At 42.4% G+C, this 72,089-nt stretch overlaps 1 protein-coding gene, 1 long non-coding RNA gene and 1 other non-coding gene across 7 annotated transcripts; 2 read left to right on the plus strand and 1 right to left on the minus strand.

The window, feature by feature from the left end:
* Nucleotides 1–8,165: 8,165 nt before the first annotated feature.
* On the minus strand, nt 8,166–38,512 carry LOC131280462 (uncharacterized). Of its 5 annotated transcripts, none has more exons than XR_009188063.2 (7): nt 38,431–38,512; nt 33,975–34,259; nt 28,198–28,291; nt 24,673–24,858; nt 22,077–22,229; nt 20,557–20,658; nt 8,166–8,520 (listed from the first exon to the last, which is right to left on the minus strand). It is a non-coding gene; the product is annotated as an uncharacterized lncRNA (long non-coding RNA). The 5 variants fall into 5 exon arrangements; XR_009188066.2 differs by lacking the exon at nt 38,431–38,512 and adding an exon at nt 34,589–35,232; XR_009188067.2 differs by lacking the exon at nt 8,166–8,520 and adding an exon at nt 8,551–8,899.
* Nucleotides 35,557–38,593, plus strand: TCF21 (transcription factor 21). Its single transcript, XM_004483631.5, has 2 exons — nt 35,557–36,410; nt 38,457–38,593. The coding sequence occupies exons 1-2, from the start codon at nt 35,961–35,963 to the stop codon at nt 38,541–38,543; spliced, it is 537 nt and encodes a 178-aa protein (XP_004483688.1). The 5' UTR covers nt 35,557–35,960; the 3' UTR covers nt 38,544–38,593.
* Nucleotides 38,594–54,590: 15,997 nt separating this feature from the next.
* Nucleotides 54,591–54,753, plus strand: LOC111761972 (U1 spliceosomal RNA). The gene has a single exon (XR_002795193.1). It is a non-coding gene; the product is annotated as a U1 spliceosomal RNA (small nuclear RNA).
* The last annotated feature ends 17,336 nt before the right edge of the window (nt 54,754–72,089 follow it).

A 72,089-nucleotide genomic window follows, 5' to 3' on the forward strand; every position in this document is an offset into this window, starting at 1 on the left:
TGCAAAAATTTAAACGAATCCCGTCCTCAGAATCAGGCATTTTCTGTAATTTCCACTTTCACTAGCTCTTATATGTTCAAAAGCTAAAGAAACAAATAACTATGTTCAACTGTTTTCAGGCCAATGTTCTCAAACTTAAAGAAACAACACATTTCATCTGTCCAAGAAAATGTATATTGCCATATTTTGATATATGTTTTTAAAAAAAAGAAATTCCTCAGAAGACAGTCCTTGCAGATTCCATCTTGGCTACCCTTCTTATCAGGAAAGGGGCTGATCTGTTTTCTTTTAGTATATCCTATGGGTCAGTGGCAAGAAAAAACAAATAAAATCCCATCGTGAGCATTATTAGGAGTTTGTGCAAATTTTAACTATAAAAATCATGGGAATCTGAGTTGTTCAGTTAGTATTCAGCGAAGAATAATCAGATTTTCTTAAAACTCTGACTTGAATGATTTATAAACACATGCACAACAGTGAGTATTTATTTTAAGCTAAAAGTCATGGTATACATTTTTTTAAGTGATGTTGTAGAGTGGGTTTATTTCAACAACAAAAAAAGGAGCCACAACTTTTGAGGGAAGTATTTCTTGTTTCGCAAGAAAGATTTGAATGGACCAAATAAATAATTCCTCAGCTTCCCACTGTTCTTTCGTAGAAGAACTGTGAGCAAGAATAACTTCTTATTTCTTGTTTCAGTGCATATTTTGAAATTTTCACAACCAAGAGGAACACAGATGATTCTTTTAAGGTTCATTTCTTCAAAAATAAAACATGTACTTCTTACTACTCACTGGTCATATTTCCCTCAATTTGAAATCTTTGAGTAAAAGGAGCAAATATGTGTCTATTGTTATACTTTTATAATGTTATCTCTACTCATCGATGCAAAGCAACAGAAACTTTAAGGGGCATTCATGAGCATTCCCTTTTTCGCCCATGAGAACAAAATCTTCCCATTGTGTGTATGATACAGAAAGCGCTAAGGGTAAATGTGCACACCAACAATCATCTATTTTAAAAAGATAATCTTGTTTTGAGAGTTATCCCAAACTGAATCACAGTTACAATTACTCTACAGTTATAATTATTGTTCTTTGTGCTTTCTGTATTTGAAAAATAATTTTTTCCAAAATGGATGAAATGTGCCTATTTTAACAGGAAGACAATTAAAATCATATTTTCTAAAGTCCCAGGAACATGCAGCAGGTCTAAACACCATCCATTTCTTAATTTGGCTTTGGAACACGCACAAACATTAAAATCCCATAATTAATAGAAACAAAGCATGTGAGATCTCCATCCTCTTGGTGAAAAAATAGCACTAAGTAGTTGGTTTTCAGTTGTTATGATTTTGTAATGATTGCTGCTAAAAAGAATATTGTAGTTATAGTGAAAACTCAGTTGATTCTGTCTTTTCATAGTTTTTCCCTCTTGTTAATTTTCTACTAACAATCCTATACAGAAACCTTTCTCTGAGCACTTGTGTGCCTCGTTCTATTGGTTCCTGGAGAGCAGCAAGTTCTAATTCTTTTTTATCTCCTCCTTCGCACACACACACACTCACTCTCTCTCTCTCTCTCTAAAACAGCTGTGTGTCTGAGCACTCAATAGTCACTCAAGCAATTCTTGAACATTTACGGGACACTCATGCTGATGGTTAAACAAGGCACTCTACTCATGATGCTTCAACCCACGTTGTAAGAGAAGATCCTTGCAGTTCAGGGCCTGCGCTAGACACTCAGGGCCCAGGGCGCCACAGGGGTAGGAGGTCTGTGCTTACCACGGTTGCTTGGTCCTTCCTCTCTGTAGTTTCTTCTGGAATCAGCCTCCACCCGTCAATAGAGAACTTTCCAAAGACTTAAGCAAAAAAAAATTGGAAATTCCCAGTGCGATACATGCTTCTTTCCCAAGTAATCCCCAAAATACGAGCCTGGAAACCTTGTATTGTGAAGGAGGCCAAGCTGTTTAACTGTGCAGCTAATAACAGGCACTAATATTCTTAGAGGGCAGAGAGACAAGAAGAAGGGTGATAAGCAGCCCTAGAATAAAATGCAAATTACAATACTAATTTGCCAAAGACCCAGTTAAATTTCCCCTGCCTTCACGTAGGAAACTGATGTCTGGATTTTATGCCATGTTTATTCCATCATTCACTCTTTCATTTGTTCGCTTATGTTCATATATCCTTCGTTTAAATGGAAACCAACAGTCTACACAATGGTTCCCAGAGAGTGATTTGAGTACTAATGATGCTCAATATACCTATTACAAGATTAATTACTGGGTCCTATTCCCACAATAATTAGTCAGGTGGCCAGGGGTCCTGTAATATGTAAATAACATGGGATTTTAAAACTATATAAAGATGGAAGTGGATTTGGCTCAATGGATAGAGCATCTGCCTACCACATGGGAGGTCTAGAGTTCAAACACACGGCATTCTGACCCGTGCGGTGAGCTGGCCCATGTGCATTGCTGATGCACGCAAGGAGCGTGTGCCACGCAGGGGTGTCCCCCACGTAGGGGAGCCCCACACACAAGGAGTGCTCCCCCACAAGGAGAGCCGCCATGCGTGAAAAAAGTGCAGCCCACCCAGGAGTGGCACAGCAAAATGACGCAACAAAAAGAGACACAGATTCCTTGTGCCGCTGACAAGAATGTAAATGGACACAGAAGAATGTACAGAGAATGGACACAGAGAGCAGACAACGGGGTGGGGGGGGGGAGAGAGGAGAGGGGAGAGAAATAAATTAAAAAATAAAATTAAAAATTAAAAAGAAACAAAAACCGTATAATGAAAAAGAGAAACATATGCAACTACAAGAAGCTCTGGTTTATTTATATCAATGAAAGGAAGTCAGGTCTCATTTCTTTGCTCTCAAGGAAAATCACCAGAGAATCATTCTGCAGTGTGCAATCCTAAGCCTGGGTTACCTGAAAAGTTTTAACATTCTTAACTGCACCCAAACACCTGCTTCCAGGATCTAGCACCAAATATGCTTGGTTCTAATGCAGAAGCACACTTGGAGCCAAGTTCCTCAAAGCTCAGGGGAAAGGTTGCGTGCAGTGTGTCTTTTGATGTGCTAAAGCAGGGAAAGGAGGCCAACAGTTTTGACCAATAAGGTGTCAACTGAGTCAAGGGCCTTCATCGGAACCCCATGGCCCCTGAATCATGCCACCGCATTTAAAACCCTATTTAAAAAATAAATAAAATACAAATTTGAATGTGAAGGGGAAAAAAACCCTATTGCAAGACCATTAACCTCACGCAATTCCAAATCTACTGCTTGCCTATACAGATTTTTTTTTCAAAGGGATAGAGCTTGTGTCTGGGCTTAGATCATAGATGGATTTAATCAAAATGACACATAAGAGAAAGGGAACTGGAAAGCCCTGAAGTCCTATCGAATCTCATTGCTTTAACCCTAAACTCACATGGATCCAGAAACCTGTGTTCTCTTTTGAACAAAATAAAATCCTCGACATGAACTGCTGAGGTTATGAAGGGCTCAATGGCATTGTTTTGGAGGAGGATGATTTTAACACTGCTAGCACAGTCAGCACACCTGAGTACCACTTACAATTTGAAGGAAACCTTTAAAACATCATATATATTGAGATTTTAGCAAAAGTATTGCTGATGCTACCAAAGTGGATTTTATTTTTCTGAATTATCTGTAATCATTAGCTATACACTAACCACCAACAACTCTTTAATTCACCCTGCAAGATATAAACTTTAATTCACTGGAATTAAGTTAGTTATATGGATTCTCAGCAGAAATCATGCATTTCAAAGACAGTAAACTGTTGGGTGCTATAGATTATGTTCTATGTAACCTTTAAATTCCAAACAGGTCTAAGTTTTTCAGAGGTGCTATGTGAATCTAAGTAATAAATATCACTTATAATATCCTTCAGCAGAAAGATTCAATACCTGTATTTTGAAAGTTATATGTGAATATGTTATACAAGTTTAACCTCTTTCAAATAATGCCTCAATTCAAGAATGGACCTCCTTAACCAATATTTTTTATCTATAAATATACAGATTATAAATCCTTGGCTGGGTGAAAACAAATAGAAGAAACTCATCAAATCAACAAAGCAGCACTGTTTTGACAGGCAGTCAATAAATACATGGTGGATGAACACAACCCCTTTTATAGGAACATCTTCAAGTGCTGACAGCCATTCACCCAATAAAATGTCATACCATGTTTTCTCACAGGAGTCCCCTTTGGAAACAATAAATGTTTAAAAAAAAAAACATTTGGAGCTGGATCCATCACAGTTGCAAATTAGAACATCATAAGTATCCTTCTCTATCCCCTAAAAAAGACCAATGACCCTGCGGTGATAGATATTAAATACTTGCTAATATGACCAAACCAAAAAGGGCTAAAGAAGCTCTGCTTACAAAATGGAACAGAATCCTACCTTAAGTTTAAAATGCACATGCTGTGGGAATATAGAAATTGCAATGGGACAATATAAAAGCAACATTCAAGTTGCATTAGGTGAAGAATCCACAAGCAAACACAGATAGTTCCTATAGTCAATTGTAGCTTAATTGGGTTAAATGTATTAATGCACCTATCTGTAAGTAAAAACTAATTTCTTCTATTTTCCAAGTATCTTTCTTCTAACTGGTGGAAATGAATAGACAAATCAAATATTAATAACTCTTTACCCCTGCAGTGCATCTTAAAGATAGATTGCACGCACATGTTAGGGAAAATTTTGCAACCTGATAAATCAACAGAAAACCTTGGGTTAGAATTCTATTTTGAATTCAAGGTGGTGAGCAAATTTTGAGACTATCACAAGGGACATACAGATCAAACAATGCTTGGCAATATGTACACAATCAAAGCATAGTGGAGCACAAATCTTACACACAATGTTCATAGCAGCATTATTCAGAATAGCCACAAAGTGGAAAGAATCCAAATGACCATCAACTGATTTATGACTAAAATGAAATGTGGTATATACATACATGGAATATTATTCAACAATAAAGAGAAATGAATTACTGATACATGCTACAGCATGGTAAACCTTGAAAACACTATGTTAGGTAAAAGAAGCCAGTCGCAAAAGACCACATGTTGTAGGATTCCATTTATAGGAAATGTCAGAACAGGTAAATCTACCAAAAAAAAGAGGATTAGTAGCTGACAAGGGCTGGAGATGGAGGGGGAATGGGGATGTGGGAAGGGGTATTTGCTAAACCCTGTACCCCTTTCTAAGGGGTACCCCTGGCTAAGGGGCACAGGGTTTCTTTTAGGGAGAATACAAATCTTCTAAAATTAGATTGTGGTAATGGTTACCTAGTCCTGTGAATACAACAAAAAAAACGATGAACTGTGCACTTTAAATGGGAAAATTGTATGGTATGTGAATTATACCTCAATGAAATTGTTAATAAAAAAAGTAAAGTGGAGGTTTAAATAATTATTGGGCTTAGATTTGTTCTGTGGAAGCACATTTATCTACTTTCTTTCCTACACAACTGAAATTCACAAGAAATACTGTTGGCTCTACTTTGCCTTGATAATGTAATTTCTATGATCGAAATTATATTTTTAATCTCCCTCTTTTTAAAAATCTAACTGGACAGTTACAGCGTGCAACAGACTTCTTAAAAAATCATGTTAAAGACAGGTAATCAAAAATTATAAAGTCATCACAATTGGTTTTAAATGGTGGTTTCTAAATCTCTTATTTCCCACTCATTGCTGCTTTTGTGTTCTAATATTACAATAATTTGCCTCAACTTTGTTAAACTGAAGCTTTTGTTTTCATACTTGCCAACATTAACCTGAAGCTAATCATTTACCTTGGGTGTTATCGAAAAAAATGTTTATTTTTGGGAGAAGTTAATAATATCTAAAACAGCACTGCTATGCTCTGTCACCCACCACAATAATTTGGAGTGAGAAAAGAAAATTCAGTTGGTCTAACTGACCTTGTACAGTCCAGCTGTCAAATAAATTCTGTAATGGACAACTCAGAAATCTAAATTGGTAATCCTGAGAAACTCCCTCCTACCACTGGTTCCTCCCTCATGCTCTCTAAAAGGTTCAAGAAACAGCAATTATAACATTGACATCTAACTCCAATTTGTAAAGTATTTCATACTTCCTCACTGGTCTTCTTCAAATCATCCTAGCTTTCCTAGAACCTGGAAGGTGCTGTCTTTTCATTACAATATTCATATGCTGATATTTTCTGCCATTTCTTTTTGGCAGAGAAACAAACCGTGGAGCCTTACAAACAAGAAATTTGCTCAAGTAACAAAAATTACATATCTTTCTTGGCTGCACAATGGGCCCTGGATCCCTGAAATGTAGCGGAACCTTTTTCTCCGGAAGAGCTTCCTAACCGGTGTGTCCCTGTACCTCACCTTTACCCACTGCTTGAGCTCCATCTCTTCCTAACAAGCATCTCCAAAACTGATGTATAAATCAGGAAACTCTGAGCAACGAGGTCCAGCAGTTGAGGACCACAGAGTGATAGCACAGTGGAAAGTACACCCTGAGGCATCAAGGCGGAGCCGGAAATGGCCGTCCTGAGCTGCTAGAGGTGACGGGAAGCCCTGGGAGCCCTGAATAAAGACGGTGCGCAGACCCGAGCCTCGCACTAGCTTTCCAGCGAGTCCTGGGCGCTTCTGTCCAGAACCCCAAGCTCCGCTCAGCAGCCCAGATGCAGGCCAGACCACAATTTTCAGGTGAACTTTCCAGTAAAACCATCTTGAATTACTCGGTCTCCCCTATAAACTTAAATGTTTAAAAATATAAATACAACTTAAATTGTCCCGTCAGCATTTCATAAAGCCGAAGCGCTTTGCACAAGAAACCCATGCACTCCAAATGATTTGCAAAATTTGAAAAGGCGGAGATATTTAATGAGAAAATTAATAAAAAACGATGGCGACTTTAATATGGAGCTATTGGGTTTCGCTTTTCTGAAAAGAAATATTGTAATAATGTGTCCACGTGTCTAGATAAAAACAAACCTTGCCAATTTGGGGAGAAAGAAAGAGCCTCTCCCCTTACAGTTACCGTTTCTCTCCAAGTGACATTTCATGTCCCTCAACATCCCGGCCATCTCCTTCCATAGATGTCTCAGCGGATGATTCACCTTCCACAGGAAATACACACGCGACCTCAAAATGAGTCCATTACCGAATTCGTGCTTCCTGTTCAATCTTTCTACTGGTTAACTGGAATGATCATCAAAATAAAATGAGTGAACTGTGTTGCTCTCAGGTTTGTTTTACTTCAATACCGGTTTTAAAAGCAAATGGAATACTTCCACGTTTTCTTTTGCTCTTTTCAAGCTTGCTCGGATGCCTTCACAGATGCGACCTGCGGGCAATCCTGGGCCTCGCGTGCACTGCGCCGACATCCGGAACCCCGGGCCACCGAGCAGGGAGACGCAAGTGTGGGATAGCAATCATCGCGGCTGTTAAAGTGGCCCCAAACCCTGCAGCCCCGCCCTCGGGGCTCACAATCACCCCCGGGGTTGCTGCCGAGAGACGAGCGGATGGGCCCGAAGGTGGGGAGGCACGTGACCCTGGAAGCCCGGCGCCGCGTTTACCCCGCTGGGTATCGGTTACACGTGAGTTTCCTCTGGCGCCGGCAGGTATTTTGAGCAGGCAACCAGAGGGACCCCAGAGGGGAAGGATGCGAGTGGGGGAGAGGGAGCTTTAAATTGGGGATCAAAGCTCTAAAGATCCCGAAGGAAATCGCCAAGATCCGGATTGATGGCCCCCACCCCCACCCCCCACGCCCAAGACTTCAAGTGGGATGCGGGTGCTAGTGCGGATGTCTGAGGCTCAGGGCAGCCGGGGGGGGGGGGGGGGGGGGGGGGGGGAGACTGGCTCCCAGGGGAGACCTTCAGGCCCAGCCGCCGAGGTGAGAGGGAAACCCTGGCCGGCAGGTCGTGCCTTGGCGCTGGAGCGGGACTGCGACCCTGCCGGTGGCCCCGCGGAGGCCCCGCGGAGGCCCGGGGGAGGCCCGGGGGAGGCCCGGGGCGCTGGGCGCGCTGGGCTGGGCCCTTCCCCGGAGGTCTGCGCCGCGGGGCCATTAGAGCCCCGCCGCCCGCCCCAGCGCTCAGTAAAAGTGACTGCGATTTATTTGCATTAGTCACTATAAAGGTCTGCGGAGACAGCTATTTATCTGATGAGGGACCTTGACAAATGGACTGAGCAGCGCACGAGAGGACAGCCCCGTCAACCCGGGACCCCACCCCCACCTGCCCACGGCCGCCGGGGGCGCACCCCGCAGGAGGCGCGGCTGCACCTGCGCGCCCCGGCGCCCCCTCCCGGGTGGGGAGTCCCGGCTGCCGCCTCCACGCCGGCGGAAAGGATTTCCGATCCCGCCGCCGGGGCTGCCTCTCGTCGGTCCCGGGGAGGTGGCTGAGCCTGCGGTCTGGCCCGGTTGCCCTGCAGGTGACCCGGTCGGAGCCCGCGCTTGCAAGGTCCACCTGCGTAAAATAGCCTTTGGTCTGGTAGCGCCGGGGTCAGATATCCGAGAGGGCGTTTAGAAGTCGTTTATTTTTGGTTAAAAAAAAAAAAAAGGAAAGAGGGAGGGAGAGAGAAAGAGAAAGAAAGAAAAAGAAAAAAACTGTTAAGTGATTTGAATCTGTAATTTCTAAAATTAATTTATTGAAGTATATCACTCATACATAAACAATAAGTGTATAATAATAGTTATAAACTTACAAAACAAGCATATATAACATCACACAGGACTCTCATAACTCTGAAATTTTAATTCCACTCGATGTGGATGCGACTATAATCGTACAGGTCCTCGACCCAAGGTGACGGGGTTCCGGCGCCTGCAATAGGTCCGCTCCAAAGAGCCTGCAGCCCTTGCTCTTTCTGCAAATAAAACTACCATGAAAGGGACAAACCACGACCAAAGTCATCCTTTCTATATTCCCGAACAACTTTGTTGTTAATAAAGAACTCCTTTCAAAACCCAGGTATCTCTACTAAATATATACCAACTAAAATAAACAGGTAAATTTCTAACTTGAAGTGCAATCAAGAGACATTATTTTTCCAGCAGAATATTACTTTTAATATAATTTATTGTTGTCTCAGCATTAAGGTCAACGCTATAGTATCAGGTCACAGAAGACTTGAGGCTAAAACCTAAAATTAGCAATTCCGAACAGAACTCCAATTGTTGAGAACAAGTAAACCCAATCACTTTGCTTTTCACAATCTGAAAGGGCACTTTTGGAATAACCCCTTAAAAAGCTGGGCATCAGGCAATGGCCGTTAATTTCTTTAATTGGTTGCCATTATTTTGGTTGAAGACCTAAGACTGGGAGCATAATTTGAATAAAAGTCTTTCTTTTGCAGTACAAGAAAGCGGAAACCTTAAGTTACAAAGAAGAAAGGTTAGTGTGGCCAAAAAGAAATGAGGGACCTGGCCCATTTGATGGAGACTATGAACCTGAAAATTTTGCGTGGTTATCTATCTTGCTAAAAGTCAGGGCGAGATAAAGTGTAATCTGGCTCTGATTTCTGCTGAAAAGAAAACATCGAAATGACTGCTCATTTATCACTCTGCCCCCTCCCCCTTCCCCTCCCCCTCCCCCTTGGATTAATTGACAATGTAACACCGAGCTGTTCCTGTCTGCCCAGAGTATTGGAAAGGAAACCAACCCAAAGCGCGAGTTCTAAATGGTCAGGTTTATTATGCAAAGAAAAAAACTTTTTTTTTAATGTAGGAAGTGGTTGCAAAAACTCTAGTCAGCAAGAAACCAGGAGCTAGCCAAGCTGTGGATGATTCATCAGGTTTTCTTCTTGTCTGACCTCCTGGGGAATCTGCACGGGTAGGTCCCCTGACAAGAGTCACTCTTTTCAAAGTTTAGTTGCTGCACTATAATTAAACTGATCACAAAGAATACTATTCCAGCGATTATGGAAAGTAAAATAATCAGATCTTTTTTTTCCTTTAGTTCTGAGAGTTATTTTGGTCAAATAGATAGAGCATTTATTTCCTCTAAGTAAATGCCTAAATTCACAAGAGAAAAAAAAAATAGCCAGAATGCATATATAATAAAAATCTCAGTAGTAATCATATACAATGTATTAAACAATAGTGGGATGCCTTTTCAAACATAAAATTGGTCAAGATTTCTTCAAATGCTAATACCCAATTTTGACAAGAATTCAGTGAAACAGACACTTTCAAATACTGCTTAAGAATGTGTAAGTTGGAACAACCTATAAATGTCCAGAATTATTATTTGAAAACTTTAAAATGTGTATGCCCTTTGTACTAGCAATTCTATTTCAGGGACTTTATCTTAAGGAAGTAATTAAGATGTTATTTCAGGAATATTGACAATAGCAGAAAAAAGGAAATAACAAACATACCCAATCAGAGAAGAACATTTAATAACATCCAAAGATGTTAATAACACGGTAAATAACAAAATGGATTGTTATGAAATGTAATTCATTTTTTGTGTGAAAAATATATTCATTTAAAAAGTTCAGGGATGATATATGTGACAATCCTTTATCACAGAGTGGTTGTATTGTCTTTTTTATTTTTTTGAAAGCTTATATATAAAAGGAAGCACAATGGAAAGTAAGTCTTCCCTTTCTTGTCTTTTATCCTTTTTGCTAATTAGTTATTGTTTTTTCTTATTGGTTTATGAAATCCTTGATAAAATAAGGAAATGAACCTTATTTCTATTATACATTTCCAAATATTTTCCTTATTTTAAATTGGCCTTTTGACTTTGCTTTCATTTAAAATATGTGCATAGGCACATTAGTTAGTCTTTTGTTTCATGGCTTTTAGTTCCTATGTTTGCTTAGAAAGCTTCCTCCCCTCCCCACCCACACCCCTACCCCACACACACATTATATTTTTTAAACTTCCTCACTTTACTTCTAATAGGTTCATAGTTTAAATTTTTACTTTTAAATCTTTAGTCCATTTACAATGTATGTGGGTTCAAGCAGTGAAGTAGGGATAGGGTTTATTTGCCCTAACATAATTTAATAGAATTTATTTTTCCATTGACCTAAAATATCACCTCTTCCATATACTAAATTCTCATGTATATTTGGGTTTCTGGATTCTCTATATTGTTCTAATAGCGTGTCTGTCTACCCACATGCCAAAACACAATTATTTTAAGAAATATATGCTTATAATATATTTTAATATCTGACATGATTCCTCCCTTATTACTTTACTACTTACTTTTTAAAATGTTTCTAGCAATATAAGATCTAGCTTGCCAAGCTTTATAACTCTGTGTGTATTTTCATTGAGGTGAATTAAATGTACAATTAAATAGGAAGAACTGACATCTTTAAAATATTGAGTCTTCAGACTCAAGAGCGCCATATACATGTCTATATTTAGAAGGTACCCAGAATTGAACCCAGGACTTCGTACACGGAAAGCCAGTGCTCTACCATTGAGCTATAGTTGCTCCCCAAAGAAAGGTCGTTTTATCATTTGTTTGTTCCTTTTAGGAAATACAGTCCACAGTTAGAACCCAGGACCCTGTACATGGGAAGCAGGCACTCAACCACTTGAGCTACATCTGCTCCCCACCATCTATTTTTATGTTGTTCCTTTTTACAGTTTTTGTTAATGTTCTTCAGAAAGATTTATACTGCCCAGAAGAAGTAATATTTTACTGGCTAAGCGTGTAAGTGCTCAAGCTTATGAGACCTGGAATAAGAGAAGTAAACCCTTTGTGCCTCCAGTTTACTTCTAGTACTCCGTCATATTTTGCTTTTATTAAAGAAGTTGTAGGTTTTTCAGAAAAAGCATGCATAAAATACAGAGTTCCCAAATACCAGCTTATTATTAACACTGTGCATTAAAGTGGTGAGTATATTTGTTACAATTGATGATAAAGAACATTTTTCTAATTGTACTGTTAACTATAATCCATGGTTTACTTCAAGGTTCACTGATTTACATAATACAGTCTCTGGATTAAAAAAAAAAATTCTAGAAATAGGTACACAACCAAAAATTTTCCCCTGTTAACCACATTTAAATATATATTTAAACATATAATTCAGCACTGTTAATTACATTCCCAATGTTGTGCTATCATCAATACCATCCATTACCAAAACTTTTCCATCATCCCAAATAGAAATTCTATACAATTTAAGTATTTTAGCCCCTATTCCCTACCACCACACTGGTTCCTGGTAACCCTTTTTACCAGGAATTTATTTATTCCAATTACTTCACATCAGTGAGCTCTTGCAGTTTTTGCTTACTTCACTCAATATGATGATTTTCAGGCCAGGTAAAGATACCACAGGAATAGAAAATCAAGGGCAAATATCTCTTATGAATATAGTTGCAAAAAATCCTCAACAAAACACTAGCAAACCAAATTTAACAACATATTAACAGAGCTACGCACCATGATCAAGTGGGATTTATCCCTGGTACAAAAAAAAAAAACCATAGCGAGATACCATTTCATAGCCACTAGAATGGCTATTTTAAAAATGGAAAACTACAAGTATGGAGTAGATGTGAAGAAGTAAGAACACTCATTCATTGTTGGTGGGAATGTAAAATGGTGCAGCTACTGTGGAAAACAGTTTGGCAGGTCCTCAGAAAGTGAAGGATAGAATTATCGCATAACCCAGCAATCCCCCTTCTAGGTATATACCCAAAAGAACTGAAAGCAGGGATTCAAGCAAATCTTTGCACACCAGTGTTCAGAGCAGCATCACTCACAGTAGTCAGAAGATAGAAGCAATCCAAGTGTCCATGAATTGATGATTGGATGAACAAAATGTGGTATATACACAAAATGGAATATTATTTGGCCCTAAAAAGGAATGAAGTTAATGTGGGAAAGAGTGGGTGGGGTAGGGAGTGGGGCATATGGGAATCCCTTATATTTTTTATGCATTGTTTATATAATTTAAGTATCTTTAAAAAAGAAAAAAATTACAAAAGGAATGAAATTCTGATACCTTCTACTGCATGGATGAACCTCAAAGATATCGTGTTGAGTAGAATAAGTCATCATATGCTTTTGTCACATTGCAGAAGTTTCTATACGGTTATAATATTTTAAAATGAATATGCTAAATTTTGTCAAGTGACTTTGGCATACATAGGCACAACCACGTTGGGGTTTTTTCCAGATGACCTGTTAACTTCATGAATATATTAAAGAGTTCCTATTACTAAAACATCTTTGTGTTCAAGGGAATCTAGAATACATACACTTTTATGTACTGTATTAGTCTGTTCATATGCTGCTTAATTCTAGCCCCTAATATTTTGGTTAGGACTTTGGCAAAGATAGCCATCCACGCAAATAAGTTGGAGTTCTTGGATATGGTAAATGCCTATGGTGAGCTAAGCACATGCTCAGGAGCACTAGCAGTTTTAAATTTTGATGTCAATGTTATACTAGCTTCATAAAAAATTATTTGGGCATTTTCTTTTCTTTTTAAAAATCATCTAGGCCTGATGCTTTTGTGAAGGGAAGTGGTGGTAAGACTTGATAACTTTTACAATTTCTTCTAAGGATTATTAGGTTTTTCTTTCTCCTCTTGGTTGAGTTATGCTGTATTATATATTTTTTACAAATCAATATTTAATATAGTTGAACAAAGTAGTCTTTTTAAATTATTCTGATTCCCTAGTAATCTATGGTTATTTCCCCTTTCACATTTTTTAATATAAAGTTTATATAAGCATGTAAGGCAATGCTTAATTTTTATTTTATTCAGTTCTCCTTTAATGATCTGATTGCATATTAGAAAAGTACTTTCTACAAACCTTAATTTCATATGTTGCTTAACTCCTAAACAACCTAATGAAAGCAGCTTTGATTTAAAACTTATTTTTTATGTAGTAGGCTCTTGAATAGCAGGTTTATTTTTTACATGTATTAGCCCTTTTAATCTTCACCACAGGAACTATTAACATCCCTGTTTTTCAGAAGGAGAAACTGAAGCCCAGAGGGGTTATGCAAATTTTCCTGCCAAGAAGTTGTGGGGCAAGCAGGTTTCAAACACTGACAGTCTAACTCTGAAGCCCACACTGTTAAACATACTAAACCACCTTCCTAGCTACCATGTTGGCCCTACAAGTGGGCTTAAAACTAATATCATAGTTCAGAAAATATTCTAGAGATCCAATTTTTGTCTCTGTAGCAGGTCAGTAAATTTTCACGATATAAAGCCAATGAGAAAAGTCATTGAGGAACTACTCCTTTTTACATATTTGAAGCATATGTACCACATTCAAGGCTGTCTTCCACCAAAAACTAGCATTGGTCCTTAACCTCAAAGCAATGGGAAGAAAAGAATTTCAAGCAGAGGACTGAACTGATCAGATTCATGTTTACAAAGAACACTCTGGCTGCATATGAAGACTGTACAAGAGGGGGGCAAGAAAGAAGCAGGGGAGCCCACTTCGGACCAATTAATTGCATTAGTATAAGTGAAGGATGGTGGTTTCTGGAACAGTAAGGTTGACTGGGACGATGGAAGAAGTGGGTGGATTCCAAAGCTCTTCAGGAAATCGAATCAACAGAACTTAGTGATGGATCATCGTATATGGAGGTGAGAGAAAAAAAGGTCGAGAATTACTCCTGGGCTTCTGGTTTCAGCAGTTGATTCTACTCTAGAGGAATGAGACTTGCTTGCTGTGTATGCGTGGCCTGTCACCCTAGGAGCAGGAGTATTGCAGATTGGACAGTCATGAAAATATGACCATAAGAAGTTAATAAACATATCTACACATATTATAAGGATATCAAACAGTTGGAGCATTTACAAGACGACGCGAGAATGCATCACTAAGGAAACACTGGCTTCTCTCACAAAGAAAGGCATCAGGAAGTTTTTTCACTAAGAGATATTCCTACCAGAAGGGGGTAATTAAGAAGCAGTGTGAGGCAATGGCGAACTATCAGTCACAATGCTCTGGATTTCATCACCTGCTGCCTGCTTCTGAATGAGTGAACTTGAGCAAATAATCACCCTGACTGTTAGTTTTCCATCTATAAATGGAGACAATAATATCTAGCTAGAGATCTATGTATCTTTTTTTAAAAAGACAATAAAAAATTTGCCAAAAATAAATCTATCTAGAAACATTATGAGATTAAATGTAATTGACACATATAAAAGCAGTTGATGGACCTCTGGTATGAAGTATTCTTTCCCTTCAAATTGGAGGTATTTTGAATTAGCAAATTTGCTGTCAATAAACAAGTGAATTCTGAGAGTTCCCTAGGCAGTCCTTCACAAGTTGGTATGAATTATTAATAAAAATGGGACTTGCAGAGGTTGCTATTGGTGAAATGGGCTTGACATCTTGCAAACATCTACTATGTAAGTAAAGCTAAAGGAATTTTTATAAGGAATGTAAAAACCTGGGTTTTATAAGGAATGTAAAAATTACCAAAAACATTGAAGACGTGGAAAGTATAATTTTATCGCAGTGAAATTAGGCCTTTTAAAAGACACAGGACCCAGATTATTAAAATATCTTCCTTTGCTTTGAACTTCTTTAAATGACATATGGTAGAAAGGTGTTCTTACACCAGCATACAATGGTTCAGTAGTGCCATCAAATGTATAACAATATGGATCAAATTCTGTTACAACAAAAATATTATGAACTGTTCAAATACTTTGGTTACCTTGAAATTTGTATTTTTAAATTACTTAAGGTAAATGAATGCCATTAGTTTAATAATCATTTGCCATATAGATGTTTTCCTGGTAGCTGGGTTTGCTCAAACATGTAGAATTGGGACAATTCACTAAAAGTTCACATTGCTCAAGAGTATAATGATTGGGAAGTGGACTTGGCCCAATGGATAGGGCGTCCACCTACCACATGGGAGGTCCGCGGTTCAAACCCCGGGCCTCCTTGACCCATGTGGAGCTGGCCCATGCGCAGTGCTGATGCACGCAAGGAGTGCCCTGCCACGCAGGGGTGTCCCCCGATTAGGGGAGCCCCACACACAAGGAGTGCACCCCGTAAAGAGAGCCGCCCAGCGCGAAAGAAAGTGCAGCCTGCCCAAGAGTGGCGCCATACACACGGAGAGCTGACACAACAGGATTACGCAACAAAAAGAGACACAGATTCCCAGTGCCGCTGACGAGGACAGAAGCGGTCACGGAAGAACATGCAGCGAATGGACACAGAGAGCAGACAACTGGGGCATGGGGGAAGGGGAGAGAAATAAATAAAAATAAATCTTTAAAAAAAAGAGTATAATGATTAATTTCTCTAGAAGCTTTAAAGTATACTTCTACATAATCATAAGAGAAATATACTTTACTTAGAGAAAAGGGGTATTAAAAAAAACATAACTTACAGCTTAAAAGAAACATAGGGTAGCGCATGTAATAATAAGAGTTAACACTTATTGACTACTTAGGATGTGCTAATAGCTATAGACATACACATATGCATATATATATGTCTCACTTTATTCTCATAACAGCCCCAAGAAGCCAAAAGAGGTTACTCATGCCCACGCTCACACAGCCAGAGAGGCAACCTACAATGACCCATCCTTCTGGCTCCAACCTCAGCACACTCATCTGCCTCTCCCAGGCACCCATTTCTCTCTGGGAGGCAACTTTAAGAAGAGAAGTTCCACAGGATAAAACCAAGGATCCTTTTCTGCTTGAGACCTGTTTGGCAGTCAACAAACTCAACTCCTTTTTGGGAGTACAAATTAAAGTCTATCAAACAGCTTCAGGCAGAAAAATGCTGGAGTTCAAAACGTGTGTTAAATGACAGGAGGGGGTAAAAACCACTTCTCCAGCATTGCCTCTGCTGATTTACAGTTTCCAGGTACAGCCTAGTGTCCTGGGCAATATTCTGTGCTAACCCAGCACCTTGTATTCCAGGCTGGTGAATGCAATAGGCAAGGATGGACAAGAGGCATGTGGATGATAAAGTCCGCAGGGTTTTTGTGCATTCCTTGATGCATGGAAAGTTCTAATAAATGTTTGCTGCATGAAAAAGGAGCCTGAGGGAAAAGACAACAGGCATGGTTTGTTAGAGGGACCGAGAACATTATTTTTATATATTCGAGAAGAGTCCAGCATGTAGAAGAATAATCCCTATTGTTTATATTATGTATATGGATCTCTTTATTGATTTTACAGTTTTATTAAATATTCTTCTAAACATGCAGGCACTGATCATACAACCAATAACTCAAAATCTATAAACTAATCAAAATTTTTCAAATATTTCAGTAAGGAGTTCAAATCTATTTAATCAAATTCTCATAAACATTTCATTGAAATCACAAATCTAATACATTAGGTATATTTAAATGCTTAGACAATGCATGCATAGAAATTATTGTAATAGTTACAAAACTTCTCTCTATACTTAAGTGGGTTAAAATGTATTTATGTCATGAATTTAAGTTTGCTTCTTCATCATTCTTATACTTATACTCATTTAAAAAATATTTTCCCAGGCTTCGAACAGAGAATATTCAAAATATGTAACAAAAATACAGTTGACCAGTCAGCAGTGGATGCATGCAGAAATGAAAGAGGTCCTGGGATTGCTCCCCACCCCCCCCCACCCCCAGTTGGCTCAGGCATTAACCCTTTGGTTGCTGAATCAGGGGAGTTCTGGGAAAGGGAAAGGAAGGGTTAAGGAGACAAATGGCAAGGCTGGGGTATTTACCAACCTGTATAGAATTTACCAACTTGAACAGAAATACTTTGGTTTTTAACAAAGATGCAAGATGGCTTGAGCCCTAAGCAAAGATGATCTAATTTTTATGGTTGGATTTTGCCCACCCTAACTTCTCAAATAATAAGAGCTCTGGCAAATCAGATAATTTTTGATATCTCACAAATATCTTAGTTATTTTCTTTATGTGAAACTTGTTTTATAGATTCTGATAAAGTTTGGTTTTGTCATCATTATATAACCTTATATTCAACCTCTTATATAACGTGGGCCAGCACTAGTTTGATCAAACTGGAAACCTCTGAAAAATCTGGTTCACTGTAACCCCAATTTTTCCTTCCTGTCAATAACGGAGGCTTACAGTTTTGATAAAGAAGGGTTAGTTTGGAGAGTAAATAAAGAGCTCAGATTTGGACCTGCTGTCTCTGAAACATATTCTTATGAAAATAACCAGAAGGCTTATGAAGAGTCATTGCCAGCCTTTTAAGAATTACATCCAGAGTAAAGAACTAATTTGAGAACCACGGGCATAGACGTGTCCATTCAAGGCCCAAAAGGATGCGATAAATTAAAGTAAAGGGAGGAAATGAGAAAAGCAATAACAGAGGCTTGGGAAAGGTCCACATTTAGGGGTGTTGTGGAAAAAGACAATACAGTGAAAATAAAACAAGTGATCAATGATATTGTGAAGACAACCAAACGTGTGTAGTGCCACAGAATTCAAGCGAATTTTTTTTTGTAGAGGAAGTGATGAGCATTATTTGAAATAACTAAAAAAATAGTAACAACTTATATGTCCATCAATCAAGGAGTGGTTAAAATATTATAGTATATAATACTGTGGAATATTATACAACCACTGGAATGAGGTAGATCTATGCCTAATACAATGGAAAGAATTTCAAGCCGTATTATTAAATTTAAAAGTAAATCATAATAATACATGTAGTATGACTCAAATATTCAGGAGGCTATATGTATATTCATATAATATAACTCTTTGGTGGATTTGAAAGTTGACTGTGCATTGGGGACGAGAAAGGGCATGGAGACAAAGGTGAAATGGGACTTCCATACTTGATCAAGGTACTTCTGCTTTATTTGAACCTTTTACCCTAAGAATATACTGATGGACTACTTGGACAAAATGGTAATAAACTATATATAATTTTTACAATGAACCGATAATAAGATGGCAACCGATGGTGCACAAAGAAGCCAAGAAGGATGAAAACTAAGAAAAAGGCCATTATTACTTTTCCTTAGAAAATTGTTAGTGACTTCGAAAGATTAAGTTCAGTATACCAGTGAGGAAAGAACTCTAATTACAACGGTGAGAATGGATGAAAGTGGAGGATCACAGATACATTTTAAGATTTTTACTTGTGCCGGGGGAAAAGACTAGCAGAGCGGGTAACCCATAGACTATTTGTGGATTAAGTCCTTGTGGCATCAGGTGACCCTGTCCGAGCCTCTGAGTCACCATGTGGCTTTTGGCTGGAGTTGTGGGGTAACAACGTTTCCTCTGTCCACTGAAGTAACATACGAGGGGAGATGCGCCTGGACCTTCAGGTAGTGCTTCCAGCTGGAGCCGATACAGAGGTCAGCCCAGCAGAAGGCAGAAGAAAGCCTGGGCTACCTTCTGAGGATTCATTTAAGCGCTGTACCTCACTGTACAGAATCACCTATGGCCTTGGACCTTCCACCTGTAAGAGTCAGTAAGTTCCCCTTGTTGGCTTAAATCAGGATGTGTTTACTGTCACCTCAGAAATAGTTTGAATCCATCCAAAAGGTCTCTTTTTATCTGGGGGTATATATAAATAACATAAGAAAGAATGCCTAAAATGAACTTCACAGATAATCCAAAAGAAAGGAAAAAAACAAGGTGAATGCGAAAACTACTGAATAATCCTTCCAAAGGCTAAAGCAGTGAACACCAACATACTCAGTCAAGCCAGTCGCCAACATTATCACTTTCAACAGGTTATGCTGCCTGGCATGCTGAGCAGATGATAGCTTCCCTTCGGAATACTAATACTTGCAGTATTCACTGTGCTCAAATCTTTTTCCATATTTTAGAGAAGACATAATAAATTTATGAATTAATTAAACTATGTGGTTGTGTTGAGTTTGTTTCATGGCTTTACGATGACTTCAGTTTATAATATATGATCCACTCAGAGGAAATGCATGCAGAATATATGTAAAGTATGAAACATTTATGAAATGAACACCTAGAACCTGCCATCCAACATCAATGAATTACCTTTGTGTCCCTCCAATCTCAATCCCTATCACCCCTAAATAAAATCACTATTCTGAATTTTTCATTCAACATCCCCTTATTTTCCTATACAGTTTCATCATTTATATACGTATCTCTTAAGAAATCATACTATATGTATCCTTCTAGGGCATGAGTTTTCATTCAGCGTTGTATTCCTTTGATCCTTTGATTAATCACTGATGTTGAGTACAGTTGTAGTGCATGTATTTTCTCTGCTGAATAGAATTAAACCTTTGTTTTCTCTCTTGGATTGCTATTCCAATTCTTTTTCTCTTTCTTCACACCCAGTTAACCTGGGGAACTAAGAAAAGAATAAATCCTAGCCAGTGTCCCTATTTTGAAACATGGTAGCAACATAGTTTTTCTCTAAGGAGTTACCAAGCTGAAAGAAAAAGCTAGTGAGTCTATTTCTCACCATCTCCCCAGGATAAAGTACAGTGCTCTCTTCCCAAGAAACCTGAGCATCAGAGAAACTAGGAAGAAGTAGTCATCACACTGTATTGTGGTTTATCCAAGGCACAGGATAATACGTACCTTGTTTCTTTTTCAAACTCTTAACATGTGGTTGTTAATTCTTAAGTCAAAGTGACGTCCTTTAGATGGGTCTGTGCGTCCACGCTACGCCAAAACACCAGGCTAAAAATTGAGATGCAGGAATACCATTCAGCAATTAGAAGGAATGAAATACTAACACATGCTACAATTTATGGATGAACCTCAAAAGCATGATGCTATGTGAAAGAGGCTGATGCAAAATACCACATACTGCATGAGTCCATGTATATAACATGCCTGGAAAAGGCAAATCTTTCAACACAGAAAGAAAACCAGTGGTTGCCTGGGGGTGGGGGTAAAAGTGGGGGTAACTGCAAATGGGCAAGAAGGGACCCCTTAGATGATGAAGATCTCTAAACTTGGATTATGGTGATGGCTACACAGTCCTGTACATTTCTAAAATCATCTTATAGGGGTGAACTTGTAATGAAGCTGCTAAAAAATTGAAATGCTCCCAAAATGTCTCTAAAATACTAAATCCGAAGGAATGACTAAAGAGAAGACATACAGTCTGGCTCATTTTTTTGTTTTTACTTAGTGCAAATTATAGATTATTTGGGCCTTTGGGCAAACAGCCCCAGTCTGATAAATTTCAATATGTACATGGACCACATATATGCCCCGCTTTAGTATAAACCTAGAGTGGGACAGATAGGACAACTTGAGGAAAGCAGCTCACGAAGTGGCATCTGAGTAAGAAAGAGTTGAGTTTCTTGCAAGCAGCCTAGAATAAGGCAAGCCTTGGAAAGATAACCACCGCAACACACAGAAGTCAGAAATCCTAAAGCAGCAGCAGATTTCCCAAGGGATCCTATGTCTCAATGCGGAAGGATTACAGGAAACTTCTATAACACTTTGTTTTCCTTCCTGGAGCTCCGGAGAGGTTTCAGTAACTCAGCGAAGCAGGTCAATAGCTACTTATACTATAGAGTTACACACAGTCCTCGTGATAACTTATGCCTTTGTCCACTCTTTATTAAACCATCTTTCCTTTTTTTCAGAAGCGTTCATTTCAGAGTTTTGTTTCCAGGACCCAAGTTTACAACTCTCAGGTGAGTTTGGTCTGTGTGGTGGTAGCTGTTAATTGAAGTAGAACATCATGAACCAAACATATCTTTGAAATGAACCTACTTTAGAAAGCCAGAATAAAAAGACAGTTTGCTCAAATTCATCCCACTCATTTGGACATTATTTCCATTGAAAAATATGGTCCAGACCTAAAACTAAAATATTCAAAAATGTTTTTTAAAACTTATAATGATGTCTGTAAAGCAGAGAAGAATAGCAATTATTTACATCATTTAATCTCTGTCCCAAAATACCAGTTTTGTCTCCATTATCTTTGTATTTCAGGAAGAAAAAAAGTTGGCATGTATTTTCCTAATGATTAAAATTCCTTTCATGGGTTTGCACATACAGAAATTGTGTAAGTGAAGTGTGTTAGGACAGAGTTTAAGGCTACATAAACAAGCAATCAAAGCAGACATTAATAATCTCACCATTTTCCCTGTAAGAAAATTATAAAATGTCAGATTGTGCTGTCATCTTAGACACCAGTTTAGTTTGCAGTACATCTTTCTTTCATGTTATGAAAAAGAGAATTCTTGTTCCAGATATTTGGTTCCTCAACAGGTCTGAGATTCTATGACATTCTGAATATTTGAAAAAAAAATAGACATCAGTCAATTGATTTAAAAATTCATGTGTACTCTAGGATGTGAAAAAAATATTTTAGTCCTATATCAGTTTTTTTATTGGTAAAAGACAAAAAGAAAAACAAATAATTCTGCAGAGACTTTGAGATACTATTTTAACTAATTTCACATGGTATATCAGTAATACTTCTAATATCAAAGGTGGAAGTCTAATACAATGTGAGATGTTTTTAGAATATACATCTATGTTTTATTTTAAAAAGAATACATCTCAATCAAACCTCACTGCTAAATGTTTACTAAATGGTAGATTACAGCTCACCTAGAGAATCTCTGAGGAAGATCTTATTTAACACCTCTCCCAGAGTCAGTGGATTTCTGTATTAGTATAAGGAACTGACCAAGATATATCAATAAGTCAGATCTCTTATCTCCCACCAAGCCCCATAATAATAAGAGAACTGTGGAAGTTTTGCTTGCTACCTCTCTCCTATTTTCAACCCACCAGAGTCCAAGAGTGCAAAGCATTGAAATGTAAATTTATGGAAGCCAGACAGCTTATTGTGGGATGGTCCTATGTTAAATCGAGACTACTTAAGGCATTCCATAACTATTAAAAACATGCAGCACCAATAAAAGACCTCTGTTGGACGATACCTCTTCGTCCCAAGGGCCACCGAGACTAGAATCTGATCAATAGCATGGTATTAAACAATAATTTTAAATCACAAATTTATTATCACAAATATCATAATTAAAGGGAAACCCATAATAAATATCTATTCTTTTATTTTCAAAAGACCCATAAATGAAGCTTTGCAATCTTTGTAAACGATGGAGTCCTTAATTCAAACACAGTCTTCTAATTGTAACTATGTTGTAATTATTTGATTTCCTTCTTTTCAAATTTAAGAAAAGGAATCTTTACAAAGGACAGATATTCATTCTTTTTAATTTACATCTTTCAACATCTAGAAGAAAATTTTTTGTACTGAAAAGGTTTGACAAAGAAGAGAAATTCAGAGTCTCCCATTGAGAGGCGAAATGGTTGTACGGGCAGGTTGGGAAGGAGTAGGGTGGAAGTGGTTTCAGCTTTCCACTAAACAGCCAAGCAGCACGGAAGCTTACTTGTGCCCAGAATAAGTTCTTCAAGTTAAATTAAAGAGCATTTTTTAAAATCTGAAAAAAAAAACAAACGCTGGTCTTTAAGTGTATGCATGGAAATAATAGCACAAATCGGAACAGCTCAAAGTAAAAATACCATGTTAATCAGAAGTGAGACATCATCATAATAAGGAAAAAATAAAAAATGCTACCTAACTGGCAGGATTTATATCATTTCAAAGGCTCTCTCTCTATTATTTCAGAAGCCTATGAGACTTTTATAAAATATATTATTTATTTATTTTTAAAAGATATATAGAGCACACCAAATGTCACATTAAAAATATATAGGGGGGGAAACGGACTTGGCCCAGTGGTTAGGGCGTCCGTCTACCACATGGGAGGTCCGCGGTTCAAACCGAGAGCCTCCTTGACCCGTGTGCAGCTGGCCCATGCGCAGTGCTGATGCGTGCAAGGAGTGCCCTGCCACGCAGGGGTGTCCCCGCGTAGGGGAGCCCCACGCGCAAGGAGTGCACCCCATAAGGAGAGCCACCTAGGGTGAAAGAAAGAGCAGCCTGCCCAGGAATGGCGCCGCCCACACTTCCCTTTCTGCTGACAACAACAGAAGCGGACAAAGAAACAAGACGCAGAGAACAGACAACCGGGGGAGGGGGGGATTAAATAAATAAATAAATCTTTTTAATAAATAAATAAATAAAAATATATAGGGGTTTTCCCATATGCCCCACTCCCCACACCACTTTTCCCACATCAACAACTTCTTTCATTAGTGTGGTACACTGCAATTGATGAACACATTTTGGAGCATTTCCACACAGCATGGATTATCATTTACATTGTAATTTACACTCTCTCCCAGTCCATTCAGTGGATTATGGCAGGATATATAATGTCCTCCACCTGTCCCTGCGATGTCATTCAGGACAATTCCAAGTCCCAAAAATGCCCCCATATTATACCTGTTTTTCCTTTTCCCTGCCAGTGCAACTCCAGTGGCCACTGTCTCTACATCAATGATATACTTTCTTCCATTGCTAGAATCACAATAATTCTGTAGTAGAATATCAGTAAGCCCACTCTAGTCCATATTTTATTCCCCAATCCTGAGGACTCTGGGATGGTGATGCCCACGCCACCTCTTAATTGAGGAGTTTGGTTTTTTTTAAGATTTATTTTATTTATTTATTTCTCCCCCACCTCTCACTGTTTGCTCTCACTGTCTGCTCTTTGTGTGCTTGTCTTCTTTTTAGGAGGCAATAGGAACTGAACCCGGGACCTTCCATGTGGGAGGGATGCACCCAGTTACTTGAGTCACCTTTGCTCCTCCTTGCTTGTATCTCTCATCATGTGTTTCCTCGCTGTGTCTCTTCATTGCATCATCTTGCTGTGCCAGCTCGCTGTATTGCTGGTCTTCTTTAGGAGGCACCCAGAAACTGAACCCAGGACCTCCCATGTGGTAGGCGGGTGCCCAACTGCTTGAGCCACATCTGCTTCCAAAAGCCTGTGAGGTTTTTTATCCAATGGATTAACGTCCATAAAAGATTGAGAGAGACATCAAATTTACTTTAATATTATCCAGCATAAGATATTTGCATTGAATACTTTTTAAGAAAAGGCAAGTAAAGAGGGAACTGAGAGTGCAAAATAACTAAGATCAAGTAGAGTCAATTGATGGAAATAGAAAAATCAAAGATAAACACTTAAGCCTTTCATGTTTTTCTTGACATAACAGTTGACTATAATTTCTTAAATTTCTTCTTAAAGGCAAAATGATAAACAATCTATGCCATAATTGGTTGAGTTCTTAGATGATTTTTGTAATACTTGAAATTTATAGGATATATGTATATGAATATGAACATATATGAAAATTTAAATGAAAGTTCATATATTTGAGTAACACTAAAATAGAGGCATCATTATCCTATTAGCTGTCCCCCTTTATTGGAAAATCATATAAATATATTATTAGCATGACATGATTTTTTACCCTTCTTTTCTAAAAGTTCACAGTCTTTATTCAACAGTGTCATTTTTCGTGTGTATGTATTTGATTCATTGCTTTGTTGGTTGAGTTTTTTGCCCCCCATCTCCAGAAGCAAAGTTTGGTTACATTTTCTACATATAAAGATCCAGTATAAGTCTAAATTTTTTCATGTCCCAAACAAATGACTAAGTATCTTCTTTTACCCATTTTGATACTCTTACTCAATGTAGACCCAACTTCATATGTAGGGTAAATCACAAAGCAAAACTAGAATTTTAGGCTTGATATCCCTAAATTTGTTAATCATTCGAGGATACAAAAGACAAGGACTGAGAGCAGATGTGGCTCAAGCAGTTGAGCGCCGACCTCAAGTGTTTATGTCAAGCACTGATTTAAATCATTTTACATGCATATAGCAGTTTGATATAGCTATGAATTCCAAAGATAGATATTGGATTATGTTTGTAATCGGGTCTGCACCTGGGCGCGATTGATCGTTTAGGGATTTGATTGGGCCATGTCATTAGGGCTTTAAGTCCCCACCCCTTGTTGGGTGGAGACTCACAGATAAAAGGCATGGCAAAGAACAGAGTTGGAGCTTTTGATGCAAGGGTTTTTGATGTTGAGTTTTGATGTTGGGGTTTGATGCCGAAGCCTTAACCTGGAGCCAGAAGAACACAGAGGAATAGAGAAGTCTCCTTAGACACAGCAGAAACCTCAGGGAAACAAAGCCATTTGCCTGATAGTCTACACCTGACCTTGTGGAGAGAGGCAAAGCCTAGAGAGCCTCATAGTCTACAGCTGACCTTGTGGAGAAAACAGAGGACCTGAGCCCGGAAAGAAGCAAGAACTGGGAAGGGAGGGACCCTGAGCAGGAGAGAAGCAAGACCTGAGAAGAGAGGAACCCAGGAAGCCTGAACCCTTGCAGCCGTCAGCAGCCATCTTGCTCGAAATAGACTTTGGTGAGGGAAGTAACTTATGCTTTAGGGCCTGGTATCTGTAAGCTCCTACCCCAAATAAATACCCTTCATAAAAACCAACCAATTTCTGATATTTTGCATCAGCATCCCTTTGGCTGACGAATACAATACAACATCTCCTGATTAACCCACCAAAAACATTATGGGCTCCATCCTTGCCTTCACCGTGTTAAAGAAGAGGACACTAAGGCCAGTGAAGTTAAGGGGCTTGTCCAAATTCACAGAATTAGTGTGTAGTGTAAGCAGAACTTGGATCAGGTCTCCTGGCTCACAGTGTATATGGACCATGTTCTATTATACTACAACAGCTTAAGAGAAAGAAACAAAAGGAACAACAACAAAAACATCATAATCCCCTTAAGTGTTTTCAGGTTTTATAATTTCACAGTATGTGAGCACTACATTTTCCAGCAACAATTAATTTATTCTTCTATCCAAATTCATTTCAGAACTGTTACACTCTACCTTTACCAGGCAGATCGTTTCATCGTGGTCGGCTTTGCGGTGGGTTAAAAGGAACTTTTTGGTGTGAGAGGAAGAATTTTAGTGTCTGTTAACATTCTAGCTTAAAATAATACTGGTTTTATCTAGAGTATATCAGAGTGGCCAGTTGGAACGACCCTGGAGCAGTCAATCAATGGTTTGTCTTGTCTATGGAGTCATCCCCAAAAAAGTGTGGCAAATTTTATTACTGAATTGATCTAACCCATGTCTATTACTGCGTGGGAGCTATGTGCTATATACTCAAATGCACTGGAACAAGAATCCCTAAATTCTTCTGCTAATGGTTCTTTGGAATTGATTTAGAGTTTCTCACTAAAGAATGGTCCTCCTCTCTCCGGGAGGACTGTCCTTTGCAAATTTTAGGAATGAGAATCAGATGACCCTCTGTGTCATAGACCATGAATCTGGACGTAAAGCTTTCAATCCTGATGAGTCCCCGGAAAAGAAAACCAAGACAACCAAAACCTGATTTTTAATATTGTCATTAGTATAAAACCCACAGCAACTTCCAAGTAACAAAGGGGTCTTAGTCATATCTTCTTTTTTTTTCTTTAAGCATCTATTTTGAAATAACTTCAAAGTTACAGGACACTTGCAAAAATAATACAAAGCCCATACAGAAAACTCCAACATAACCCTCTCCCCCACCAATTTAAACATTTTGTCACATTTGCCACATCATTCCCTAGCTAGCTATCATCTAGCTATCTTATGAACAATTTGAGAGCAGGTAGTACACATCATGCTCCGTGAACACATAATACTTCCATGTACATTTCCTAAGAAAAAGGATGTTCACTTATGTATTTGCCTAAGTGCAGTTCAAGTTCAAGAACTTTAACACTGATGTAAAGCCCGCAGTCTATATTCCAGGGCTTCTTTTTAGCTAAAAACATAAAATAAAGCTCACCTGGCATCACTTCAGAGAGTTAAGGGGAGAACGTCTAAGAAGATTTTAAAGGAATAAACCAGCAAAACATATTCATGATAAAGTTGATAAAATTTATGGCTGCAATCTAAGTTTACATAAGAAACATTCATCACCCAGTACAAAGAAGTCTTTTTAATTTGGGGGCAGGGAGTTGTTTATTAGGGAAGTTGTATATTTATAGAAAAATCATGCATAAAATAGAGCTCCCATATATCACCCTATTGTTAACATCTTGCATTAGTGTGGAGTATTTGCTATAATTCATAAAGGAGCATTTTTATAAATGTACTATTAATTATAGCCTATCATTTACAATAGAGTTCATTGTATGTACAGTCCTATGTGTTTTGTTTTTTTAATTTTTATTCTAACAACATATACAGAACCTAAAATTTTCCCCTATAGTTAACAAATAGGTGTTTCAGTGATGTTACTTACCACCATCAATTGCCAAAACTTCTCATTTGTTTTGTTTTTGTTTTTTTGGTGGTGGTTTTCATTATTTTTTTCATGGCCATATCTTCTTCTAATCCTGGAAAAATAATAGATCAGAAAAAATATTTCTTTCCAGTTATAATTTCAAATGGTAAACAACTACAAAACCTTGAACATATGCCAGAAAACTTAAAATTTAAAAAGCCAACAACTTTCCACCCACTCTGAACTCCTGTAAACATACCTGCAGCAGGAGCAGAGTGGCAGAAAGTAAACAAGCACCTTGGAGGACTTTAGTAAGTGCCAACGGTTGTTAGCAAATAGATGTAACAACCTGCACGGTTTTCCTGGTCTTTCCTGGAAAGTGTTAACCTTCTAAAGCTGCTTCCCTGAGGGTATGCTAGTGACCACATGAGTGGAATGACTCACACTGAGGAGCGCTCTCCGACGTGTAGCCAGAGGGAAGTTTTCAACCAATTCTGGACTCCAAAAAAAACCCGAAGCCCACTGGAACTAGAATTGGGCTAATCAGAAACTTTGCAGAAAACTTACGGTCTGCAAATTGTTGATGAAGTCGATTTATATGCAAAGTTAATTTTCTATCAGGGTCAAACAAAATATTTAGCTCTTTATGTTTGGTTAACTTGATCTTTTCTGCTGTAAGTACAGGTGACAGAGACTTTGAACTGGATCCTCTTGGTTTTGCTAATAGGCTCCCCCAACCCCAAGTTTTAGTAGAGTAAATAGAAAATCTCCAAGCTTCCCTTTCAGCCAATTGCGTCAATGAGATGGGAGCAGCAGTGGTATGCACAACCCCCAGATCCCCATTATTGTAAGAACCCTGCTTGCCCTCTACCCTCTCTTTCCCAGTCCCTTAGGACTGGAGAGGGAACGTTGACTTCCCTCAGGTGTGGGAGGGCAGCCCCCAAAGACGGCAGAGTAACCACAGAGATGGAACCAGAATCTCTCAGTGCCCTTGTGGAGCTGAGTCACCTGCCCATCCTGGACCGCCTGCCTATTTCCGTAATTTTGTTATTTTATTTTATTAATTTATTATTTTATTTTTCTTTTTATTTGGAGGTACCAGGGATTGAACCCATGACCTCATACATGAGAAGCAGGCACTCAACCACTGAGCTACAGTGACCCCCAACCTGCCCATTTCTGCACTGATTTAAGAGAAGTAAATTTGTAGCTTGTTTGAGCTACCGTATTTGGGGTTTTTCTTTTTTTTTTTTTTAGTACTCTAATTAATGCTTTCCCATTTATAGTAAACCTTCCATATGCTATAGTATAAAGCACCCATTCATTCATTCAACAAATATTTAGTAAGTGCAAATTGTGTATCAGCCCTGCTCTAGGGTCTCAGCACACAACTGAGCAAAAGACATTAAGTTCCTGCCTTCATAAAGTCTTCGCGATAGTTGAGGAGTGGCAATACCAAAGCAAACAAAATAAAATGAAATAATTTCAGAACACATTAATGGTTTCAAGTGAGGGTTGTAGAGTCAGAGTGCTTCTATTTAAATGTAGACTCTGCCCTGTATTGGTTGTGGAATTCGTCCCCAAGGTCCCCCAATGAACTGTACCTTACCTTCTGCTATTCATGCTCTCATATAGGACCCAACCCATGAATCTGGACCATGACTCACGTTTGAGCAATAAATGAGGTGAAAATGATGCTGTGTGACTCCCAAAGCTAGGTCATAAGAAACCTTGCAGCTTCTACCTCAGTCTCTTGGAATGTTCACTCTGAAGGAAGCCACTAGTTACCAGATAAGAACTTCAGCCAGCTGAGAGTACGAGGTGAAGAAGCCAAGCCATGTGGAGAGAGAGAGAGAATACCTAAGAAGCTCCTCGCTGTTTCAGTTACCCCAGCTGAGGGGCTGGGCGTCTGAATCCATTATCTTTAATGTCCAGCCTAGTCATCCCTCATTGGCCTTCTGATTACAGCAACGTGATACCCCCAAGCAAGAACCACGCAGCTGAGCCCAGTCAACCCCAGACCAAAAGAAATAATAGCAACATGCTTGAAGGCACTATGTTGACACCAACTTTGTAAGTTTAATAAGTTTCTTATCTCTCGGTGGCTCTGTTTTCTCAACTGAAAAGTTCCTACCTTGGTTTCCTCATCTGTACGATTCTACTTCATTTTCATACAGTTATTATTTGGACTAAATGAGATAAGCCGCAAAGTGCTCTCAACAGGGTCTGGTGTGTGGTAAGGACCTAGTAAATGTTAGCTACTGTTCTTTATTATTAATAAATCAAGGAGGTTGAAGTAACAGAAAGTCAGGAAATGGCCTCAGTAGGATGGCCAGGGGAGTTCTGACAGGGCAGATGAAGGTCCTGAAGAGCATGGAGCCATGCAGAGAACCCATTTGTTCCAAATGGGGAGCAAAGAGAAGACAAGAGTTTGAGGGCAGCACTCCACCAGAGGCTTTGAGGGCACAGACTGGGCAGTGTGTCCAAAGCGTGGCAGCAGAGTACAGAACCGCGCAAGCATGGAAAGGGATTTGGATCAGACCTTGAACACAATGCGCAGCTTGGAAGGGTTTGAGGCAGGGGCATGACTTTGACCACCCTATTGGGAATGGATTTTAGGAGGGCAAGAATGGGAACAAAACAGCACTTTAGGAGACCATTGGGCTCATCTGGGTAAAAGGCTTTGGTAGCATGAACCAGAGTCTGCCAGAAGAGATGGAGAAAAGAGGGCAGATTCAGGCATGGCTTATTGAACAAATGGTTCTGGGGTGGCCATGAAGCATCCGAGGTAGGAAAGAGATTTTATTTAACATGGTACTTCTGGTATTTACATTATTCGAACCCCTTAGACAGGGTTCTAAGTGTTATATCCCAGGAAGGCTCAAGTCAATCTCATTTTGTATAATTACAGGTTCTTGCTAATAAATAGGGAACAGCAGAATGTAAGCTTTCTTACGCTTATTATTATTTGAAGAAAATGGTTCAAGGCAAAGTGGATTTGTAGGAAGAGTATGACAAGGCAAATCAGGGTTCAGGTTCAAGTGGCCATGCCGTCACAGACGAGGTGTGTGACCTACAGAGATCTTGACCCTTCAGTCCTCTTGACTCCCCACTCTTCCAACACTGACAGTCTAACGCATGTGGCTCTGTTTTAAAAGGCAGTACCACCTAGAAGCACTTCTTGTTCCTGAGGTCAGGCGCCAAGTTTGGATTCATGTTCTTGGTGTTTTCATGCTGGTCCCAGGACCTAAACTCCATGACACCCCTCCCCTCAAAGTTAAAGCACCGCCACAAGAGACAGTCACCAGGAGGAGGCTGTGATTCTGGTGCCATCCTCTCCAGAATGAGGCAGATAGCAAGTTGGCCAGCATCAGCTTTATGCCCATCCATAAGCCAGATTTAACATGCACGTGCTTTCAAGGTGACCTTCAGGTAAGTCACAAGGTTTAGTCTTTTCAGGAAATAGTGTGAGGTTTGGCTTTCAGGATCTATTTTAAGATACAGCGAAGTCATCACTCAAGAGAATTTTTCTATAACTTTGTGTTATGGAGGGGTACCTCCAGCACACATTTTCTATTAAGATTTTCATTTCATGATGTAATTCTTTCTTTAGTAAGAAATAAACAGCTATTTCCCTATAGAAAAGACAATAGTGGCAAGGCACACATGCTGCATGATACTTAAAAGTGGTTCAGGGTTTGCCCCCACTCTTTCCTAACATTGAGAGTGTCTAATAAAATTATTCTAGTATTGAAAACTTACAGCGCTGAGCTGGAGCTATGAGGTTTTTTCTTCTCACTGCCTCGCCTCAGTTTCCTTCAGCTCCTAAGGTGAGGCTGACCTTCCTGGGTAGGCGTGGCTGCTCTCAAGTTCTGTTGGGGGCACATGGAATGCAGGAGTAACCTTTGAATGTAAAGAACTATGATGGGCCCTGCTTAACGACACTTTTTGTTGGTATTTGCCAGCTTTAAATCTTAAGGTCGTGACATGACAAGTCATATTAAACTGAAAATATGGAGGTTAAGGTGTGGTGAATACCAAGAGAATTTCTGATTACTGAATGGATTGATACCCTGGACTGGGGCCAGCATATAAAGGCACTACTCAGGCTCACTATTATTAACCTCTTTAGATAGTCACAAATCTCACTAATGCAATGAACACTGTAGCTGCCAAAGCAAGACAAGCCAGGGCTGCTATGATGTATAACATGAAAGAGGAGAGAATGCTCACTTTACAAGAATTTAATAAAATAAAATCAGATTTCGATGAAATCACCAGTAGAGGATGGAAAGCAATCAATCAGCAGCAAACAAAAGATGGTATGGCAATTATGTGGAATTGGGGCATTGCCTTGCACAGAACAACAGCAAATTGTTGAAGTGGTTGTGGTCACCATCAAATGAAGAGAACAATATATTTGGAAGTGTTTATTAGAAGAAAAGCTAAAAAGGAGAGAGAATTGGAAGTACAAGAATGGGGAGTACAAGAAGAGGACTAAAGTCTGAAGTTAAAAGCACATATTTTTCCCTGGGAAAGAGAATGTGATGGCATATGAAGTCCATTCAAAATAAACTTGCTATGTCTTCCATCTCAAAAGAAAGGAAACGAATTATTCCTGCCAAGTGCAACTGAATCAAATTTGAACTTCCTGAAAATTTATCAGTTGATAAACCAGGATTTAAGTTCAAGGATACATTCCATGCCTAACCCTAATTTTACAAGGTTTGGAGATAAATTTTCCTTAGCATTGAAATCTTCACAATAGCTTTTCTGTCAAAAGCAAATTGTTTAGAAGCATGCAACAAATTGTCCAGATGCCTCTGGGGCATAAGCAATTCCTTAAAAGTAAGGTAAAGACTTTTGGAAACTACCTAATGCCTTCAAGCCACTAGTTTTTTAGTTAATGCTTTAAAGCAGTGCTGTCCAATATATTCTTCTTGTTACTGAAAGGGTTAATACAGCTTCTCAAAAGTGCTTCTCTTCTCACAGAATACAGTTTATATTTTGGGAGAATTTGGCACAGCTTAAGTTACTGCTTAGCTGATTTACTCAGTTGAATCCAAGTGATCTTCCCCGCCCATTTGTCCCTAAGCAAGGACAGATACAAACCTCAAGGGGGAAACGTATTATTCATATTAATCTACATTCTTCAAAACTTCCCATCATGCTACGCAAATCACAGACTTTCTGTATATCTTCCTCCCAAACTGGCAGCCATCCCCAAAGTTCATGATCAATCAACTTGCCCCTTCCGATCTAAATGTATCATTGCAGGCTAAGGGGACATGTAGCTTAGTTATTGCTTATCTAAAGAAAAATAACTGCTAGGCACAAAAACCAGCTTGTGGTATGAAGCTTGTATGGCTCCCTTCCAGAAATTAGTATTTTTAAATTTCAGACATTGTAAAAAGATGCAGACAGCAGAAATCTGTCCAGTGGTATGTGTTACACTGATTGTTAACATTTCCCAAACAACCTGAACAGCCTACAAAGGAAGGTGGGGAAGGGAACTAGACAAACCAAACCAAACAAGAACTAACAAACAAACAAACAAAAAGTGGCTCCAAGAAGGAAAATCTTTACAGCTAAATAGTCTAATGTGCGGTAAGGCTATAGTTCTGATCCATAATTATCATCCCATCTCAAAGCCCAAATAAATAATTTGTACTTTTTTTTTTTTTTTTTTGCAGAATATCCCAATAGCTACACACACATGTTTTCACAAAGTGCTGGCTAACGCCCATTTCCATACAACTCTTTTGGTCTAAAAATAACTAACTTTCATGTCTTACCAAGACTGAAAAAAGGGGGGTCAAACTAAAAGAAACTAGTTTGGGCATCAGTGAGGAAATGTTTAGCAGGCCTGCAGAGTGTTCTCTTAACGCTGTCCTGGATCCCAGATGAAATTATTACACTTCCTTCGTTGTTGCCCTGGGTCACGTGTGCGTGAAGACAAAGGCAACTTCAACTTGATATTTCTGTCATCCCTGCTGTGGGAAGAGTCCTTTTCCCGGTTCGTAACATCAATCACTCCCGCAATAAATCTTGGTGGTGGATATGGTCATTTAAATCTCCACCTGCACAAACAACAGAAAATAAGAGAGCTCATAAATCTCTACACTGGTGATTAACAAATTCTGGATCCTCCGCAAAGATATTATGGGGGGGGTGTCTCACTAATTCATTAATAAAGACTGATTTGCTGACAATCTGTTTAGTTTACAGCATAGAGGGAAAGCAAACAAGACCCCGCTAACAAAACAAAACGTTAGATGTTAGTGAATTCCCAGCTGAGCCCAGGATTAGAGATATGATATCTTAATGTAGGAGAGGGGCACAGACTCTGAGCCAAAAGCTCAGAAGCTGCTGGTAAGTTTAGCTCCAGCCCCTCACCTCCAGTGCCTACCTGCAAAAGGAAGGAAAGCCTGCAGAAGACCTGGCAGGAGAGGCGCACGCACTTAGCCGCCTTGATTTCATTCACTCCCTTGAGTTTTCATCCCCTTTGCTTTTCGACTTAACTGCCCAGAAGATTTTCTCCCTCTGCAGGATAGTTGGCTTGGGATGGGGTTCGAGGTGGCAAAGTACCTTTCCCAAAGGGATACTCTTGCCCAGTGTTTCTTGGTGTCAGTTTCCCAGGCAGAAGCCTGGGAGCAAAAAAAGGATGGAAGGAGAAGAGGGCAGGATTTGTCCTTTAGATAGGCAACATCTAAGTCCCCTGGCTCCTAAGTCCGCAAAAGAAGGTGGGAGTGGAGTGTGCCTGACAAGAAGGCCCAGGCAAGGGGATGTCCAGGAGCCCCCAAGTCTCTTAAGTCAATATGACATGCTTTTCTAGAAATAAACAGGGGAATTATTAAGACTATCCACAAACAAAATATTTTCCACACACTCCTGTACCCTAACCCTGTCCCTCCTCCCCCCAAATAAAACTGCAAGTGGGTGTTCAACGGTCAAGTGTGTTTGTGTGTTCATTGATATCCTTAAAGAGACCAAGTGCACATGGATCTTTTTGTACTTTCTCTGTCCTCCCCATCAAGATGCCAGGAGGCCCTGGTTTTCTTCATTTACTCCAGGGAAGCTGGGAAGGTACCTTGGTAAGGCCGTGAAGCATTATGGGGTGGGGGTGGGAGGCAGGTTGGTCCCCGGCTGGGTTTGATTGGTGTTTTCTTGGGCCGGGGGTGGGATACTTGTGAGGTTTGCTAGTGGAAGGCTCAGCAGAAGCAAAAGGATCTGGTCTTTCTCCTGAAGTTCTCACCAACTGGGAGCGGTGACCCCTCCTGCCAGAGGGAAGGAACGCCGAGGGGAAGGGCAGGGGTGAGGGGCTGTGGGCGGGGCTGGCGCCTCCCAGGCCGGGCGCCGGACCCAGGTGCCCCGCGTGCGTGGCTGTGGGGCTGATTCACGTTCCGAGCTGGACGGGCAGGGTGTGAGCCAGAGAGTTTCCCCCTGGTTTGCGAGAGGGGTCGAGGAGTGCGGCCGGGGCCTGGCAGGCCCCTCCCCTGGCCTGCAAGGATCCGCCTCTCTATTCCCCAGATAAATTCCTGGTGTCCACCAAATTCCTCAGCGCTCTCTCACACTCCCCGACCGCCAGGACTCGGGGGTGGGGAAAGAGAGCGGCCTCCGGCCCGCACAACCCCTTCCCGCAGCTCGGAGAGGGGCCAGGGGACCCGCCCGGCCAGACCCCCAGTCCCAAAGCGAGGGGGGCTCCTCCGGCCTCGGGGATCGCAGCGGTCTCGGGGGTGGGGGGGGGCTCGGTCTCCCGCTCGCTCATCGCTCCCCCAAACATGTCCACCGGCTCCCTCAGCGATGTGGAGGACCTGCAAGAGGTGGAGATGCTGGACTGCGACGGCCTGAAGATGGACTCGGGCAAGGAGTTCGGGACGTCCAACGAGAGCACGGAGGAGGGCTCCAACTGCGAGAACGCGTCCCCGCACAAGGGCCGCGGCGGCCCGGGCAAGAGGAGGAAGGCGCCCACCAAGAAGAGCCCCCCGGGCGGGGTCAGCCAGGAGGGCAAGCAGGTCCAGCGCAACGCGGCCAACGCGCGCGAGCGGGCCCGCATGCGGGTGCTGAGCAAGGCCTTCTCCAGGCTCAAGACCACGCTGCCCTGGGTGCCCCCGGACACCAAGCTCTCCAAGCTGGACACGCTGCGGCTGGCGTCCAGCTACATCGCCCACTTGAGGCAGATCCTGGCCAACGACAAGTACGAGAACGGTTACATCCACCCGGTCAACCTGGTAAGGCAGGGACCTCGCGCCTCGTGCGGGGGTCGCCGGGCCCCCGCCCCCCTGCGTCCCCACCCAGCGCGCGCGGCCCGCGCCCTGGCCCTCCCCGCGGCGGGAGAGCGCGTGGGGGCGACGGGTCGGGGGTGCTGGGTTCGCACTCTCCGCGGCATCCCCCGGGCCGGCGCCTCCAGGGGCCGGGAACCCGCGGTCCCCGCGCGGCCCGCGCGCTCTTCCCCACCGGCCACGCGAGCCGAGGGATTTGGGCGGGAGCTTGACGTGGCAGCCCGACTGGGGGCTGGGGGTGGGGGGCTGCAAATGTATTTAGCTGGCAAAGAGGAGGACCCTCGGCGCTCGCCCTGAGCCCTCGGGCTGTCATGGAGGGGCTCGTGCGGACGGGGACCCTGCCGAGGGGCGGCGAGCGCAGGAAGGTGGCGTTTCTCCGGCTTCTGCCGGGTGGACGTCCTCGTGTCCAGGTTCCTGCTGCTGTGCTGTGCTCGCTTTCCCTGTAGCCCTTTTCGCTCGTCTTTCGGCCGATTTCGCCTCTAATTCTCGCCAGCTCCACCCCACGCGTTTCTGTCCTAAGGATTGAGGCCCACTAGGCAGGAACGCGCTCCTCCCCGCCCGCCCGTGGAAGTCTCCGGGCTGCTTAAATTTTCTGCGCATTCACATTTAAAAATCCCAAATATTCCAGCAAATATCCGCATAGCCGGAAACGTTTCACCCGCAGTAGTGTAAGAATACCCAGGCCAGTCTCGTCCAAGATTTGCGAGCATGTTCTCTTCAAGAGCAACGCCTCGAGCCTACAACAAAAGCAAGGCTCTTTGAGCCTCGCGTTTGTCTCAAGTGCCTGCTGAAGTTGGAGGACTATATATATTTTTTCTCTATTTTTTTTAAAGTTACATTCAAAAAATATAAGAGGTCCTCATATGCCCCTACCCCCCTCACCCCACTCCTCCCACATCAACAACCTCTTTCATCGTGGTGGCACCCTCATTGCATTTGGTGGATGCATTCTGGAGCACTGCTGCACCGCATGGAGAGTGGTTTACATTGTAGTTTACACTCTCCCCCAGTCCACCCAGTGGGCCATGGCAGGACACACAATGTCCGGCATCTGTCCCTACAGTACCACCCAGGACAGCTCCAAGTCCTGCAAATGCCCCCACATCATATTTTCATTCCTGTCTCCTGTGGGTTAGGTTTAAAGCTTCCAGGCTCCAAGCACCTCCCCTGCACCTCTGTTGATGTATGATAAGAAGGGGAGGCGTGCCTCCTCCCAGTTTCCTTATCATTCAGCACTGCTGAGTGCTTGGAATTGTCTCCTCACACAGTCTCGGAACTTGGGGGAGGGTACCAAAACACAGTTTTCACGGAAAGAATCGGTATCCCCCTCCAATCAAAAGCGTCTTCTTAAAAAATCCGATGAGAGTATCGATTGCTAAAATCTGGCACCGAGCAGGAAGCGTTGCCTAGACCACTTGCAATCGCTGCTGCTTTCACCTTTGAATAAGCCACTTCGGCTTTCTCAGCCAACAGCAGGGAGAAGGCACGAGAAAGCCCCGCTTCCTCGGCAGAGGGAAGGAGAGCTCTCACCAGCTGTGCGTGCGTGTTGTTCGTTAGCAACCCCCCCCCCCCGACTAGCGATTCTCTGAGGAGTGTGGCGGAGGCCAGGCAGGGCGGCGGTGGCGCCCGAGCGGGGACCGCGAGGGGCGCGGGGACCTGCCCACGCCTCGGAGGCGGCGGGCTGCGGGTGCCCCGCGGGCGCGAGGATCGCGGTGACCTCCCGGCGGCCACTCCCCACCCAGTGTGCCCCCGGCTGAGCCGCATACGCGACCCTGCGTTTTCCCAGGGCCTGCGCCCTCGGGGCGCGCTGGGTGCGCAGGATCCCCGCTCCAGGGCCCTGGCTGGGCGCCGTCGCGGCTTTTTCGCTTGATCCCAGCCTCGAGGCGCGCGGGGACCCGGAGCACACGGCCCAGACCCGCGTTCTCGCCCTCCGCCGCCGCCCCGCGCCCGCGCCCGCAGCGCCACTCACCTCCTCCACCCTCTTCTCTCCCGCAGACGTGGCCCTTTATGGTGGCCGGGAAGCCCGAGAGTGACCTGAAAGACGTGACGGCGAGCCGCCTGTGTGGGACCACGGCGTCCTGACCTTGGAGGTGCGAGCCTGGGAAAGGCGCGCTCCCGGGGGGAGCGGCCCCGGGAAGGCGACCCCTGCCCTCCCTGCTCTCTGTCTCTGCTTCCCCGTCACCGCGCCCCTCCCTCTCCCTGCCCCGCGACAACCCTTTAAAGCGACGAGGAGATCCGTTTCCAAACCAGAGGAGATCGACTGTACTTAGAAAGATTCCCTCTATTTAACTTTATTAACTCCTACCGTGGGTGACTCTGCGAGCCTTGCTGGTCCAAGTGCAATATGTAATTATAAATCTATAAATAGATAATAAGAGCCTATCAACGTGTATCTTTTGTACAGTATGTTGTAAAATGTAGATCATAGAATAGCTGACTTTGACAGTCACATTTATAAAGTAAACTCACTTAAAGATATATTTTTTTTCAAACGAGTTTTGCTACTTTCAAAAATAAATCTTTCTTTATATTACTAAAAATCCTGACGCTGGTGTGATTTGGGGGGAAAAAAATGTTTTTTTCTTCCGGAGAGAAAAATGGGGAACTACGAGGAAATTTTGATAATAAACGCGGTTCTTTGAAACCTTAACCCAAACTCCTAAAGAGAGAGTGTGTCTAACTATGACTTCCACGATGACAGAGCAGATTCTCTTTTGCCCTGAGACCCTGAAACTCTTGTCTGTCACATTTGCAGGTTATGTTTTAGGACTATTAGAAATGCTGTAACTGCAAACGAAGACTGGGCAGGATTCACGTTATTAACAGTTACACTGTTCAAGCAAAACAAAAACAAAACCAAAGCACACCAGGAAAGGGCCATCAGCTTTCCAGGTATTCGGCGTCGTCATGCTGACGCCGGCAGAAGCGGAACTCTCGGTTTTATAACTTTCCCCGCGTGGATGTGAGCCCAAACAACCCAAGTTTGCAAGCTAGGGAGGAAATTACGCGGGCTCTGAAACATGTAAATGCCACAACCCTTAGCTAGGATGTGTCTTCCGATTTTCCAAGTGCTGCAATGCAACGTACGTAATAAATTCCTTTTTTAATTAGCTGATTCATTGATTACTTAATTAAATCAATAACCGTGCCTGCCTACCTCGTGCGTGCGGGGAGCGCCTGCGTCCAGCTCCCCGCCACGACTTCCGGCGGGCGGGCTTTTACTTTAAACATCTTCCAGGCTGCGGAACAGCTCGCTGGGGGGAGATTAAGTTGAGATAAACAGAGAGGCGAGGCCCAGGAGCCTGGGAGCGGGCTCCCGCGCTGCCCCAGCGCAGCCCGCCGCGGCCGATGCGCCAGATGCCACCGCGGCTGTTTAATGTTCGGGGTTATGACCGCAGTGTTTACAAGACGTCGTCGGTTATTTATACTGTTATTCCTCGCCGAGGGCCTTGAAACTTCCGCTTCGTTGGCCCTTTCTTTTCGATGCTTTTTCCTCCTCCCCTGCCTCGGCTCACTTCGGTACCTGGATTAAGAGCCTGCTCGGCCCCCCGCCCTGCGCTTACCTCCCACCCACTCCAGGGGCCTCGAGAAGGCGGCGGGCCAGGCCTGTGCGGGTCGGGGAACCGCTCGGGCCCGCGCGTTCTCGGCGAGGGGCGGGTGCCACGTTCCCAAGGGCAGGGCTCCAAGCTTCAGAGGCTGGGGACTTGGGCGACTCCTCATCCACGTGTCTGTCGTTTGCACGCCGGAGGGCTTTCCCACGGCCACCGTGCCCGAAGCTGGGTTCCACGTCACTTCTCCCAGAGGGCCCTTGCCCTCGCCTCGACCCATCCAGAGCGCGCGTTGGCGCTCAGGCCCCGCCGGCTTGCAGTTGTTGGCCTTTCCGGGCCGGCAACTGCTCCCAGCTCCCACCAAAGGTTTACAAACTAAATGACCCCCGTTCTGAGCACTTGACGCCGTGGTCTCCTAAAGAAGAGGTCATCTCTGTTTGTTCATTGCAGACAATTTTTTTTTAAATTCTTATGCCTCCTATAATTTGAAGCCTTTGCTTTCGCCATGAGGCTTATGAACACGGCCCCTGGGCTCCAGCCCGGGTTCTGCCTCCAGCTCCCCGTTTCCTGAAAGGGAATCCTGAAATGGGAATCCTGTTTTTCTCATCTCCGGAAGCAGGCAGAACAGTGATGATAGTGACACAAATAATCACAGTTATCCTTTCCTCTTTCCCCTCACGAAATCTTAAGTGGGGTTCAAATGAGAACCCGTCTATGCAATCGCTTGGGAAGGGAAAAGCTCTGTGCAAATGGCACTTACTTCTACGGCATGGCCGGTGGTGAGCTATCCGTTCTGACCCTAATCCAGCAGAACTGGAAGTGTGGCAGGCAGTGACGGGCCTTTCACTGCACAAACGAAAACACTCTCTTCCATGCAAGGGTGAAATTCAGAATTTCGTTGAACGTTACAATCCCCTCCGCCCTTATCCAATTTCCACCCCTCCTCAGTGCTCTCCAAATTTATCCAGAGCTTTCTACCGACCCGACCAATTTCATAGAATTCAGGAATTCAGAAAAAAATCAGAAAGCAAAGCAAGGCCCTGGAAAAATAGGAGAAGGCAGACACCGGTGTCTGGCCGTCGGTTGCCCAGTTTGTGCTGAAGCCTGGGCTCACCCGGGGCCCTTCGGTTGGTGGACGGCATGGGGCGAGCAGCGGTGAATGGCCTGTTCTGTGGCCTGCCCTAGCCCGAGGAACATGGCAGAGTGACCTCCCCATGCCCGATCACACACAGTCTGAACATTTCTCCTTCCTCCCCCTCCTCCAGAGCTCAGAGCATCAGCACTCCTAGCCCGCCTTCCCCTGCTTTCCTCGACATCCACCCTGGAGCGGGTGACTCCCAGCCTGCCCGGCCCATGCAGGTACAGGGTGAGGCCTGGTTTGAGTAGGAGTGGCGGTCTTCCTTTGCTGTTGGGGGTAAAGGGTTGGGAATGGCCTGGCTGTGACCTCTTAGTCATGTAAACTATCTTAGAAGGTGTTTTTAGAAAGAACCAAGAGAAATACCGAATTGGGTAGTGGACACCTGACCGGAGAAGGAAGCTTCTCAAGCGTGTCTGCGCGTCCTCGGGACGAGCCCACTGGTGTTTAAACGACTGCGGCTTGTGCGGGGAAGTCTTTCTCTCTCACTGTCTCTCTCTGGGTCCTTGCAAGACTTTACAAGCAACTCGGTGTTCTTCTAGCAGGCTTTCCTACTGTGAAAACCAAAGCCTTCCTTCCAAAGGAAAAGCCCCAAACAAGCTCCAGCCCCCGTGCTTATATTTGGTGATGAGAGAAAAACACTGCCCAAGGAGGCGGCTTTAAGTCAGTCGATCTTTGGTGTGTCTCAGGATTACCTGGAGGACTCGTGGAAGCAGATCGCAGGGCTCCACGCTGCAGAGTTCCTGATTCAAGAGGTTTAGGGTGGGCCCGAGAGCTTGTATTGATCTTAACTCCCCCGAAGGGACGGTCCAGACTCTACACTTGGAGAACCACTGTTTTGGGTTCTGCCTCTTTTGGGAAACGAAAAGAGTTAATGCAGAGAGACAGAAAATGTTTTGGATTTTTAAAATAAGAGGCTGCATTTTCCGGGATACAGTTTAATTTTCTAGTCACTCCACAAGCAGCGGATGCTTAAGGCTTAAATGTCAGCCTGGAAATCAAACCACTTATGCTCAGGGAAGATGCGTTTGCCCGGGTGTGTGAACGTGGGTGCGCTCATCTTGTGCCCTCAAAGACAGGTTTCAGTCGTCAGGGCATGAATGCAAGACGTGGGCGAACAAGGGCACGGCTGCTGGGGGCGCCTAAGCGGGAGGGAAACGCGGCCTCGGGGACTCACTCTCCCCTGGGACTCCTTGGCTGCGCCGAGACCGGAGAGGGTCTCCCCGTCACTCTCGGGGCTGTGGGGGGCGTTGGAGATGGAAATTGGTTCGCTCTGGTCTGGGGCTCTGGGCGCGGGGCAGGCGGGAGTTCGGCCCGGGTTAGGGGGCAGGGACGCGGGGGGTGGTGGGTGTGGGGTGGAGCGGGCGGCAGGGGAGGGACCCGAGCGCAGAGGTGGAGGGTGGAGAGGCCAGGAGCGAGGACGAAGGAGGCGGGGAGGAGAAAGGAGCCTGGGGGCGCAGCGCCACGGGCCCCCCAGGCCCCCCGGGGTCCCTGTGCCTTTCGGGCGCCTTCTCGGGCCCCGCGCAGAGACGCCGCTGGTGGCCCTTCCGGGGTGTCGGCGCCACGCGGCCGGGGACGCGAAGCGCCGGCGGGAGGGGTTGGCCCGCGGCGCGTGCTTTCTGGGCTCGGCTTCTTGCACCCCCGATGCCGCCCTTCTCCCGGCAGCTCGCGGAGGCCTCGGCGCGTCTTTGACCTTTAGATCGGGGCAGGCTCCGCGGGCCCACCCTCCTCCCCTTTCTCGCAAGGATGGACCACCCCGGGGAATGGGCTGAAGATCCCTTCGCAGGGCAGAGGCGGGAGCAAGGGTGAGGAAGGGCGGAGAGAGCGCGGCCGAGGTAGAGGACCCGCCTCCGCCGGAGCGTCCCTTCGCGGCCTGGGGTACCCAGCCCGCAGGTGGCTCCTGGCGCCTCCCGCCGCGCCCACTGAGCGCTGCACCGCGAAGGAGTCATTAACTCTTCCAGGTTATGGAGAAGGCGGTGGCATGAGAGTGAGGACAGCTGGAGCAAAGCAATTGACAGCAGAGAGGTGGCTGTGGTTAAACTGAACCTTGACCTCTTACCGTGACACCTAGGTACAAATATGAGAAGAGAAGAATAAAGCAAGCAGTTACGATAGGGCCAGATGCAATTCCTGGGTGTGGGATATTTAAACTGCCCTCCCTGCCACTCACACGACATCTGTTCTTTCCCTTTCCGGTGGAAGATGTCATTAATTATTTTTTAAAATCAATGTGACCTTCCGGCCAGAATCATTAGCTTAAAAAAATGCTTTGAATAGTGGAAATAATCCAAGATATTTTATAAGAATAAAATGTTCGCATGGCCTTATAGTAAAATTAATCTGTTTGATGATAAATCATTTGTTGTTTTTTTAAAATGTTGTTTAGATCCTGATATAGTAGGGAGAACTTTGGACTGAGTCCTTGGACAAAATTCATGACCTTTCAGGACCTTGGTTTTTCCATCTGTTAAATGGGTATAATGATGACTGCTTTGGTAAACTACTGTATGTGGATTATGCCTAGTATGTAATAGGGACTTACTGATGTTATTTTCTTTCCCTCTTCTCCCCTTCTTCTGGTCATTACGTTATAAATCCAAGTGACAAAAAGAATTATGTGAAGGCACCTGAAAGGAACAAGGACTTCTCCAAGTGCCCATCACTGGGAAGCAGCTTCCTCTAAGCTTTTCTCCTTGGCTTTTGGATCATTTGCCAGCAACTCTCATTTAGAATTATTTTTCTTCTTTTACCCTTTATGTGATTTCTGCATCTTTTGCTGCCCTCTAATCTCTTACTTCCAGGTATCCATTTCCCACTGAAAAATTCCTTCCCTGACGATTAAAAGAAAAGACCAAGCATACTTTCTCTCCCCAAGAGTAAATGAAATCCAAGATATCTCTAAAGCCAGCATAATTTTTCAAACCATTAAGGGTCATTTGGTCACAAAGAACGAAAACAATTCATACTGGGTCAAATTAAAAGGGGAATGAGGTATTGTAAAGACAGTCCGGGCAATTTGGCTGACATCTCCAGGCAGAAAATAAACAGTAGCCAGGATTTGGGGGAAATCCACTGGGAGCCTGAAAAGTCAAGAGTGAAACTCCTTCTCTTACTCTGGGGCTCTCCGGGCCCTCATCTCTGCCAGTTTTCTGCATTTTCTCCTCTGCAACCCAGTTTTCTGTGTGTTCTCGCTTTCTACTCACCATTTTTTAAATGAATTTTCCATTCCATAGGGGTCAGGGTCCTTACGTGGCTGACTGGTTCTGACAAGAACATTCAGTTGCAGGCTCCACTATCCACAATTTCCATCTTAGCATCTCTTAATTTGACTTCTCAGGATAGGGACCACCACTGAGTTGCTCCAGCAGTCTATGATTTGAGTCTCCAGGTCAGTTGTTCCATCAGCTGTGATCAGCTGAGAACAGATTGACAGTTTGAGAAATCTCCTTGCTACAAACGTAATCTAGTGCAATCATGACTGGGCATCTGCATATGGACCACTTAATTTTATTTTGTTATACCAGTGGTGAGCTTTATGTATTTTGAAAAAGACCATGTTCACAGGTCTTATTGTGTCCTTGATGTGGGGGGAGGGAGGGTGTAGGATAACAACAGAAAATATGTACTCATATAGCCTTAATGAATTGCTTTATTGAACAGAACAATTTTATTGCAATAAATCACCACCACATTTTAGCACATAGAATGTTATTATTGGACATATTTGAGAAATACCAACATTGATTAAATATTCCTAATTATTTTTCATTCATTTGCATCTCACAGATATGCACTATCATATCTCATCTTCCAAACAATCTTTCCCAGGAGATGTTAACATCCTCACTGTCAGATAGGGCAGTTGAGACTCAGGGAGGGGAACTAGATCACCGAAAGCTAGATGGGGAGAGAGAGAGACAGAAAGCTGAGTGTAGAATTATTGTATTTCATTGAATCTGAAATGGGCTTCCACCCTGAATATGGGCGGGTCCCTATGGTAAAAGAAATTAAGAAAGGTTGTGGGGAAATGGACTTGGCCCAATGGATAGGGCATCCGCCTACCACAAGGGAGGTCCATGGTTCAATCCCTGGGCCTCCTTGACCCATGAGGAGCTGGCCCATGCGCAGTGCTGGTGTGCAAAAAGGCCACTCAGGGGTGTCCCTCGCATAGGGGAGCCCCAATACAAGGAGAGCCACCCAGCGCGAAAGAAAGTGCAGCCTGCCCAAGAATGGCGCCACATACATGGAGAGCTGATACAGCAAGATGACACAAAAAGAAACACAGATTCCAGGTGCCGCTGATAAGGATAGTAGTGGTCACAGAAGAACACACAGTGAATGGACACAGAAAGCAGACTACTTGGGGGCAGGGATGGGAAGGGGAGAGAAATAAATAAAAAATAAATCTTTAAAAAAAAAAAAGGTTGTGAGTTGTTCTGAATGATGTTGTAAAGACCAATACAGGCCATTATACATTTTGTCAAAACCTACAAAAAGGTACAGTGCGAAATATAAACTATAATGTAAACTACTGACCATGGGTTAGTAGCAATATTCAATATGTGTTCACCAATTGTAACAAATATACCACACTAATGAAAGATGTTAATGGGGGAAGTGTGGAAGGGGAAGGGGGTGGGGTATATAGGAATCACCCAATATTTTTTATGTATCATTTATGTAATCTAAGGCTTCTTTAAAAATAAAAATTAGAAAACTGAAAAGGAAGGTTGTGGCCAAAAGTAAGACATACCTTTAGCTTGGAATTATATCTTAGTGTTGTATAACTCTAAGAAAGAAAGAGATAGTGACAATAAAAGCATTACGATGCTTTTGTGTTACTTAGCATTTTTATTTTGTACTTATTTTAAATCTCTTTTTTACTTACTTAGAAATATACTTTATCCTATATCATTCTTAGGAAAAAGTAAAGGGAAGTTGTATGCAAAATAAGTTAGCTAAAATATGCTGAAACTCTCACATTCAGAATCTAATTCATTCTGGATCCTTTATAATTATTTAAAAAATAAAAATTATTTAAAAAATAAAAAATAAAGTCTGGTGACTTTCCACCCTTTATGTATCATTTATTTTTTGTTATCTAATAAACCACCCCAAAACCCAATGCCTTAGAACAACAGGCATTTCTTATTGCTCATGAGTCCCCTGGTCCGTTGGGTTATTCTGCTGGTTTGGGCCCAGCTTTGCTGTGTTCCTTGGGCTTGCTCATGCATCTGTGGGCGGCTGCTGACTTGGCTGGGGCTAGCTGATTAAGGATGGCCCCATTAGCATTGCCTGGTGGTTGGTTGGCTGCTGGCTGGGGTGATGCCTCTTATCACCCCGTAGGCTAGCCTGGGCTTGTTCTCCTGGCAACTGAGTTGGGAACAGATGCTCACAAGACCTATTAGGACTTGCCTCAGAACCGGCATAGCATCTTCTGATGTGATCTACTTGCTAAAAGGAGTCACAAGTGCAGCTCCAATTCAAGAGCAGGGAAAATCGGTTCCATCTCTTGATGGGAGCAACTGCAAAGTCATATTCCAAGGAGGATAGATACAGAGAGGGGTGAAGGTTTCAGGCCATTTTTATCATTGGTCTACCATAGTAAGGTACTCCTAAAACTGTTTCTCATTCAGAGTCTAGCTCTCCTGAATCATTTAACACTTCAGCTTGTCCATATCTAGTGATGTACTACCTAATATTGTCCCCTGGGTTATTAAGATCCTTTCTTAGATGAGTGTTTTTCTAAAAGCACTGATTTTCTTCCAAGACACTGGTATCTGTTCTGCAGGTTTCAATGCTGACTCTACCTTGATCTTGTTAGGAGGGAGAATAAAGATAATACCAACAGAGATAAATCAATCCAACTTTCTTTTTACCTGCTCTTAGAAATTTGGACGTTTGCCTGGCTGAAGAGTGGTCCCAAAGTCATCAAGTCCTAATCCCTGGAACCTGTAAATATTTCCTTATTTGGAAAACAGACTTTGCAGCTGTGTTTAAGGATCTTGAGATGAGAAGATAGCCCTGGATAATCTGTGAGGGTCCTAAATGCCATCACATGAGAGAAGTAGAGGGCTTAGGGAAATGACAGACACCTGGGAGCACCCATCGCTCAGCCCTCACCGACCCTCACCTCCTTCTCTGGGGAAGTCACAAACACATGCCAACATTTCCACTCTCCATTACCCCACCTCCTTTTCTGCTGTTTGTGCCCTTCCACAGCCGGGGGGGATGTGTTACATCGCATGAAAAAGGCCTGGCCAGTCCTTCAGCCTGGAAACTGGGAGCAACAGCTTCCAGATACTCATCAGAAGAGGCATTCTCGGTGGTAGCCTCCCCCTCCTCAGAAGGATAAAAACCACACTCAAACAGTATAGATTGGTCTCTCTTCTGTGGCGTGAGGTGGGGCAGGGGGAGATGCCATCTATGGGCAATGACCCGAGCAGTCAGTTTCCCACCACCTGGGAGACCAGCCGTATGTACGGAACTTCTTCCCCTGCTCTTTTGCACTCTGTGCTGTGTAAGTGAAAGGGAGGTTATTTGCACTTTCTGGACTCTTTATTCTCTGCAAGTAATAAAGGGATCATTTGCTGAAAGGTCCTGTTGTGCCCTAAGCCTGTGTTCCCAGGACCCACCATTGTAGTCACTTGTTCCACAGAGGGAGATTCGATGTGCAGGAGAAGGTGGGTGAAGCCCGAAGCAGAGAAGGGAAGGATGATACAGGAGAGGGAGGCCAGCGGCCACCGGAAACTGGAAGGGTAGGGGAGGATTCTGTCCTAGAGCCTCCAAGGAGGCACGACCCTGCCAACACCTTAACTTCAGCCCAGTGAAACTGACGTTGAACTTGTGGCCTCCAGCTAGGAGAAAGTGCATTTCCGCGGTTTTTAGCCCCCACATTGGTGCTGCTTTGGTGTGACAGCCCTAGGAAACAAGCACGGCCAATGATGGACAAGTATCTTCTTTGCACAGAACTCAATTACAAAATTATTTGTGTTTATTTTCCTTTCTTAGGTCCTGTGACGCACTTGAATGTTACTCTGTAATAAAACAGAGTTATGGATATTCCTCCAATGACCAAATAGTGTTCTCTGTTTCCATGCCTTCCTGTGCACGGAATAACATTTTTCCATGCTGAGTCAGAGTGTAATTTTTTGAAGACAGTTTTAATGGCAATTAAACCCAGACAGATTTCAAAAAAGTTGAGAGTAATATTGTAATATTTTTATAGTAATGAAAAAGAAGGTACTGTATCATTGCTAAGGGTCAATAATGGGAGTGTTTAAGGCAGTATGGGATTTTCCCTTTTGGAATAATGAAAACATTCTGAAATGGACTGAACTGATGACAGTACATCTCTGTGATGACACTAAGAGCCACAAAGGGTATATTTTGGATGGATTGTACAAGGCAGGGGATAACACAGTGAACCCCATGGTGAATGATGGACTGTGGTTACCAGCATAAATATGAGAGTTCTCGCATGAACTATAACAAATTACAATACTAATAGTGATGTTACTAATAGGATGGTTTGTGGGAATCGCACACCAAATATAAGCTATGAACTATAGATAGGAGTAATATTAAGATGATGTTCTTGCATTAATCGTAACAACTATTGATGTCGGGGTTCCTTTGGCTTTGCCCAGGCTGCTCGAGGTGGGGGGGGGGCTAGGCGGACGCACAGCGGGCGCGAAGAATGCTGCGGAGACGGCAAGTGGTGGCAGTGTGCAGTCTGCTTTATTCAGGAAGTGCTGGACAATATATATTGTGGGGTGAGGGGACGGGGCAGGCAGGAGGCGGCGTGTGGGGCATTGGTTGGTTGGAGCTGGTGGGAGTTAGGCGATGTGGGAGTTGGCCGGCGGGGATTGGCCGGTGGTCGTTGGATGACGTGGCCCCGGCGAGGGGGAAGAGGGGGGGGCAGTAGGTCGGGCTCGGCGGTGAGGCAGGAACCGTCGAGAGGGCGTGGCTCGCCCGTAACTCGGCGAAGAGCCCCCGGGCCCGTTCGCCAGACAGGGAGGGCGGGACTCGCCCATGCCCCTGCGGAGAGCAGGAAGCCCGTCCGTCCTATCAGTTCCCCTAGCCCACCGTAGCTCGCCTAGATAGCCTTCCCTCAAAGTATGTCACAACAACGGAAGGTGTTGGTGATGGGTAAATGTATGAGAATCCTGTAGGTGCGCATGATTGTTTTGTAAACTCACAACTTCTCAAATAAAAAAAAAATCATTCTAAAAAAAGCCTGTTAATATGTATCCCAATTTCAGAAATGTGAAAAAATATGCATCTTAGAAGGATGGCATACAGTAGTGGCTCATTTCATCCCATGCATTACTCACTGAGTGTCCACTGTATGCATGACTCTGTGCTACACAATGCAAATGGATAATGAGATGTCACCTTCCTGATCTCCATCTTGGGTCTTCCTCTCCAGTGGATGCAGAATCTCTGCAAAGACTTGGAAGGACAGGGCAGCCTTGCATTCTGGAAAGCACCAACGAGGCCAGCTTCTCAGAAGGACTGGCCACCAGGACATGGTGGCTGCCCTCACCACAACTATAGCCACTAGGCTACAGGTACTTCAGCCTGCTGTTCACAAAGCTATCCCAACATGGAGTGCTCCAGACAAGCCAATCGCTTAGTGTCTGAAGAGGTGATTTCCAAAGTCTTCTGTATATCCAACGTGGTTGTTCTGGAGGCTTTTGATTTCGTAACCCTGAGAGTACATCTCAGGCCATTCAGAGATGGACTACATAGGGTGGACCATTATTATGCAACACAGAATTCTGCTCTATAGGCTGCCATTGTGAAAATAAACACACTTGGTCCTAGGCAAAAAATGTATAAGACATGGAGATGAATTATCAGAAACTTATCTCCACTACTGGAAAATCAACGCAAAGAGATCTGAATGATAGAGCAGCAGAGGCCGCTCTGCCCCATAAGAGCTGTATAAAAATCCAAGATTAACTTTTCACTGCTCACCTGCCCAACCTGCTGCCTCCTCTTGGGGACCTTCCCCTCGAACAATTTATAAACCTCCCAAACCTTTTTGTCTCCAGCAATTTTACTCTTTCTTCTCTTTTTAATTTTACAAATCAACTCATCAATTATATGACCCTGAATCCCACTCTCTTTTTCAGTGTTTCAGAGCAGGTATATTCTGATTTATTAGAAGAAAGTTTAAAAAGTGATATTTTCAAAAACTCACAGGTCTGTGGGCTCTATCACCAATTTGCTATGCCCTTTAGCCAAAAAATCATTTAATCTCTCTCTGTCTTGGTTTCTTCACCAATAAGATGACTTCTAAAGTTACTTTCAACTTTGAAAAAAAAGTCATCGTGACTCTAGGGGAAAGTTCCTGTAGTTTCTGAGGCAGTCTACTGGTAATCAGGCTCATAAACACCCCACCCAGTCTAAACTGAAAGTTGCAGGAAGTCTCAGAAAGTGTGGGCCCCATGAGGAGTTTTAGAACTTCTGCTGTCCTGAACCGTTGGAACCAAGAAGAGCAGGAGACTTCTAGGACTGTCTCTCTTTGGAATAATTTCCTTTTCCATGTTTGATGGTTTCTTTCAAGTATCAGCTTGGCTCAGTTATAGGATCCAGTTGTTCAGCCAAGCACTGGTTGTTACTGAGAGTGCTTTGCAGATGGAATCTGCACTGACATTCAGAAGAGAAAGGTGGTGGTCTAAGGGCATTCCACTCTCTGAAGACTCTCCTCAAAGGTTTACTATTTTATCATATTTTTATTTATCCCACCCCCATATTAATTAACCATTCCATGACTTTCATAATTTTTGGTTGTATCTGACTTTTCACTATTTCCCTTAAGCCATGATGCCCATCTTGAACCTTTTCTGCACCTTCCAGGAGTAGAATTCTGGGCTAAGGAGCAAGACCAGTTTTAGGCTCTTGGCACATATTGCCAAGTTGCTTCTCATTTTATACTCCACCAGCAATTGTTCAGTTCACTAATTGGACTGAATTTTAAATTCCCTTTCACACATAGGGAAATCTAATCATTCCACAAATAAAGAGAATGAGGAACTGAGGTAGAAGAGTTTCTCTCTTCTCCACTAATTCATACCATCACCTATTTTGGATCAAACACAGCTTTTAAAAACATAACAATAATATATTTTTTTAGGCAAGAGCTGGAGAGGAACATAAAAACATTAAAACTCTTAAGCTATTGGGAAAGGGAAGACACTGGTTTTTATAATTTTTTATCTTTCCTTTCAATCCCTAAGAACCTTTTAAAAATTCCACCTCCTATGACTCGCAGGAAAGGGTTTCACTCCAAACCTCCTATCAACAGATTGTTGTCAAATTAAAACAGGCTCTGTTTATACAGTGTCTCTGCTAAAGAGGGTTTGTCATCTTTAGGCCTGGTTGGACCACAAAAAAGAAACCGAAAGAAACAGGCCAGCACACAACTCATGAAGGGAAAATAGAAGAGGACTTGATTAAATTTGCATTTTATGCTTTACTTCTTCCTGGCTCTGAAATAATTAAAATAATTATAATAATTCTGTGTAGGAAGCTTAGGCTGTGTCAGACCGGAGAGTGAGGGAGGGACATGGACTATCAAGACATGACTTTAGTCCTCCTGGGTGTAGCAGCCCAGGCCTGGGGACTCTCCAGGGACCTACCTCTCCCAATGCCACCCAAATGCAAACGCCTCCACCCTTGCTGATCTCAGACTTCTTTTTTCTTTTAATTTTTTTTCTTATTCTGAAAACAATCCATGATAACTTAAAAGCATTTTGAAAGAAAACATTTACTTCCAGAGAGAGACTGTTGTAACAAAATTAGATTCATACCATACATACAGTTCATATTCTTCTGTTTGTGTTTAACATTATAGAATAAGCATCTTGTTGCATCAAAAATATTTTTCGGAAAAAGTGATCTTTAAAGATCAGCAACATTCCACTTAATGCATAAACCATAACTTATTTCATTAATCCTCTATTTTTGGACATTTGGTTGGCCCTAATTTTTCCTATGATAAATAATACTTCACTGAACATCCTTCTATTCCCTTATGTCTTTGATTACCTCTTGGATTATTTTCCTTAGACGATATTCCTAGAAGTGATTCTTTATAAATACTGCTAAACTGCTTTTTGAAAAGGCTGTGTCCACTTAAACTCTTAATGGCAGTGTATGAGAATGCCTATCACAATAAGCCTTTGTAATAATATTGAATATTATTCTTCTAAATCTTTGTCAAAGATACCATATTGTGATTTTTCCAGGTTGTTTTCAAGCCTAGTCTTGGTAACCTTATTCAGGCAACTTTTACCAAAAATAAAATAAAATTAAATTAAATTTAAAAAGTAAACATAAAAATTAAATGAGGGAAGTGGATTTGGCTCAACAGATAGAGCATCCACCTACCACATGGGAGGTCCAGGGTTCAAACCCAGGGCCTCCTGACCCATGTGGAGCTGGCCCACATGCAGTGCTGATGTGCACAATGAGTGCACTGCCACACAGGAGTGTCCCCCCACGTAGGGGAGCCCCATGAGCAAGGAGTGCACCCTGTAAGGAGAGCTGCCACACACACACACAAAAGTGCAGCTTGCCCAGGAGTGGCACTGCACATACTGAGAGCTGACACAGCAAGATGATGCAATAAAAAGAGACAAGATTCCTGGCTTGCTGACAAAAATGCAGGTGGACACAGAGGAATACACAGCGAATGGACACAAGAGAGCAGATGGGGGGAAGGGGAGAGAAATAAACTAAATCTTTAAAAAAAAAATTAAACGAAGGGGATCAGATGTGGCTCCAGTGGTTAAGGGCCTGCTTCCTGTGTACATGGGCCTGGGTTCAATCCCCCGTACCTCCTTAAAAAAAATTTTTTTAAACGGAGTTTCAGCCTCCAGAATAGTCCAAGGATGGCGACGAAAGGCCGTTTCCTTCGCTGAGCGGTGTTCAGGGCGGCTGCCCGGCTGACGGCTGGAGTTAGGCACCACCGCCCCCTAGGGGCTCCCTGAGGGTCTGGTCCCCGGGGCCTCGCGTCACCGGACACTTAGGAAACGTGGAGGGACTCGAGGACCAGGGACCCAGGCGCGCCGCCTGCGCGGCCAGGGCTCGGGAGCCCGGTGAGAAAGAGCGGGGCCTGTGCTGACAACGCGAGTGAAGGGGCGCTCGGGCCGCAGGCCCCGCTCCGCGAGGGACTCGGGGCGGGGCGGGGTGGGGACGGGGTGGGGACCGGGGGAGGCCCCGGGAGGAAGTCCACCATGCACGAAGAGGAGCGCGGCCGAGTAGGCCAAGCCCCTCGGCGGCCTGGGGACGAGCATTCGCTCCAGGGACGCGGGAAACTGGGCCCGACCTGCTGCTGGGCCGGCCGCTGCGGGGCCCAAGATGCGGGGGCCGGGAGCGCGCGCTCCTGTGCTGGGAGCCCCGCGCGGGGAGCAGGGTGTCTTTGTGGTTGGTGTGAAAAGACTCCCCCCACCCCAAAAAAAAAGAGCCCCCCGACCCCGTCCCAGGAAGACCGGCAGAGAAGGGGGCAGGGACCCGCGGGGAGAGAGGCGTGCGCTCCCGCAGGACGTGGGGCCGCGGGGAGGTGGAGGGGCCGCGGGGAGGTGGAGGGGCCGCGGCCGGCGCAGGCCACCGGAGCCCGGCTCTGCCCACCTTCCCGCCGGCTCCTGCCCAGTCCCCCCGGGGATTCCTCCGTTGAACATGACCCGGCACAGGGGCGTCCTCCTAGGAATTCAAGAAACAAAAGACTACGCCCCCTCCCCTAGCCGGTGAGGCTCCTGGCAGTGCGGTGGGTGCAGGACAAATGGGGCAGATTTGTTTTTCACCCATCGGTGATTTTTTTTCACCTTCGTCAAATGTATGGACTGAACCCTACGGTATGTACATCCCATAACCTTTTCAATTCTCAAGTTAAAAGCCTTTTGGTTTTGACCACTGTTAATAGAGGAGGGCAGAGCCTTCCAAATAGATTCCCGGTGCCGCTGATAAGGATAGAAGTGGTCACAGAAGAACACACAGCAAATGGACACAGTGAGCAGACAACTGGGGGGGGGGGGGGGGGGAAGGGGAGAGAAATTTTAAAAAATAATTAAAAAAACTCTCAGAAAAATAGAAAGTTTTTGTAGATAACGAGCATCTACAAAAATATCTACAGCTCACATTGTACTTAATGTTAAAAAGCTGAATGCTTTCCTCCTAAAATCTGGAACAAGGCAAGGATGTTCTCTCTCACCACTCTTATTTAACATAGTGCTGAAAATTCTAGACAGTGCAATAGACAGAAAGAGAGAGAGGGAGAAAGGGAGAGAGAGAATGAGAGAGAAAGTAAATGAAAGTCGTACAAACTGGAAAGGAAGAAACTAGCTGTCCTATTTACAGATAACTTGCTTGTTTATGTAAAAATCCCAAGGAATGTACCCAAAATTGAAACAAACAAACAAACAAAAAACCCACCCCATACTTACTTGCAGGGGAGGTACTGTGATCACGACGGTGGCTTTGCCTGGGAGAGACCTATCCATTGCCCTCAGGAGGTGCTGACCCCGGCAACTTCTCCAAATGTGGGAAACTTGACTGCACAGTTTGTGGTAGAGGGGGGCTGTGTTCGTACTCTCCCCTTCAAAAAAAAACCCCACACCAAATGAACTCCTAAAATTTAGAAGTGAGTTCAGCAAGGTTACAGGATGTAAGGTAAACAAACAGAATTTAACTGTATTTCCATATATCTGTGGTGAACACGAGGACACCAAAATTAAAAATACAATACCATTTACAATTGGTAAAAAAAAAATCAGAATGAAATACTTAGGTGCAAATCTAGTGAACAATGTACAGGACTTGTATGCTGAAAATGACAAAATATCAATGAAAGAAATCAGAGGGGATCTTTGAAAAATGAAGAAATATATCATATTCATGGAGCATGTGTTAGGTTGAAAGAAAAACACATTCTTAATCCTAATCCATTCGTGAGGGTGTGACCCATCGTGAATAGGACCTTTTGAAGATGTTATTTTTAATTAAGGAGTGGCCCAACTGAATGAGGTTGGGCCTTGATCCTATCACTGGAGGATACACAAGAGAAAGCCGCATGGAGGAGAAGCTACAAGTCAACAGAACTGAGAAGAAAAAGGACATTGCCATGTACATTGCCATGTGATAGAGAAACCAAGGAACCCCAAAGATTGCTGGCAGCCAACCCAAAACATCACAGTCTTTGGGGAGAAATTATTGCCTTGCTGGCATCTCAGTTTGGACTTCTCCTAGCCTAGAAATCATAAGCCAATAAATTCCTGCTGTTTAAGCAAACCCATTGTTTGGTATTTGTCTTAGCAGCCTGGAAACTAAGACATAGTAGAAGGCTCAACATAGTAAAGATGGCAATTCTCGGCAAACTCATATATAGGGATAACACAATTCAAAATTCCAGCAAAATCTTTATAGATATAGATGAGATCATTTTAAAGCTTAAAGAAAAGTCAAAGGAATTAGAATTGTTAAAACAATTTAGAAATAGAATAATAAAATGGGAAGAATCAGTCTACTATTTTAAGACTTTTATAGCTTAGAATAATCAATGAAGTGTGAAACTGATAGAAAGATAGACACATAAAGCAAAGATACAGAAGAGCAAATTCACAAATAGCCCTACACAAATATGCCCAACTGTTTCTTATTTATTGAAGTATATCACTCATACATAAACATATATAAACAATAAGAGTATAGTAATAGTTGTGAACTTACAAAACAAACATATTTAACATCATACACAACTCTCCTACCTCACTCTACCAATACCTTGCATTTGTTGTTAAACATTTTTATCTAATGATTAAAGAGAATTGTCAAAATTATTACTACTAACCAAAGTATTTTCACCCAACCCACTTTATTATTATTATTATCTTTATATCACTTATATATGAACATACATAAACAATAAGTGTATAGTAAAAGTTAGGAACATACAAAGCAAACAGGCATAACATTATACAGGAGGTCCCACACATCAATCCTCCACCAACACCTTGCATTGTCGTGAGATGTTTGCTACAAGTTATGAAAGAATATTGTCAAAATCTTACTACTAATTATAGTCCTTACCTTACATTTGGTGTGTTTTTCCCCCAACCCACCCTATTATTATTTTTAAAATATATTTTTATGACAGAAATTGTAAACTTATAAACCAATCATGCACATGTTCAGAATTACCAAACAATACACCTCTATCAATACAACCCACTATGGTAGAAAATTTGTTACAAATAAGATATCATCTGATTGTTACCATGTCCATAGTGTACATTTGGCACACATTTTCCATACTGCCCCATTATCAGCACAGTACATCTTTGGCATAGATGCAAGAGTATTATATTATTACTGTTGACCGCAGTCCCTAGGCCATTCCAGTTGTATTTTTCCCATGCTTCTCCATGTTCCCACCACCTGCAATAGTGATGTACATTTGCTTTAGCTAACAAAGGAATATCTTGCATCTGTACCATCAATCAAAAATCTCATCCACCTCTTGGATTACCATGCTATTCAATTCTTGGATTATTCTCTGGCATTCTGTTAATTGGCATTTACATACCTAGACTACCATTTTCAGCCACATACCCATTTATAAACTAGCTGTTACTCACTATGTGTTACCATCCACTCTATACATTTTCACACTTTTACAGTAAAGCTAATTAACACTTCTACATACATTAAAGATCAGTAGTCCATCTCAGTCCTCCTATTACCTCTTTAAGAATCCACCACCTACTACCAGGTCTTGAAGATATTTTCCTACAATTTCTTCCAGAAGCTTTATGGTTCTTGTTTTTATTTTCAGGTTTTGATTCATTTTGAGTTAATTTTTGGATAAGGTGTGAGATAGGGGTTCTCTTTCCTTCTTCTGGCTATGGATATCCAGTTCTTTCAGCACCATTTGTTGAATGGCCTGTGCTGCCCAAGTTGTGTGGGTTTGAGAGGCTAGTGAAAAATCACTTGACCATCCATGTGAGGGTCTGTTTCTGAACCATGAGTTTGGTTCCACTGGTCTATGTGTCTGTCTTTATGCCAGTACCATGCTGTTTTTACCACTATAGCTAGGTAATATGATTTAAAGTCTGGAGATGAGTGTTTGCTTTTCATTTTTAAATGTTTCTGGCTATTCAGGACCCCTTACCCTTCCAAATAAATTTGATAATCATGTTTTCAATTTTTTAAGAAAATGCTGGTGTAACGTTTATCAGGATTAAGTTTAATCTGTATATCAGTTTGAGTAGAATTGGCATCTTAATGATATTTAGTCTTCCAGTTATTTATGACTTTTAAAATTTCTTTTAACATTGAGTTGCAGTTTTCTGAATACAAGTGCTTTACATCGTTGGTTAAGTTTATTCCTATTTGAGTTTTATCTGTCATATTTTATTTTCACCACTTTTTTGACAGTTTGTTACTTTCCTTGATATAATCTTCATTTCTAGACTCTCTTCCAGGCCTCTCTCTCCTGTCTTTTCTTTTCAGGCTCTAGCACACCCTTTAGTATTTCCTGAAAATCCAGTCTCTTGGTTAGAAATTATCTCAGTTTCTGTTTATCTGTGAATATTTTAAACTCACCCTCATTTTTGAAAGACAATTTTGCTGGATATAAGATTCTTGGCTGGAAATTTTTCTCTTATAGTATCTTAAATATATCAGACCACTGTCTTCTTGCCTCCATGGTTTCTGGTGAGAAATCAGCACTTAATCTTATTGGGTATCCCTTATATGTTATGCATTGCTTTTCTCTTGCTGTTCTCAGAATTCTCTCTTTGTCATTGGCATTTGACATTCTGATGAGTATGTGTCTTGGAGTTGGTCTAATTGGATTTTTTCAGATGGGAGTGCATTGTGCTTCTTGGACATGGATATCTATGTCCTTCAATAGGGTTGGTAAACTTTCTACCATTATTTCTTCAAATATTCCTTCTGCCCCTTTTCCCTTCTCTTCTCTGGGACACCCATGACACATATGTTTATATGTCTTTTGCTGTCATTTAGTTCCCTGAGACCTTGTTAAATTTTTTCCATTCTTTTCTTCATCTGTTCTTTTGTATGTTCACTCTCAGAGGCCATTTCTTCAAGCTTACCAATACTTTCTTCTGCCTCCTCAAATCCGCTATTACATGATTCCAATGTTTTTAAAATTTAATTAATTGTACCTTTCATTCCCATAAGATCTGCTATTTTTCTGTGTATGCTTTCAATTCTTCTTTGTGCCTATCCGGTATCGTCTTCTTTTTTTTAAATTTTTTTTAAAGATTTATTTATTTATTTAATTCTCCTCCTCCCCCGGTTGTCTGTTCTCTGTGTCTATTTGCTGTGTCTTGTTTCTTTGTCCGCTTCTGTTGTCGTCAGCGGCACGGGAAGTGTGGGCGGCGCCATTCCTGGGCAGGCTGCACTTTCTTTGGTGCTGGGCGGCTCTCCTTACAAGGTGCACTCCTTGCGCCGTGGGGCTCCCCTGCATGGCAGGGCACCCCTTGCGCACATCAGCACTGCGCATGGGCCAGCTACACACAGGTCAAGGAGGCCCGGGGTTTGAACCGCGGACCTCCCATGTGGTAGACGGACGCCCTAACCACTGGGCCAAGTCCGTTTCCCTCCAGTATCTTCTTAATATCTTTAATTTCTTTAGCCATCTCATTGAATTTATTAAGGAGATTTGTCTGAACATATATGATTAGTTGTCTCAACTCCTTTATGACATCTGGAGGCCCAATCATCTCTTCGTCCCCCATTTTAGGGGAGAGAGCTTTTAATTCCAGCCATGAAACAGCTCCCAAGGCATCTTGTGCCTCCAGTGGAGGATGGGCACCAGCCTCCGGGGCATGGAGTGCTCTACTTACGAGTCTTCTATGCAGATGGGCAGTCTCCCCCTTCCGCTCCTTCAAGGATGTTGCAAGATGCTCTTCTGGTCTCCTGAGGCCCCCAAACAGGTGCTTCAGCTAGCTCCAGATAGCTCTGGGTATTTGCTAACTGCCCTGTAGCAGGAGCTGACTCTAGGAGTTCCTTACTCTGCCACCATCTTGCTAGTTGTCCAGGAGCTTTATTTTTAATAGCCCATAACTAGAACCAAACCAGATGCCTTTCAACAGATGAATGGCTAAACAAGCTGAATTGCATCCATTCCACAAAATAATACTACTCAGCAATACGAAAAAATGAACTGCTGATACATGCAACAACATGGATGAATCTCCAGAGAATTTATATAAGAAAAGAGATATAACTTGCTTTTTTCTTAAATGGGTAGTCATTTGTCACAAAATAATACATTGAATAATTCATTCCTTCCCCACTAATTGGAAATGTCAACTTTATCACATGCACAATTCCCACATCATCTTAGACCTGTTCCTGAGCTGCCTACTCTATTATTTATGTGACAAAGTGAGGTGGTTTCTATGCAATTATGTATTCTTGTTCAACTTCTTTATAGCAGTGTGCTATTTTTGCCTCTTATCTCTGCTGTTTAAGCAAAGTTTTTTCACTTGTATGACATATCAAATAGCTGTACTCTACTTAGTTGAGAGGCTCAACCAAGATGGAGAAGAGCCAGAAGCATACACAATCCATCTCAATTGCTAAATATTCTAAAACTTGCCCCTCTGGCTATAAGCTGAGCAACAGAGAGCTGGTTGTCAACCACATCAAATTGTCTGTGGGTAAGAGCACATTTACTCAACTGTGCTTGGTTATATACAAAATATGACATAAACAATCATCCTTTGTTGATGTATTATTTATTCGGAGTTTATTCTGAGTGTTTTTGAGAACATTATCTATTACCTAACAAGGTATGCTCACCAATTTCACTAATGTTCCAGAATATCAGTTATGATTGTGCTTCTCCTACTCACTGGCTTGTATTCTTTTCTTAACACTGTGAACAAAATAATGCATCACCTCTGTGCACAGATGCCTGAAAGATCATGGACAAATCATAGCTAGAAAGATAATAGTAAATATTCAGAGCCATATAGCCAATTTTTTGCACTAACTCTTACATGGCATCCATCTTAGGCTTTTCACTCCCATTTTCCCCTTGCCATAGTTTTTCTTCCTTCACTTATTTTTTTTATCCTGCCTTTTATTGCCCATATTTATAGGCTAAATAATGGCTTCCCAAAGAAGTTCATATTCTAATTCCTGAAATTTGCGATTATATTAAATTATATGGTGTGATGGTCTTTCAGCATTTCAATTTGGCCAAGCTAAAGTCCTCAGTTAGTCAATTAAACATTGTTTCAGGTGTTGCTGGTGAAGGTGTTTTGTAGTTATGGTTAACATTTTCAATCAGCTGAGTTTAAGTAAGGGAGGTAATTTTGGATAATCTGGGAGGGGCTGATTCGATCCATTAAAAGAGCTTAAAAGCATAACTGAAGCTTCCCTGGATGAAGAAATTCCATCTGTTGACAGCATCTTCAGCCCTTGCCCTAGAGTGGACTTATAGAATGCCTTATCTACCATTTCCACACAGCAGTGTTTCTGGTCCAGAAACTCAATTCCCAGCAAATGGAGTATGGCAGTAGGCATATGCCCAGGGAATCCACTAGTCTTACCATGCTCCCATCATCCTGGAGCAGCTGGATTGATAGAGTAGTGGAATGGCCTTTTGAAGACTCAGTTACAGAACCAGCTAGGTGATAATAACTTGTAGGTCTGGAGCAATGTTCCAGGAGCTGCACATGCTCTGAGTCAGCATCTAGTCTGGGGCACTATGTTTGGGATGTTATGTGGAATTCTTTGGTTGATGAGATACAAACACAGATAGCCAGACAGCCAAGAATGCATGGAAGGACAGCTTTGTTAGATCAAAGAATCTGAAAGGGAAGAGGGGAGAATAAGGGTTGCAGAGGAGCCTGGGGTTTACTTAACCTAAGATCCCATGAGGGTCAGCACAGGAAGGGGGAGGAAGCCAGAGATGGGTCCCAGTCTCTTATCTTTATTGTGACCCAGAGGGGAGGAGTAGGGCTTTCCCATGGATGCTGGGAATTGGCAGCTATAAACTATAAACTGTCAAAAGATGAAAGAACAAGGACTGTTTGGAGAAGCTGAGGGCAGATCTTACCATCCAAGCCATATGAAAGTACATGCCCTTTTAGTAAAGAAAGCAGTGTGAAGGGCAGAAGTGACAAGGGCCATTTGGGAAGGTGGAGGGCAGCTCTTGTCATCCAAAAAATATGGAGGTATAATCCTTGCTAGTCATGGTTATGCCCAGGGCAGGGATAACTGGGTTGGTTGCTCAAAACGGGAACTTATGAGTAGGCCAGGCAAAATGACAAGGTACCCAGTAGAATTTATTTTAAGTCATTATACACTATTTCTCCATAGCCAAGATCCACATGTCCAGGAATCAAGGGGTAGAAAGAGGAGTGACATCACTTAATATTATTCCTGGTGATTTTTTTTCACTTCCTGTCCCACAACCTTATGCTCTGCTGGCTAGAGGTCTTATTTCCAAAGGGATGAATGCTTCCCCAGGGAGATACAAGAATGATTCCAATGATCTGGAAGTTAAACTGCCACTGGCCACTTTGGACTCCTCATGCCTCTCAATCAACAGGAAAAAAAGAGAATTCTTTTACTGGCTGGGGTAATTGATTCTGATTATCCAGGGTAAATAGGACTGCACCTACCAATGCAGGTAAAGAAAGTATACAGGGGTCCCTTAGGGCATCTCTCAGTGCTACCATGCCCTGTGATTAGTCAATGGGAAAAATTCAATCCAGGAAGAAGTACAAATGGCCCAGACCCCCTGGGAATGAAGGTTTAAGTCACCCTAGCTGACAAAGGACCACATCTATCTGAGGTGCATGCCAAGGGCAAAGAGAATATAGAATGGGTAGTGGAAGAAAGTTATAAATACTAGCTACGACCATGTGACTAGCTGTGGAAATGAGTTATTATATCTTCCTTATTTTGTTATGAATATGTTTGAATATATATATACATACACATATTTATCTTAGTTTTCTTTCTTCTCTTATTCTCTTGCCATCTAGCATAGGATGTATTAATGATAGTTAAATTTACGTCACAATATTTAAGATATGTGATATCAAAGGAGACAAGTGGACATCATCCAAGACTTTGCATCTTCTTCTGGAAAAAGGGCTAGATGCTTTTGATTGTATGGAAGATAGCTGGATCATGTTATGTGGAAGTATGACTTTGTTACCATCTATTTGAAGATTAAATCCAGTTTAATCTTTGGTGCCATGTTGACAAGGGATGGACTCTGATGGTCTTTGTGACAGGTCAACTTGGTTACTTTACAGTCCCAGTTATTTAAACAAATACTAACTATATTTTGCTGTGAAAGTACTTTATAGATGTGGATTAGAGTCCAAAATCAATTGACTTTAAGGGAGATTATCTGGGTCTGAATAATCTGGACAGGCCTGATTCAATCCATTGAAAGGTCTTAAAAGCAGAGTTAAGGTTTGCTGGAAGAAGAAGAAATCTCCCCTGCGGACAGCAGCTTCAGCCCATGCCCCAAAGCTTTAACTCTCTCTCTGAAGGCTTGCATGGGGGATTTAGATTTTTCTAGCCAGTCCCTGCCCTCACATAAGCCAATTTCTTGCAATAAATCTCAGTATAGTTCTCCTACTAGTTCTGTTTCTCTGGTTGAATAGGGCAAAAGGGAATTAAGGTCGTTAATTAGTCAACATTAAGATAAGGGAATAAACGTGGATTTTTTGAGTGTGCCCAATACAAACACAAGGGTCCTTAAATGTGGAAGAGGGCATTAGTTCCAGAGTGATATGATGTGAAAAAACTCAACTGGCCATTGCTGGCTTTGAAGATGGTGGGACCCTCGAGCCAAAGTGCTGACAGTTCTTCAAGCTGGAAAATACAAGGAAAGGAATTCTCCTCTGGAGTTGCCAGAAGGAATGTATCACTAACACACACCTTGATTTTAGCCCACTGAAACCCATTTCAGATTTCTGACCTCCAGAACTACAAGACAATAAATTTGTGTTATTTTAAGTCACTATGTTTTTGGCTTACATTTATTAAAGAAACCATACTAGAAATGAATATACCAAATCTGTGAAAGCTATCTTAAAGTGTTCCTAGAACAAGAGATTGAAAATACTTATAAATAAATTTAGTGCTTTCTCCATTTCCATGCAAAATTTTAAAATTAGAGAACTGGCCTAATTTATGCTTTATAAAAGAAGAAATTCAAAAAATAGTTTTATCATCGGGATTAGCCTTACATAAAAGAATGTTCAAACTGAAGTTTCCACTGAGCTTGCATGATGTAACTGGTTTAAGGTCTAAGACAGAGCCCCACATGAAGAATTCAAAATAGATTTCATGACACTTGGACCCCTGAACCAAATTAAGAATTATAAAAGGAATAGGAAAGTGTGAAAAGAAAGGAATTTTGTGAGAAGATACTGCCCGTGAGCACCAGCCCATCCCCATCCCCATCCGCATCCGCATCCCCATCCCCAAGTTGAAAACATCACCTGCCTTCTATTGGTAAAGAGAGCCTCAGGGCTCCTCAGGGAACTTAGCATGCTATTTCTACAGCAGCAGAAGGGTTGTCTAGGACCTGGCTCCTGCCTTAGGCCACAAACATAACCTCCTCTGTGGCAGGTCCAGGAAAGGAATGCTGTGCTGGCATCTGTATGCCTAGAGCTTATCACTCACAGGAGAGAGAGAGAGAGCAGGTGAAGTGGACCACCTGGAGAGGCAGAGGGGCCCAAGGAACAAGGCAAAGTCTGCACAAAGAGCCTCAAATGGTCTAAAGACAAAAGTATAGCTGCACCTGTTGGGAACAAGGGTCACTGCCCACTAGAGAAAGGATGAACTCTAAATATCTGCCAGGCCAGAACATTTAGAGTGCCCTGCTCTGGTTAAATCCTTTCTATTCCCTTAGGAATCTCTAGACCCACCCTCGCCATTTCAACATTTGAAAGGGTCAATGCTGGCCATGTTCTAGGTAGAAGAAGAGAAAAAAGGACAAAAATGGAGATGCAGCCTACCGCTTGCCCCTTTTCCATTTCCACCCTCAAGCAGGACTATGCTGGGAGTTGAGTTTGAGCATATAATGTAGTTCAGAGTTTTATTAGTAGCTTGGGTTGGACATTCCAATGACTGAATTGAGACTCACTGACCCTTAGAACTGCCTACTATCTAAAAACTAGCACCAGTCATGGGACCTGCCAAGTTTTCGTCCAGTGAATAAGAACTCTCCCCACCCCCGAACACGTTTTAAAGAGGCAACGGGAGAGTGGAGAGACAAATTTTAAAAAGTGTTTGGACTACATCAGCATACCAGTTACATTTATTATAGGAAATTTCCATTTCTTACAACACATTCCAGCTGGGCTGGAAAATTAACACTTTCCCCTTATAATTATTGTTGTTACCAAACACAACATGATACCTAGAATCATCACAGTCTCCTCTCTTATAGCCATCCATTCAGTGTCTAACGCAGGAGTTCTTAAAATTTTTTTGTTCCATGGACCCCTTAGCCAGTCAGGTGAAAACCATGGACTCCTCAGAATGTAGCTGCAGATAGTTTTATGACACTCAGCTAGCGACTACTGTAATTTCAAAGTGTGGATGAGCATAAGCGATTTTTCAAGATATGCAACAACTGTAATGTGATAAGAAATGAATACTACTGAAATTTATTGCATACATTCATAAGTGAAGGAAATGCTAGATTTCAGCTAGAGGTCAGAGGAAATAAAGATAAGTTGAATTATTGCAATTCAAGCTCACGGACCTCCTGAAATCCCTCCGTGAACCCCTCGTTAGGAACCCCTAGTCTAATGTACTCTTTCTTTGCATTGTTTTTATACAGCCACTCCATCCTTTCCATTTGCCCCACTCTCCACTGCTCCATTTAGGCTCAGATTGCCTCATTTTTTGGTTACTATAACAGTTTTCTCATTAGTGCCTTTGCTTGGGTCTTAGGATCACCCCTCAATTCAGTTTATCGTACACTGAATCCAAGTCTTCATGAAACAAACTGTGCCCCTCATGTTTCAAGGACTTCCATGATCCACTCTAACTTCTTCCCAGCAATGTTTCCCTTCTTCCTTATCCAAAGTGTTTGCTCCAACTAAACGGTAGTGCCTCTGCATATTCTCCTTCTGCCTGGAATTTTCCCATGAGTGTAAGTTTATTTCAGCTTTGTAAAATCCTATCCTTCCTTCATGTCTAAATCCAATGCCACCTTCTCCATGAAGCTTTTCCCAAACCCCTCAGCTGGAAGGTGCCAGCAGCAATGTGAGTGAGGTGGATTCTAGAATGGTACAAATCAGCCTGATTAAATCAACCAGGAACTGGAGAAGGCATACCATCTGCAGGTTCCCATCGATGTTGACTTGACTGTTCCATGAAATTTATAAATCTGAGTCAAGAATGGATCAGGGTGCAATAGAGTCATGGCTGGCATGAAGAACCCAGATTTTCATGGTGTATTACAAACTTCCCAAAAAGATATGACAGATAGAGGAAATTTGGTCACAAGAAAGTACTTTATTGGTAGAAAAAAGGTTGATTGGGTTTTCAGAGGTCAGGTCAAGGACCCACTTTTATAATCTGGATCAAATCAGAGGGCAGAAACCATACAGCATTTTCAAAAAGGAAAGATTATTATTTTTAAAAGTACAATTGCCATAGCAGAGGACTGGCTCTAAAGGGAGAGTGCTAAAGAGTAGCATAGGGCTGAGGGCGTGTAATAATGAAGGGAGCGAACTTGGAAGAGAGGCCCTTTCCCAAGGCTGGACTTCAGGCCACATTGGAGAAGTCCATTAGATGGAGAATTCCTGCAGGGATGCTGGGTGGAATTGCGCATTCTGTTGGTCACCAGTCTCTGCTGGCTGCCACACATGGGCAGGAGCCTGGCTCTGCAAAAGCTGGCCCCCTGAATTAGCCTGCTGAGAGGCGCACAGAGCATCAGACAAGACCCTGACTCCTTCGGCATCCCTCTATCGCCCCCTGCTGACAAAGCTCTGCATCGTGTCAGCTACAAAAGAAAAATACCTACAAGGTCCAGTTCCAGAACAGCGGGTTATCACAGAGCAGGCAATCAAAGGGGATTTGGAGCTGACGGGCAATAAATTGACAATTGGCACATTGCCAAAACAATTATCCCTGTGTTCTTAGCTTTCTGTTCATCAGACCCAAGAGTAAATCAAATTTCCAAGTACCTAAATCCCAGGGTTTCTCTAGACATCATTATCAAAGAATTCCAAAAGGGAAGAAGCATTTATGGAGATTTCCTCTAAGACTTGTGCTTATATACATTATCTCCCTCGTATGGGACTATATAACAGGCACTATATTGCACAGTAAGCCATATAAAAGTACCTGCTAATATTCTTATCCTTATCTTCTTTAGGAGGAGGGACACACAGCTAGTAAGAGACCCAAGAATCTGTACCTGGTACCATCTTCTCAGAAAACTGGTGCTCTCTTCACTAACTCAGCCTGAATCTGTTACCAAGGGGCTAATCGTTTTGTGGTGTGCTGCAAAAATCTGGGTTCTAGGCTGAAAATGTGGTGCCTCAACTAAGGTCCTACCTCTGAGAAATCCTGCTGGCCAATCACTGTTACTTTTTAGACCACACACCTTCCTTGTGAATGATTAACAAATGCAACAGAAGTTATAGCTTTTTAAATGAAATTTAATAGTTTCACAATGAACCTACATAGGGACTAATTGTGCACACATCTCTACTGTGGGGTGATTCTATTAGCCAACCATTTTCAGAGCATTCAGTAAGTGCCGGACATTGTGCTAATTGGCGAGTTTGCCTTCACCCGTGTAATCCTCAACACAAACCAGGGCACAGGTTATCAGACCCACTTTCCAGATGAGGAAACTGAAGACTGGTGAGAGGAGATAAGTTGACCAACTCACCACATAGGTGGTGGCACTGGAATTGAAAGCCAGTTGGAGCTCCAGAGCTCAAGTTCTTGACCTTCTCATGAGGCCAAGGTCAGATGGTCACCCTCTGCTTCCCTTCTGTTGTACTTTTGCTTTTACTTCAAATATTCTAGATTTTGAAGTTTTAAAATAGAAAATGGAGCTAACCTAGTTTTCAACTGCTTTCAATTAATAAAGGAGATTGCTTCTTTCAGACGACAGTCTCATTTCAGATTGTTAAGCATTCTTACAGGGAGTAGCCTATTTCTAAACCTTTTAGATTAGCAGGGAGTTATTGATGTGGTGACCCTGCCCATTCTCAATTCTAGGTGAGGTAGAGTGGACATGTGGTTTTTGCCTAGGACCAGGAGAGCAGCTGATGTGGTTAGGATTATTTTCCATTGCCTTGCTTCTTGCCCTTGGTTTGCTTACTAGAAGGGTGACATCCGCCTTGAATGAAGGTTATGGCCTTCATTCAGCTCAAGCGGTGAGACCCCCTTGTGCTTCCATTTTAGGTTTAACCAGAAATAGATCTCAGTGCATTTTTCCTTTGCAGCCGGCACAATATAGAGCTTTGTCAAACTACAACAAAACGTACTTTACCAATAAAAGCAAAATAGCGAGACAACTGAATGTATGCAAAATAATTTGAGTCTTTGCTTCACTTAGCAGTCATTAAATGCCATTTAATTGAATTATCTCATTTATGTTACATGACCATCGTGCTAAAACTATCTGATTGTGAAAAAAGACAGGAGTGAAGAAAATGAATCTTGAAAATCTAATATTCTAATATATATTACATTTTGTTTAATAAATACAAATTACATAACAGTTTTACATAATTCAGTTTTATAAAATAAAATTGTATATATTTAGGCCTATTTTTAAGATAAAATAGGCCTATTTTTAAGATAAAATATACATGCCTAAGAGCTTCTATAGGATGCCTGTCAATTAAAATATAACCCAAGAACGTCTGACAGATCCATGGTCAGGTCTCATAGCTCCACCAGGGGCTACTGGTGAAGCCCGGGGAGGATTTTCTTTTTCTTTTTTGTGAATCTCAGTGGGTCATGGGGGAGTAGACGTAGCCCACGTGGCTGAGTACCTGCTTCCCATGTACTATCAATCCCTGGTATCTCCTAAAAGATATATAAATAAATACATTTTAAAAGGTCTGGTCTAGTCTCTTCATTTAAAAAAAATCTCAACGAGTCATGATAACTGTGATGGCTAAGTCTACCTGTCAACTCGGCTAGATGATGGCGCTCAGCTGTTTGGTCAAGTGACCACCGGCTTGACTGTTCCTGTGAGGACATGATGTGGGTTTAAATCACATCGAGTTGATTGCATCTCTGGTTGATTACAACTACAATCAACAAAGAAAAATGCCCTCAGCAGTGAGAAGAAAGTCCTCATCCAAACAATTGAAGGCTTTAAGGAGAGAACTGAGGATCTCAGCAGTCAGAAAGAGGAATTTTCAGCTCTGCTTCAGCAAGCCAGCTTCTCCTGGGGAATTCATTAAAAACCTTCATTGGAGTCCCCAACCTGTCGTCAGTTGCCAATCCCCACGTGAGCCAATTCCTATTGTAAATCTCATAATTTATCTATCTCCTGTAGGTTCTACTTCCCTGAAGAACCCTGACTAATAGAATTCATGTCGGTTTTAAAGGAAAGTCACCTTGCCTAATTTCCCCTACTTTCCATTCCTGCAATACAACACACGGTGGCAGCCTCGTCCTCTCCCACTTCCTTTTCTGTGGCTCCACAGCGGGGATCTTCCTCGTTACTGAATAGGCATCTCCATGGGAGGACAGGAAAACAAAGGCCTCAGAAACCAACTGTCCTAGTTTTCCAGGGCTTCTGTAGTGAAGTCGTGCAGACTGGATGGCTTACTCGAGAGCTGTAGTTTCTCACAGCTCTAGAGACTAGAAGTGGGAAGTCAAGGTTTGGCACAGCCAGGCTCCCTCTGCATGCTGTAGGCAAGAATCTGTTCTGTGCGTCTCTCCTCGCTTCCAGCAGGAGCCAGCAACAATGGCCTTTGCTGACACTTCAGCGTCTGCTGCAGTCCTCATAGGGTGTTCTCCCAACTTCCATCTCTGCCTCCTCTCTCCTTCTTATGAGCACCAGTTTTAGGGGTCGCCTTACTCCTGTATGACCTCACTTTAACTTACCTAATTCCATCTGAAATAATCCTACTTCCAAATAAGGTCACATTCCGAGGTACTGGGGGTCAGCACTTCAATATATCTACGGGCGGAAACACTTCAACCCGTAACACCAAGTGATGCATGATGAGGTTCTGAAAGAAACGAGTAGGAAAATAGGGCAGAACTGTGTTTAATCATTTATAAAACTGGATTAGATCACCTACAAGTACCATCCAGTTACAATGTACAGTTCCGATACTGACTCAACACCGAACCTAAACCTACTAAGATTAGGCTTAGAACTGAGAAGAGGATGATGGCAAAGACCTCAGGAGCTGGTGAAACAAGCATGCTCCAGAGAGTAGCAAAGTAGTAAAGGAGGCTGGGAGGTGAGGATGGTCCTGGCATTCTCCAAATGGAACATATGAGAACAAGACGCTTAGCAAACCTCCTTGGAAGTTGGAGGGTCTCTTAGAATGAATGGAATTAAGGAAGATTGTGACCAAAGTTATAAATTACCTAGAAAACACTAGTTATTTCCATACCCTAGAAAATGTGCTAATATCAACCCTTATCTATCGAATTACCATCTCAGGAAAACTAGAGATCTAACTGCTAATAGAAGTACCTTTAATGGCTACTTGGAGGAGAAATACAAACATCCCAATCCAATCATAGCATAGTTTCAAGCGGAAAAACCAATACCTGATCGATAAAATTGTAATCTCTCTAAAGAAAAACTAACAGAAGGTGGCATTCTGGAGGGTGTCTGGAAAAAAAGAGAGGCCAGAGAAGAACTTTTAATGTCTTTTACAGCATTGTTCAGGAGAGAAAGTCTTGATTACTTTGCACATATATTTGGTCCATTTAAAGTGCATGTACTTATGTACTTTTGTTATGACAGATACTATCTTACTTTGATAATGCTTGCCATTGAAATTATTCAAGTATTTTTCCTTCGACAAACTCCCTGATCATTGGTTAGTTTTGTTATAGAGAAAATCTTTTAGCTTGAATTTGGGGACAACATAACAAGATGTTTAAGAACATAAGCTTTGGAATTGAAGTTCAGATTGTCCTGCCACTGGAGCAATTTACTCAGCCTTTTCCTCATCTTTGTAGGGATAATAACGTACATCATAGGGTTGCCCTTGAGAATTCATTGAGACAACAAATGCTTCTAGCACATAGCCGTACTCATAAATGGCAGCTATTGCCACTAATAACTGGCCACCTTATTGAAGTTTCATTAGTTTTACTGGATATTTTTAAATTGATTGTGTTGGATTTTCCAGACAATATCATCAATCTGCAAAGGAAAATAATTTTACTCTATGGTTATTACTATTATTTCTTTTTATTATCTCATTTATTGGCCAGAACTCTAGAAGAAAAAAAAAAACACCACAAAATAAAAACATGGTGATAGGAGGCTCCTTGCCTTATCTTCACTTTAATGACTATACTGCTATTGAAAACTTGACAAATAAAACAAACATGGAAAACATCACAAATGTTAAAAAATCTGACTTCTTACCTATCCCATCCACCTACCCCTCACCAAAAGTAAACGCTCTTCTGAATTTTGTGTTTAAAATACCTTTATTTTTAAAAAGTCCATTTTTATTATTTTTTTAACCCTTGCCTTAAAAACTTCACGTATATTTAGTTTTGTCTGTCTTTGAGCTGGTACCAAACTCTAAGCAGTATTTGCAACTTTCAATATTACCTTGCTAAGATTAATCCATGTGATTGCTTATGGCTTTAATTTATTCATTTTTCTGTTATATTATATTCCTTTGTATAAATACATCACAATTTATCCATTCTCCTTTCAAGAGACATTGGGTTGTTTTAAGTTTCTGCTATTATCATGAAGTGACTACGAGTGATCTTGTGCACCCTGGTATTAAGAGTGATCCTGATGACTACTAACAAGATGAGATTTTTTTTTTTAATTAATTTTTGAAAAAAGATTTAATTATTCTCCCCCCTCCCTCTATTGTCTACTCTCTGTGTCCATTCCCTGTGCACTCTTCTGTGTCTGCTTGTATTCTCATTAGGCAGCTCTGGAAACTGATCCTGGGACCTTCCAGAGTAGAACAGAGGTGATCATTCTCTTGTACCACCTCAGCTCCCTGATCTGCTGCGTCTCTTGTTATCTCTCCTCTGTGTCTCTTTTTGTTGCATCATCTTGCTGCACCAGCTCTCTGCATGGGCTAGCACTCTTGCGCAGGGCAGCACTCCTGTGAGGGGCAGCACTCCTACATGGGGCATGTTAGATTATATTTGATTCAGAAGCTTACTTGATTAAGTAATCAGGTAAACCTCTTGTACAAGTAGGGCATTGAGCCCCCACCCTTGGTGGGTGGGGACTCACAGATAAAAGGCATTGCGAAGGACAGAGTTGGAGGGCTTTTAATGGTGGAGTTTTGATGTTGGCATCTGATGCTGAAACTGGAGCCCCAGGGAGAGAGACAGAGCTGTTCACCTGATAGTCTACAACTGGCCTTGTGGAGAGAGGCAAAGCCTAGAGAGCCTCATAGTCTACAGCTGACCTTGTGGAGAAAACAGAAGAGCTGAGTCCAGAGGAACCAGGAAGCCTGAACCCTTGCAGATGTCAGCAGCCATCTTGCTCCAACACATGAAAATAGACTTTGGTGAGGGAAGTGACTTATAATTTATGCCCTGGTATCTGTAAGTTCCTACCCCAAATAAATACCCATTATAAAAACCAACCAATTTCTGGTATTTTGTATCAGTACCCCTTTGGCTGAATAATACAAACCAGCTGTAATTGAAAGGTTAGAAAAAGATACTCCATGCAAATAGTAACCAGAAAAGAGCAGGGTAGCT

This window comes from Dasypus novemcinctus, chromosome 11, assembly GCF_030445035.2.
Source record: "Dasypus novemcinctus isolate mDasNov1 chromosome 11, mDasNov1.1.hap2, whole genome shotgun sequence".
NCBI classification, from domain to species: domain Eukaryota; kingdom Metazoa; phylum Chordata; class Mammalia; order Cingulata; family Dasypodidae; genus Dasypus; species Dasypus novemcinctus.

Excerpts from the sequence above, each read along its gene's own strand:
- TCF21 (XM_004483631.5), top strand. The coding sequence starts at position 35,961 with ATGTCCACCGGCTCCCTCAGCGATGTGGAGGACCTGCAAGAGGTGGAG. Across the intron at positions 36,411-38,456 it reads ACATCCACCCGGTCAACCTG|ACGTGGCCCTTTATGGTGGC; the intron begins GTAAGGCAGGGA and ends TCTCTCCCGCAG.